Below are 65,581 nucleotides of genomic sequence, written 5' to 3'. Positions count from 1 at the left end.
GCCTATCGGAATCGTCTAAAGACATGACATCATTTTCTGGAATTTTCCAAGCTGTTTAAAGGCACAGGCAACTTATTGTATGTAAACTTCTGACCCACTGGAGTTGTGATGCAGTGAATTATAAGCGAAATAATCTGTCAGTAAACAATTGTTGGAAAAATCACAAAGTAAATGTTCTAACTGACTTGCCAAAACTATAGTTTGTTTACAAGAAATTTGTGGAGTGGTTGAAAAACGAGTTTTAATGACTCCAACCTAAGTGTATGTAAACTTCCAACTTCAACTGTATATACAGTACCAGTCAAAAGTTTGGACACACCTACTCATTCAAGGGGTTTTCTTTTATTTTCACTATTTTCTACATTGTAGAACAATAGTGAAGACATCAACACTATGAAATAACACATATGGAATCATGTAGTAACCAAAAAAGTGTTAAACAAATCAAAATATATTTTATATTTGAGATGATTCAAAGTAGCCACTCTTTGCCTTGATGACAGCTTTGCACACTCTTCGCATTCTCTCAACCAGCTTCACCTGGAATGCTTTTCCAACAGTCTTGAAGGAGTTCCCACATATGCTGAGCACTTGTTGGCTCTCAATTTGGTTGAGGTCAGGGAATTGTGGAGACCAGGTCATCTGATGCAGCACTCCATCATTCTACTTCTTGGTAAAATAGCCCTTACACAGCCTGGAGGTGTGTTGGGTCATTGTCCTGTTGAAAAACAAATGATAGTCCCACTAAGCCCAAACCAGATGGGATGTCGTATCGCTGCAGAACGATGTGGTAGCCATGCTGGTTAATTGTGCCTTGAATTCTAAATAAATCACTGACATGGTCACCAGCAATGCACCCCCACACCATCACACCTCCTCCTTCATGCTTCACGGTGGGAACCACACATGCAGTGATAATCAGTTCACCTACTCTGTGTTTCACAAAGACACGGCGGTTGGAACCATAAATCTCAAATTTGGACTCATCAGACCAAAGGACAGATTTCCACCGGTCTAATGTCCATTGCTCGTGTTTCTTGGTCCAAGCAAGTCATTTATTCTTATTGGTGTTCTTTAGTAGTGGTTTCTTTGCAGCAATTCGACCATGAAGGCCTGATGCACCAGTCTCCTCTGAACAGTTGATGTTGAGATGTGTCTGTGACTTGACTCTGTGAAACATTTATTTGGGCTGCAATCTGAGGTGCAGTTAACTCTAATGAACTTATCCTCTGCAGCAGAGGTAATTATGGGTCTTCCTTTCCTGTGGTGGTCCTCATGAGAGCCAGTTTCATCAAATCAAATCAAATGTTATTAGTCACATGCGCCGAATACAACAGGTGTAGACCTTACAGTGAAATGCTTACTTACAAGCCCTTAACCAACAATGCAGTTGTAAGAGAAAGAAGTGTTAAGTAAACAATAGATAAGTAAAAAATGAAAGCAGTAAAATAACAATAAAAAGAACAGTAGTGAGGCTATATACAGGGGGTACCAGTACAGAGTCAATGTGCGGGAGCACTGGTTAGTTGAGGTAATTGAGGTAATATGTACATGTAGGTATAGTTAAAGTGACTATGCATAGATAATAAACAGAAAGTAGCAGCAGCGTAAAAGAGGGGGTGGGGGGGGGGGGGGGGGGGACGACAATGCAAATAGTCCGGGTAGCCATTTGATTAGCTGTTCAGGAGTCTCATGGCTTGGGGGTAGAAGCTGTTAAGAAGCCTTTTGGACCTAGACTTGGCGCTCCGGTACCGCTTGCCGTGCGGTATTAAAGAGAACAGTCTATGACCAGGGTGGCTGGAGTCTTTGACAATTTCTAGGGCCTTCCTCTGACACCGCCTGGTATAGAGGTCCTGGATGGCAGGAAGCTTGGCCCCAGTAATGTACTGGACCGCAACGCACTACCCTCTGTAGTGCCTTGCGGTCAGAGGCCGAGCAGTTCCATACCAGGCAGTGATGCAATCAGTCAGGATGCTCTCGATGGAGCAGCTGCATAACTTTTTGAGGATCTGAGGACCCGTGACAAATCTTTTCAGTCTACCGAGGGGGAATAGGCTTTGTCGTGCCCTCTTCACGACTGTCTTGGTGTGTTTGGACCATGATAGTTTATTGGTGATGTGGACACCAAGGAACTTGAAGCTCTCAACCTGCTCCACCTCAGCCCCATCGATGAGAATGGGGGCGTGCTCAGTCCTTCTTTTCCTGTAGTCCACAATCATCTCTTTGTCTTGATCACGTTGAGGGAGAGGTTGTTATCCTGGCACCACACGGCCAGGTCTCTGACCTCCTCCCAATAGGCTGTCTCATCATTGTCTGTGATCAGGCATACCACTGTTGTGTCGTCGGCAAACTTAATGAAAGTGTTGGAGTCGTGCCTGGCCATGCAGTCATGGGTGAACAGGGAGTACAGAAGGGGACTGAGCACGCACCCATGAGGGGCCCCGATGTTGAGGATCAGCGTGGCAGATGTGTTGTTACCTACCCTTACCAACTGGGGGCAGCCTGTCAGGAAGTCCAGGATCCAGTTGCAGAGGGAGGTGTTTAGTCCCAGGGTCCTTAGCTTAGTGATGAGCTTTGAGGGCACTATGGTGTTGAACGCTGAGCTGTAGTCAATTAATAGCATTCTCACGAAGGTGTTCCTTTTGTCCAGGTGGGAAAGGGCAGTGTGGAGTGCAATAGAGATTGCATCATCTGTGGATCTGTTGGGGCGGTATGCAAATTAGAGTGGGTCTACGGTTTCTGGGATAATGGTGTTGTTGATTTTGGGCAGTTTCATGGTAAGAAATGTGACCGTTCCTGGTGCAAAAACAATGTCCCATCCCGGAGCTCAAGTAAATGACATTACTAAGATGCTCCCGAATGTACTAAGTCAGGACATGGAGATCGTTTCTATTGTAGTCCATGTGGGTTTTAATGACATTATGAAGGGCAGCTCTGAACAGTGGAAACTGGATTTTAAAGAACTGATTGACTCTCTGCTAGACACTAACAAAAAAACCATAATATCTGGCCCCGTGCCCTCTCTGAATCGTGGCATTGAACGCTTTAGCAGGATTCTTGCTCTTCACAACTGGCTCCGTGATTATTGCAGCTCAATGGGTGTAACTTTTGTTGACAATTTCGATACCTTTTGGAAACAAAACACGTTTTATAAGGAGGATGGGATCCACCCAAATAATTTGGGTTCCTGTATCTTTTCACAGCATTATAAGGCTGCGTAGAGACAATGACTTAGCAATGACCCATGCCCAGCTCAGCTAATCCCTACCATTGTGATGCAGAGTTGTCAAACTACTTCCGCAAATGTACATTACACCAGGGGTGTCGGTAGACACAATATAATTAACGTAATTTATGTCCCTCTAACTGCCCCGAATGCCTCTGCTGATCCTACAGCTATTGTATGTAGTAATCATGTGCCTAAGAACCAGAGTTATACTGTTAGCACTGAGCCGGTGTGCCCGAGGAAGAAGGCCACTGTGTGCAGCTCACCCTGCACTAACATAAAGAACATGACCACATCTACTGCGGCTAAGCTTCCTAGTAAAGCAATAAAAACAAGTAAGCATCCCAGAAGAAAAGTGCTCAAAATAGCCCACGTTAACATATGTAGCTTAAGAAACAAGGTTCATGAAATCAATAATTTGCTAGTAACAGATTCATATTCTGACTATCTCTGAAACTCACTTAAATAATACCTTTGATGATACAGTGGTAGCAATACAAGGTTATAACATTAACAGAAAATATGTAAATGCCAATGGTGGAGGTGTTGCTGTTTATATTCAGAACCACATTCCTGTGAAGATTAGAGAGGATCTCATGTTAAATACTGTTGAAGTAATATGGCTACAGGTTCATCTGCCTCACCTAAAGCCAATTCAGGTGGGAAGCTGCTATAGACCACCAAGTGCTAACAGTCAGTATCTGGATAACATGTGTGAAATGCTTGATAATGTATGTGATATCAATAGAGAGGTATACATTCTGGGTGATTTAAATATTGACTGACTTTCATCAGGCTGCCCACTCAAGAGAAATCTTCAAACTGTAACCAGTGCCTGCAATCTGGTTCAGGTTATCAGTCAACCTACCAGGGTAGTTTCAAACAGTACAGGAATTAAATCATCAACATCTATTGATCATATCTTTACTAATGCTGCAGAGATTTGTTTGAAAACAGTATCCAAATCCATTGGATGTAGTGATCACAATATAGTAGCCATATGTAGGAAAACCAAAGTTCCAAAGGCTGGGCCTAATATTGTATAAGAGGTCATACAATAAGTTTTGTAGTGTTTCCTATGTTGTGTATGTTGGTCCATGGTGTGTAATGAGGAGCAAACAGACACTGCACTTGACGCATTGTTTATTCCAGTTCCTAATAAGCATGCACCCATTAAGAAAATGACTGTAAAAACTGTTGAATCCCCGTGGATTGATGAGGAATTGAAAAATGGTATGGTTGAGAGGGACGAGGCAAAAGGAAAGGCAAATAAGTCTGGCTGCACAACCGATTGGCAAACGTATTGCAAATTGAGAAATCATGTGACTAAACTGAATAAAAAGAAGAAGAAACAACACTATGAAACAAGGATAAATTACATAAAGAATGATAGTAAAAAGCTTTGGAGCACCTTAAATGAAAATTTTGGGAAAAAAGGCAATCTCAGCTCCATCATTCATTGAATCAGATGGCTCATTCGTCACAAAACCAACTGATATTGCCAACTACTTTAATATTTTTTTCATTGCCAAGTTTAGCAAACTTAGGCATAACATGCCAGCAACAATTGCTGACACTACACAGCCAAGTATATTTGACCAAATTATGAAAGACAAGCATTGTAATTTTGAATTCCGTAAAGTGAGTGTGGAAGAGGTGAAAAAAGTATTGTTGTCTATTAACAATGACAAGCCAACGGGGTCTGATAACTTGGATGGAAAATTACTGAGGATAATAGCTGACGATATTGGCACTCCTATTTGCCATATTTTCAATTTAAGCCTACTAGAATGTGTGTGCCCCAAGGCTTGGTGGGAAGCAAAAGTCATTCCGCTACCTAAGAATAGGAAAGCCCCCTTTACTGGCTCAAATAGCCGACCAATTAGCCTGTTACCAACCCTTAGTAAACTATTGGAAGAAATTGTGTTTGACCAGATACAATGCTATTTTACAGTAAACAAATTGACAACAAACTTTCAGCATGCTTATAGAGAAGGACATTCAACAAGCACAGCACTTACACAAATGACTGATGATTGGTTGAGAGAAATTGATGATAAAAAGATTGTGGGGGCTGTTTTGTTACATTTACATTACATTTACGTCATTTAGCAGAAGCTCTTATCCAGAGCGACTTACAAATAGGTGCATTCACCCTATAGCCAGTGGGATAATCACTTTACTTTATCCTATCCCAGGTATTCCTTAAAGAGGTGGGGTTTCAAATGTCTCCGGAAGGTGGTGAGTGACTCCGCTGTCCTGGCGTCATGAGGGAGCTTGTTCCACCATTGGGGTGCCAGAGCAGCGAACAGTTTTGACTGGGCTGAGCGGGAACTATGCTTCCGCAGAGGAAGGGGAGCCAGCAGGCCAGAGGTGGATGAACGCAATGCCCTCGTTTGGATGTGGGGACTGATCAGAGCCTGAAGGTACAGAGGTGCCGATCCCCTCACAGCTCCATAGGCAAGCACCATGGTCTTGTAACAGATGCGAGCTTCAACTGGAAGCCAGTGGAGTGTGCGGAGGAGCGGGGTGCCGTGAGAGAACTTGGGAAGGTTGAACACCAGACGGGCTGCGGCATTCTGGATGAGTTGTAGGGGTTTAATGGCACAGGCAGGGAGCCCAGCCAACAGCGAGTTGCAGTAATCCAGACGGGAGATGACAAGTGCCTGGATTAGGACCTGTGCTGCTTCCTGTGTAAGGCAGGGTCGTACTCTCCGAATGTTGTAGAGCATGAACCTGCAGGATCGGGTCACCGCCTTGATGTTAGCGGAGAACGACAGGGTGTTGTCCAGGGTCACGCCAAGGCTCTTCGCACTCTGGGAGGAGGACACAATGGAGTTGTCAACCGTGATGGCGAGATCATGGAACGGGCAGTCCTTCCCCGGGAGGAAGAGCAGCTCCGTCTTGCCAAGGTTCAGTTTGAGGTGGTGATCCGTCATCCATACTGATATGTCTGCCAGACATGCAGAGATGCGATTCGCTACCTGGTTATCAGAAGGGGGAAAGGAGAAGATTAGTTGTGTATCGTCAGCGTAGCAATGATAGGAGAGGCCATGTGAGGATATGACAGAGCCAAGTGACTTGGTGTATAGGGAGAATAGGAGAGGGCCTAGAACTGAGCCCTGGGGGACACCAGTGGTGAGAGCACGTGGTGCGGAGACAGCTTCTCGCCACGCCACTTGGTAGGAGCGACCGGTCAGGTAGGACGCGATCCAGGAGTGAGCCGCGCCGGAGATGCCCAGCTCGGAGAGGGTGGAGAGGAGGATCTGATGGTTCACAGTATCAAAGGCAGCAGACAGGTCTAGAAGGACAAGAGCAGAGGAGAGAGAGTTAGCTTTAGCAGTGCGGAGAGCCTCCGTGACACAGAGAAGAGCAGTCTCAGTTGAATGACCAGTCCTGAAACCTGACTGGTTTGGATCAAGAAGGTCATTCTGAGAGAGATAGCAAGAGAGTTGGCTAAAGACGGCACGCTCAATAGTTTTGGAAAGAAAAGAAAGAAGGGATACTGGTCTGTAGTTGTTGACATCAGTGGGATCGAGTGTTGGTTTTTTGAGAAGGGGTGCAACTCTTGCTCTCTTGAAGACGGAAGGGACATAGCCAGCGGTCAAGGATGAGTTGATCAGCGAGGTGAGGTAGGGGAGAAGGTCACCGGAGATGGTCTGGAGAAGAGAGGAGGGGATGGGGTCAAGCGGGCAGATTGTTGGGCGGCCTGCAGTCACAAGTCACAAGATTTTATCTGGAGAGAGAGGGGAGAAAGAAGTCAAAGCATAGGGTAGGGCAGTGTGAGCAGGACCAGCAGTGTCATTAGACTTAACAAACGAGGATCGGATGTCGTCAACCTTCTTTTCAAAGTGGTTGACGAAGTCATCCACAGAGAGAGAGGAGGGGGGAGGGGGGGGGGGAGGATTCAGCAGGGAGGAGAATGTGGCAAAGAGCTTCCTAGGGTTAGAGGCAGATGCTTGGAATTTAGAGTGGTAGAAAGTGGCCTTAGCAGCAGAAACAGATGAAGAAAAAGTAGAGAGGAGGGAGTGAAAAGATGCCAGGTCGGCAGGGAGTTTAGTTTTCTTCCATTTCCGCTCCACTGCCCGGAGCTCTGTTCTGTGAGCTCGCAATGAGTCATCAAGCCACGGAGCTGGAGGGGAGGACCGAGCCGGCCGGGAGGATAGGGGACACAGAGAGTCAAAGGATGCAGAAAGGGAGGAGAGGAGGGTTGAGGAGGCAGAATTAGGAGATTGGAGGGAGAAGGATTGAGCAGAGGGAAGAGATGATAGGATGGAAGAGGAGAGAGTAGTGGGAGAGAGAGAGCGAAGGTTGCGGCGGCGCATTACCATCTGTGTAGGGGCAGAGTGAGTAGTGTTGGAGGAGCGCGAGAGAGAAAAGGATACAAAGTAGTGGTCGGAGACATGGAGGGGAGTTGCAGTGAGATTAATAGAAGAGCAGCATCTAGTAAAGATGAGGTCAAGCGTATTGCCTGCCTTGTGAGTAGGGGGGGACGGTGAGAGGGTGAGGTCAAAAGAGGAGAGGAGTGGAAAGAAGGAGGCAGAGAGAAATGAGTCAAATGTAGACGTAGGGAGGTTGAAATCCCCCAAAACTGTGAGGGGTGAGCCATCCTCAGGAAAGGAACTTATCAAGGCGTCAAGCTCATTGATGAACTCTCCAAGGGAACCTGGAGGGCGATAGATGACAAGGATATTAAGCTTAAATGGGCTAGTGACTGTGACAGCATGGAATTCAAATGAGGAGATAGACAGATGGGTTAGGGGAAAAATTGAGAATGTCCACTTGGGAGAGATTAGGATTCCTGTGCCACCACCCCTCTGACCAGATGCTCTCGGGGTATGCGAGAACACATGGTCAGACGAGGAGAGAGCAGTAGGAGTAGCAGTGTTTTCAGTGGTAATCCATGTTTCCGTCAGCGCCAGGAAGTCGAGGGACTGGAGGGTAGCATAGGCTGGGATGAAGTCAGCCTTGTTGGCAGCAGAACGGCAGTTCCAGAGGCTGCCTGAGACCTGGAACTCCAGGTGTGGGGTGCGTGCAGGGACCACCAGGTTAGAGAGGCAGCAGCCACGCGGTGTGAGGCGTTTGTGTAGCCTGTGCGGAGAGGAGAGAACAGGGATAGGCAGAGGCATAGTTGACAGGCTGTAGCAAATGGCTACAATAATGCAGAGGAGATCGGAATGAAATGAACTAAACATCTGGGAAAGGAGAGAGTAAAAACCAAAACTCCCAAATATAACTCTCCCAACTTCACCTCAGAAACTATAATTGTTTCACTGAACCACCCGAATAAAACTCTCCCAACTTCCACTTTAGAAATTAGAATTGTTGTGAACTACAGCGGTTCAATGTTTCAAGGAATAGACTCAACTTACTTTATTCAGCTAGCTAACTATGACGATATAGCTAACTAGCATGCTAGCATCCAATAACACACAGTTTAGCACCAATACTTGGTTACAACAAACTACCAATAGTGTGTTAACACACTAAACAGATAATTCGTGTCCGTGTCTAGTTCCTTTAGACTTCCTTTAGACTTCCTGTTAGACTTCAGTGCGGCTTTTGACATTATCGATCATAGTCTGCTGCTGGAAAAACATGTGTTATGGCTTTACACCCCCTGCTATAATGTGGATAAAGAGTTACTTGTCTAACAGAACACAAAGGGTGTTCTTTAATGGAAGACTCTCAAACTTAATCCAGGTAGAATCAGGAATTCCCCGGGGCAGCTGTTTAGGCCCCTTACTTTTTTCCATCTTTACTAATGACATGAGTAAAGCCAGTGTGTCTATGTATGCGGATGACTCAACACTATACACGTCAGCTGATACAGCAACTGAAATACTGTAACTGCAACACTTAACAAAGAGTTGCAGTTAGTTTCGGAATGGGTGGCAAGGAATAAGTTAGTCCTAAATAATTCCAAAACTAAAAGCATTGTATTTGGGTCAAATAATTCACTAAACCCTAAACCTCAACTACATCTCGTAATGAATAATGTGGAAATTTAGCAAGTTGAGGTGACTAAACTGCTTGGAGTAACCCTGGATTGTAAACTGTCATGGTCAAAGCATATTGATACAACAGTAGCTAAGATGGGGAGAAGTATGTCCATAATTAAGCGCTGCTCTGCCTTCTTAACAACACTATCAACAAAGCAGGTCCTACAGGCCCTATTTTTGTCGCACCTAGGCTACTGTTCAGTAGTGTGGTCAGGTGCCACAAGGAGGGACTTGGGAAAATTGCAGTTGGCTCAGAACAGGGCAGCACGGCTGGCCCTTAAAAGTACACGGAGAGCTAACATTAATAACATGCATGTTAGTCTCTCCTGGCTTAGAGTGGAAGAGAGATTGACTTCATCACTGCTTGTTTTTTTAAGAGGTGTAGACAAGCTGAATGTACCGAGCTGTCTGTTTGGAATACTGGCACCCATGCATACCCCACGAGACATGCCCCCAGAGGTCTCTTCACAGTCCCCAAGTCCAGAACAGACTACGGGAAATGCACAGTATTACATAGAGCCATGACTACATGGAACTCTATTCCACATCATGTAACTCAGTCAAGCAGTAAAATCAGATTGAAAAAACAGATAAAACTACAGTTTATGGAACAGCGCGAACTGTGAAGAGACACACACACACACACACACACACAGGCACACACACAGCATTCGCAAATACATGCTAACATACGCACTCTACACACACACACACATTTTAATATTGTTATTTTGCTGTATTATTGATTTTGTATTATAAATATGTTACGGTAGAGTAGTGTGTAATAATGTGTTGTGTTATGTATTCTTTTATTGTATGTAAATTGTGATTGGACCCCAGGAAGATTAGCTGCTGCCTTGACAGCCGCTAATGGGGATCCGTAATAAATACAAATACAAATGTGAGCCATGACCAGCCTTTCAAAGCACTTCATGGCTACAGATGTGAGTGCTACGGGTTTGTAGTCATTTAGGCAGGTTACCTTAGTTTTCTTGGGCACAGGGACTATGGTGGTCTGCTTGAAACATGTTGGTATTACAGACTCAGTCAGGGACAGGTTGAAAATATCAGTGAAGACACTTGCCAGTTGGTCAGCGCATGCTCGGAGTACACGTCCTGGTAATCCATCTGGCCCTGCGGCCTTGTGAATGTTGACCTTTTTAAAGGTCTTACTCATATCGGCTACGGAGAGTGTGATCACACAGTCGTCCGGAACAGCTGATACTCTCATGCATGCTTCAGTGTTGCTTGCCTCAAAGCGAGCGTAGAAGTGATTTAGCTCGTCTGGTAGGCTCGTGTCATTGGGCAGCTCGTGGCTGTGCTTCCCTTTGTAGTCTGCAATAGTTTTCAAGCCCTGCCACATCCGACAAATATACACAGCCCGCCACCCCTTGTCTTACCGGAGGCTGTTGTTCTATCTTGCCGATGCAGCGTAAACCCTGCCAGCTGGATGTTATCCATGTCGTCGTTCAGCCATGACTCAATGAAACAGAAGACATTACAGTTTTTAATGTCCCATTGGTAAGATATTCGTGATCGTAGCTCGTCAATTTTGTTATCCAGTGATTGTACGTTGGCTAATAGGACTGATGGAAGAGGCAGATTATCCACTCGCCGTCGGATCCTTACAAGGCACACCGACCTATGTCCCCAATATCTCTGTCTCCTTCTCCTGCGAATGACGGGGATTTGGGCCTTGTCAGGTGTCTGAAGTAAATCCTGTGCGTCCGACTCGTTTAATTATTTTTTTTGGTCCAGTATGAGGTGAGTAATCGCTGTCCTGATATCCAGAAGCTCTTTTCGGTCGTAAGAGATGTTGGCAGAAATATTACGTACAAAATAAGTTACAAATAACGTGAAAAAACACACATAATAGCACAATTGGTTAGGAGCCCGTAAAACGGCAGCCATCTCCTCCGGCGGCATTATCATAGCGCTTGATGGTTTTTGCGACTGCACTTGAAGAAACTTTCAAAGTTCTTGAAATTTTCCGGATTGACTGACCTTCATGTCTTAAAGTAATGATGGACTGTTGTTTCTCTTTGTTTATTTGAGCTGTTCTTGTCATAATATTTACATTTACATTTACGTCATTTAGCAGATGCTCTTATCCAGAGCGACTTACAAATTGGTGCATTCACCTTATAGCCAGTGGGATAACCACTTTACAATATGTATATATATATATTTTTTTTTGGGGGGGGGGGGTAAGGGGGGGTAGAAGGATTACTTTATCCTATCCCAGGTATTCCTTAAAGAGGTGGGGTTTCAAGTGTCTCCGGAAGGTGGTTAGTGACTCCGCTGTCCTGGCGTCGTGAGGGAGCTTGTTCCACCATTGGGGTGCCAGAGCAGCAAACAGTTTTGACTGGGCTGAGCAGGAACTGTGCTTCCGCAGAGGTAGGGGGGCCAGCAGGCCAGAGGTGGATGAACGCAATGCCCTCGTTTGGGTGTAGGGACTTATCAGAGCCTGAAGGTACGGAGGTGCCGTTCCCCTCACAGCTCCGTAGGCAAGCACCATGGTCTTGTAGCAGATGCGAGCTTCAACTGGAAGCCAGTGGAGTGTGCGGAGGAGCGGGGTGACGTGAGAGAACTTGGGAAGGTTGAACGCCAGACGGGCTACGGCATTCTGGATGAGTTGTAGGGGTTTAATGGCACAGGCAGGGAGCCCAGCCAACAGTGAGTTGCAGTAATCCAGACGGGAGATGACAAGTGCCTGGATTAGGACCTGTGCCGCTTCCTGTGTAAGGCAGGGTCGTACTCTCCGAATGTTGTAGAGCATGAACCTACAGGATCGGGTCACCGCCTTGATGTTAGCGGAGAACGACAGGGTGTTGTCCAGGGTCACGCCAAGGCTCTTTGCACTCTGGGAGGAGGACACAACGGAGTTGTCAACCGTGATGGCGAGATCATGGAACGGGCAGTCCTTCCCCGGGAGGAAGAGCAGCTCCGTCTTGCCGAGGTTCAGCTTGAGGTGGTGATCCGTCATCCACACTGATATGTCTGCCAGACATGCAGAGATGCGATTCGCCACCTGGTTATCAGAAGGGGGAAAGGAGAAGATTAGTTGTGTGTCGTCTGCGTAGCAATGATAGGAGAGGCCATGTGAGGATATGACAGAGCCAAGTGACTTGGTGTATAGCGAGAATAGGAGAGGGCCTAGAACTGAGCCCTGGGGGACACCAGTGGTGAGAGCACGTGGTGCGGAGACAGATTCTCGCCACGCCACTTGGTAGGAGCGACCGGTCAGGTAGGACGCAATCCAAGAGTGAGGCGCGCCGGAGATGCCCAGCTCGGAGAGGGTGGAGAGGAGGATATGATGGTTTACAGTATCAAAGGCAGCAGACAGGTCTAGAAGGACAAGAGCAGAGGAGAGAGAGTTAGCTTTAGCAGTGCGGAGAGCCTCCGTGACACAGAGAAGAGCAGTCTCAGTTGAATGACCAGTCTTGAAACCTGACTGGTTTGGAACAAGAAGGTCATTCTGAGAGAGATAGCAAGAGAGTTGGCTAAAGACGGCACGCTCAAGAGTTTTGGAGAGAAAAGAAAGAAGGGATACTGGTCTGTAGTTGTTGACATCAGAGGGATCGAGTGTTTTTTTTTTGAGAAGGGGTGCAACTCTCGCTCTCTTGAAGACGGTAGTAATAGTAATACCAAATCCACACAGTTACAAGGACTGTGCTAACTTTAAACGAAGCTACTGTCATCTTAAAAGAGGAGAAAGGCCCTACTGTCCTGCAGAATGTTTATCATTTTTGGGAAATCCCTATCATTACAGATTCTATAATCAAGTAGGATGGGGAGAGTGGTGTAAAAAATTAGATATCAGAATAGAGCCCAGAAAAATGGAAGCACCGGAAAACGATTTGGGAAAATTTAAGGGAAAGTGTGAGACCACATGGCACCTAAATAATGATATGTCCTGGAATGCAGATACCCCCCACAGAGCAGTTTATCAGGCAGCAGAATCAAGTACTGGGGTAATAGCTACAAATGGAGGGACCCTGGGGAATGTGAGAAGCAAACACTGGCAATGCCATTGATTTCTCCTTATGAGGATCAATCAGTGGCAGTGGCAGATTTCTTTTGGGTATGTGGAGAACAAAAGATTAGAGCTACTTTGCCTAAAGGATGGAAGGGAGTATGTGCTAGAGTACAAATGCTTCAGGAGGTGGTTATATCAGAGTGGGAGGTAGACAAAACAACAAATAGGGATGCACAGAATAATAATAAAAGGGTAAAAAGATCATATGAACATGACCCCAATGTATATTTAGATGCAATAGGTCAACCCAGAGGAATTCCAAATGAATGTAAGGCAAGAGATGAAATTAAAGCAGGATTTGAATCAATATTTGTCTGGATTTCAACCAACAAAAACCTAGAATGGATCAATTATATTTATTATAATCTACAAAGGTTTATTAATTACACAGACTCTGCATTATCAGCTTTAGGAGAGCAAGTACAGGCTACCAGTAGAATGGCATGGCAGAATAGGCAGGCCCTAAACTGGCTATTAGCGGAAAAAGGTGGAGTTTGTGTTATGTTTGGAGATGAATGTTGTACTTTTATCCCCAATAATACTGCCCCGGGTGGTTCTTTCACTGAAGCAATGACTAAGCTCAAAGGACTACGAAAAGAGGTTAAGGACAATGCTGGGTCTGATGCTCATGTTTGGGATTGGATGGACTTAAATTTGGGAAAATGGGGTGCAATGTTTACAAAAATGGCAATAATGATAGAATATCACTTGTAGTGATGGGAGTAGTGTTTTGTTGTATATTACCTCTGTTAAAATCACTTTTGATTCAAACCACAGTAAAACAAATGACTGTACGGACCATTGTTACTAGTTCAGCCAAAGAAATACACCCAGTTCAGGGAGCTCCAGGACAGTATGTTAATGAATATGGGAAATCTTGTAATGTTAAAGGAGACCAATGGACTGTCCATTTGGGAATCCTGAATGTCTGTATGGTGTTGTTCCTGGGGGTGGATGGGCCTGCCATGGTTACAAAGCCCAACAGGAAAACTTGGGGGTTAATATAGAGGAAAACCTTGCAGACTTGTATCCAATATCTGACTGAGCTATGGGTCCTCATCAGGATGGGTCAAGTAATGAGGAAGATATATTGGTTTAAATATATGCGTGTAAAATGAAACCACATATGGCAAGGCTAAGAATAAGTAAATGCGCATGCTTACATTCATTTTAAAATTTATCTTTGTATTATTTGGGACATTGTTGGAATGTCCCAAAGGGGGGATTATATAGGAATATTTTATGTATCATTAAAGCAAATGTAGGGAAATGCCAAAGGTAAACTATAATACACATGATTGACATTTTATAATCCAGATGCATGTCTAAATAAGGAATATAGTCAATACAATGTGTAAACATGCTTTAATGAATGTATTTTTTTTTTTTTAAGTGTCTGAGCCACGCCACCAATATAATGAGATAAGGGGAAGAGGCCATATGGAAAAGCGCCCATGGCCGTTTGGAGTAAACAACATATGTTATTGGACTTTGAAAGATAATAGTGTCGTGGCAGTTAAAGATGTTAATCAGTTATCTTAAGGGGAGTAGCTTTGTATGCTATGTAAACATAACTATGCATTTGTTTGTGTATAAAATAGATTTCTGAGCCAGAGAGAGACAGTTGCTCCATGGAGCAAGCTCGGCTTTATTATGCAATAAAGTCTAATTTTTGGATTCACAAGCTCCAGTTTCTTGAGAGATATTTTTGAGTTGACTACATTTGAGTCAAATATTTCCACGACACTTAGCATCCGCTTCATCGGACCACTTCCATATTGAGCGTGTCACTGGTAATTCCTGTTTGAGTTTTTGCTTGTAAACAGGAATTAGGAGGATAGAGTTATGGTCAGATTTGCCAAATGGAGGGCGAGGGAGAGCTTTGTATACGTCTCTGTGTGTGGAGTAAAGGTAGTCTAGAGTTTATTTTCTCCTCTGGTTGCACATTTAACATGCTGGTAGAAATTAACACATCATACATCTTGCAAATTCATAACATATTGTACGAATTGAAATTTGTAACATATCATACGAAATGGATAATGCACATCCACAAATTAGTACATACCTTACGAAATATAACATATTATACTAAATAGAGGGAGGGAGACATTTACTATGTTACATCTACTTCTAACTCTAGGTTGCAGCAACACACACATTACAACACACAGCAAAAACACATGCACACATTCTCACACACACAACAAATGCATGCACACACATGGACACGCTAGTAGAGGCTGCTGAAGGGAGGACGGCTCATAATAATGGCTGGAATGGAGTCAATGTAATGGTATCAACCACATGGAAACCACGTGTTTGATGTGTTTGATACCATTCCATTGACTCCATTCTAGCCATTATTATGAGCCGTCCTCCCCTCAGCAGCCTCCACTGGTACACGCACATAAAGATGTATATACAGTGGGGGAAAAAAGTATTTAGTCAGCCACCAATTGTGCAAGTTCTCCCACTTAAAAAGATGAGAGAGGCCTGTAATTTTCATCATAGGTACACGTCAACTATGACAGACAAAATGAGATTTTTTTTCTCCAGAAAATCACATTGTAGGATTTTTAATGAATTTATTTGCAAATTATGGTGGAAAATAAGTATTTGGTCACGTACAAACAAGCAAGATTTCTGGCTCTCACAGACCTGTAACTTCTTCTTTAAGAGGCTCCTCTGTCCTCCACTCGTTACCTGTATTAATGGCACCTGTTTGAACTTGTTATCAGTATAAAAGACACCTGTCCACAACCTCAAACAGTCACACTCCAAACTCCACTATGGCCAAGACCAAAGAGCTGTCAAAGGACACCAGAAACAAAATTGTAGACCTGCACCAGGCTGGGAAGACTGAATCTGCAATAGGTAATCAACTTGGTTTGAAGAAATCAACTGTGGGAGCAATTATTAGGAAATGGAAGACATACAAGACCACTGATAATCTCCCTCGATCTGGGGCTCCATGCAAGATCTCACCCCGTGGGGTCAAAATGATCACAAGAACGGTGAGCAAAAATCCCAGAACCACACGGGGGGACCTAGGGAATGACCTGCAGAGAGCTGGGACCAAAGTAACAAAGCCTACCATCAGTAACACACTACGCCGTCAGGGACTCAAATCCTGCAGTGCGAGACGTGTCCCCCTGCTTAAGCCAGTACATGTCCAGGCCTGTCTGAAGTTTGCTAGAGTGCATTTGGATGATCCAGAAGAGGATTGGGAGAATGTCATATGGTCAGATGAAACCAAAATATAACTTTTTGGTAAAAACTCAACTCGTCGTGTTTGGAGGACAAAGAATGCTGAGTTGCATTCAAAGAACACCATACCTACTGTGAAGCATGGGGGTGGAAACATCATGCTTTGGGGCTGTTTTTTCTGCAAAGGGACCAGGACGACTGATCCGTGTAAAGGAAAGAATGAATGGGGCCATGTATCGTGAGATTTTGAGTGAAAACCTCCTTCCATCAGCAAGGGCATTGAAGATGAAACGTGGCTGGGTCTTTCAGCATGACAATGATCCCAAACACACCGCCCGGGCAACGAAGGAGTGGCTCTGTGGAGATGGGAGAAACTTCTAGAAGGACAACCATCTCTGCAGCACTCCACCAATCAGTCCTTTATGGTAGAGTGGCCAAACGGAAGCCACTCCTCAGTAAAAGGCACATGACAGTCCGCTTGGAGTTTGCCAAAAGGCACCTAAAGGACTCTCAAACCAGTTACCTTTCGGTTACTGGCCCAACGCTGGGCTACCTGCCGCCCCGAATGTCATGAAGACCTGGGGCCTCTGTTCCATGGCGCGCTATAGAAGATATATTAGTTTGTCCAATTAGATAACAAGAGTTGCATTATTTGCTGGACTTGATGAAATTGTTATGAATTTAAATATCAATAAAAGTTTGATGTGAAAGATATATGAATGAATGAATGAATGACATTTTATTTTCGTGTCAAATTGCCAATTGGCAACCCATCCCTTATAATTCACTTTGGTAATGATCATTCTTCTTCTGGTGTTCTCTTCATATAAATTCAGACTAATCATATTATTTTCTCTCTTCATGTATGGCAGGCTATATAACAGTTAGTCAGACAGTCCAGACATTTTTGGTGTGCTAATCCATACATCAATTTACATAAATGTTGTATGTTTGGTCACTAGCTGCCAAATGAACGCAGAGGACTGCCCATCTAATCAAATCAAAATCAAATCAAATGTATTGGTCACATACACATGGTTAGCAGATGTTATTGCGAGTGAGGCAAAATGATTGTGCTTCTAGTTCCGACAGTGCAGTAATATCTACCAAGTAATTTCTAACAGTTCCACAACAAATATCTTAAACACACAAATCTAAGTAAAGGAATGGAATAAGAATATATAAATATAAATATATGAATGTGTGCGGTCTGCAGCCGCTTGTACACACAATGATGGGAGGATTGTCTGGACCTAGGTTGACCACATGTCCCGGATTGTGCGGGACAGTCCCTTTGTGTCGCGTCGGGCAAACAAATAATCATGTTCCGCATTTTATCAACCAATTCAAACCTCACTAATTTAGAAAAATTATCAATTTGTCCCGTATTTCAGTCAGACGTTGCGCTTATGAAAAAAATAAATATCATAAGGATGTGTTAGTTAAGCCTACTGATGATGTTAAACACTTATCCAATTGAAATTGATATCTGATATTATGCGCAGCGGAAGAGGAGATGTGGGCCAATGTCATCCAGCTATGTCAACCAATCACATTTCTAAAATATTTCGGGCTAAATTACAGCTAAATTTGGAGAGCACAGTAAACTTAACTACTTACAAAAAGTGTGCTTTGACGGAGTACAACAGAAGTAAGTAGACGTAAATAGCGGTATTGGATTATAAAATATAAGGTAATTTGGTCAAATTTGTGAGGCTCTTCATGCTCATTGTTTCACATTCAACATATTTATTTTCTGCTTCTTCACTCAATCTCAATCCCGTTTGAAAAATCTCCCTTCCTAACTAATTTTCAGTCCCTGAGACCAACCAGAAATGTTTCCTTGGCCAAATATTCCCAGATGTTCATAAAACGGGCACACCCACAGTCTCTCATTTCGGAATCACCAAATTTTGCCCGAGGCAACAATAAGAGTAGGCCTGTTACGAACCCCGTGGCTCTAAACGTCTAGGGTGGATGGACATGAGACCCGTAACATAATTCATGCAGATTAGGAGTGTGACATGGAACAGTGAGAACAAAAACTACACGACAACCATAAACTACCGTCAAACATAAATGGTTTATTGCTGAACACACAGTAAAGGTTTGGGAAAAAGGGCTGAGCAGGACCCAAGAAATGAAACAATAGTGTAAAACACCCCTAAACTGATCTTGCCTGCCTCAAGAACCGCTAAGCTACTGCTACTCATACAAAAATACAGTGGGTGGTCCGCTCAGGTCTAACTAGTGTTTTTAGACAGATTTCTTCCTACGGGTAATGTACGCCCAAGGGCAACTTGCTTAAACTCCCCTTTTCCCAGAAACACACAAAGTTACCAAACAGAGTAATCAGCAAATTAGTGAGTACACAATACACAGGATACAACAGTATCCATACTCACATACGGAAATAGTCTCTAACAAAGTTACCAAACAGGGTAACCAGCAACTTAGTGAGTACACAATACACAGGACACAACAGTATCCATACTCACATACGGAAACAGTCTTTCTCTCTCACAACAAACATAACTGACTGGTTTTTAAAAATGGGATGTGTGATTGAAAAACCAGCAACAGGTGGTGCCATGCAGAGGAATGTTCACTGATTGGTCCACCTTAGCAATCAGCAGACATCTCAACGACCACCAATCAGGAACATACAGGACACCTGTGATTAGGGCAGAAGGAGAGGAAAACACAGGACACAGGATACCTGTATCCGTAACAAGGCCAGTGTTGCCAATTTAGCAACTTTGTCGCTATATTTTAGCAAGTTTTCAGACCCCTCTAGCGACACATTTAGCAACTTCTTCTGGTGTTATTGGAGACTTTTGTAGACTCTGACATGAAAGCACGTATCGTTCTTACTCTTGTAAGTGCTGTGTAGTGTAGTGCTGCACTTCTCACAATGGTGCTCATTTAGTAAATATAGATCAAAGCTAAATCAATGTCCTGGAAGATCACATAATGATTCATTAGTATTCTACATAATGTAACCAAATATAATAGCATTATATAACGTTACTGTTACATCAAAACACCACCTCATTTCAAAACACCACCTCAGGTTTTATGGTGGTTAGCTGAATAGTCCAAAACAAATCTCACACAGCCAAAACTCAAAACAGCGCTCCACTAGGCAGAATGTGCTTTGATTGAAACAAAATACATGAAGGCGCTATAGTTTGTTAACACCATCTGCTCTAATTTGCTCACGAAACAGTAATTCAAGAATATCTCATCATGTTGAAATGAACCAAAGAACAAGAGGACAATGGAATGGTCAACATGATATCATCAGAAAACGTCATCCTGGCACGTTTTAGAAAATGAAAATGTCCAGTAGTTAAAGTTTTTCTCAGTACATTGCAGTTCATGGGAAAAGATGAGTGTCACAGGGTTGATGTTTTTCTCAATACATTGCAGTCAATGAGAAAAGATGAGTGTCACAGGGTTGATGTTTTTCTCAATACATTGCAGACAGACAGACAGGCAGACAGACAGACATAATATAAACTCACAGACCGACAGAGGCAGGCAGGCATGCAGGCAGGGAGGCAGGCAAGCAAACTCTAAACTCAACCCTTAACCTAAGCCTAACCCTAGCTTCATGTCCACATCCCAGCTCAACCCTAACCCGAGCCATAAGCCTAAACCTAGTCCTCCACATCTTGGTGCAGCTCTTGGAGTTAGGGCTGAGCAGGGATGTGGACAAGAAGTTAGCGTTATGGCTAGGGTTAGGGTTGAGCCAAGATGTGGAGATGAAGCGAGGGTTAGGGTTAGGCTTGAGCTGGGGTGTGGACATGAAGCTAGAGTTATGGTTAGGGTTAGGGTTAGGGTTAGGGTTAGGGTTAGGGTTAGGGTTGAGCCGGGGTGTGGACATGAAGCTAGAGTTATGGTTAGGGTTAGGGTTAGGGTTATAGTTAGGGTTAGGGTTAGGGTTAGGGTTAGGGTTGAGCTGTAGAGCTCTGCTACCCGACCCGAGCACACGGGCCTCGACATCATACATTGGGTTAGGTCTGGGTAGGGCTCGGGTATCACTAAACTGAAGCTGAGCCATTTACTCGTGCTCTGCTGCGCAGTACAGTCGTATCTGACTAAGATCATAACATGGTGTACGAAGTGCTTCAACATAATAGAAGTAAGGCCAAATGTAATGTTTAATCAAATATTTTTTAGACATATTTTTTTAATACCTTAAGGGGTCCCAAAATCACAAATCAAATAGCAAAATGATCCTTGGTATGACCATCTTAAAACAATTCCATATGTTAGCTTACCCCCCCGGCTTAGACTCTTAAGGATCACATAACCAAGACGCCCCCGTAGACTGTGATTCAGCTGGCGAACTGTCCTTGCACACAACTAATCATGACCTTATAGGGATGCCCTGTGTTGAGGTCCAGCTTCCTGTGGCAACAGGAAGTGTGTTAATTCATCCTCAACATGGTCCTTCATTCTCTCCCTGCAGTTACACAAACACACTGTCTTCCATCCTCTTTAGAACGGTAAATTCTTAATGTAAAGACTCAGGGCATTGTTAAAGAGTATCCCCAAGAGGCCGTACATTGAATTTCAGCTTCCTGTGATTACAGTAAGTGACTTAATTGGGGTCATAGGGGCGGTTTTGTCAGAAGCTGATGTGGATGCGGTGTTGGAGTCAGGCGCAGGACACAGAAGCTTAGTCGAAAACGACTTTAATTGTCACAAAGACAAATACAAAATAACGGGCCTCAAAACACAGGAGGCGAGCGATTACGCAGACAGTGCGTAAAACACTAACAACTAGAAATCAATAACAAACACCAGCGGACAGGCGGACAACAACACACAACTGCAAACAAAACCAAAGGAAACTTATAGGTGACATAATCAATACATAATACAAAACAGGTGCACCAACAAGACAAAACCAAACAAACATAGAGAACATCAAGCGGTAGCAGCTAGTACTCCGGGGACGACGAACGCCGAAGCCTGCCCGAACAAGGAGGAGGAGCAGTCTCGGCGGAATTCGTGACAGTACCCCCCCCTTGACGCGCGGCCCCAGCCGTGCGCCGACCCCGGCCTAGGGGACGGCCAGGAGGACGTGGAGCAGGGCGCGTAGGATGACTACGGTGGAACTCAGTCAGGAGGGATGGATCTAAAATGTCCCTCCTAGGCACCCAGCACCGTTCCTCCGGACCGTACCCCTCCCACTCCACGAGATATTGTAGACCCCCCCATCCGATGTCTCGAATCCACGATGGACCGGACTGAGTACGCCGGAGCCCCCTCGATGTCCAGTGGGGGCGGAGGAGTCTCTCTTATCTCACTCTCCTGGAGTGGACCAGCTACCACCGGCCTGAGGAGAGACACATGGAACGAGGGGTTAATGTGATAGTCATTAGGCAGTTGCAACTTGTAACACACCTCGTTCAATCTCCTCAGGACTTTAAATGGCCCCACAAACCGCCGGCCAAGCTACCGGCAGGGCAGGCGAAGGGGCAGGTTTCGAGTCGAGAGCCAGACTCGATCTCCAGGGGCGTATACTGGACCCTCACTGCGGTGGAGATCGGCGCTTGCCTTCTGCCTGCGGATGGCCCGCTGCAGATGTACGTGTGCAGCGTTCCACGTCTCCTCCGAGCGCCGAAACCACTCATCCACTGCAGGAGCCTCGATCTGGCTCTGATGCCATGGTGCCAGAACTGGCTGATACCCTAACACACACTGAAAAGGGGTCAGGTTAGTAGAGGAGTGGCGAAGAGAGTTCTGAGCCATCTCTGCCCAGGGGATATACCCCGACCACTCCTCCGGCCGGCCCTGGCAATAGGATCTCAGAAACCTACCCACATCCTGGTTCACTCTCTCCACCTGCCCGTTACTCTCAGGGTGGTAACCCGAGGTAAGGCTAACCGAGACCCCCAAGCGTTCCATGAACGCCCTCCAGACTCTAGAGGTGAATTGGGGACCCCGATCAGACACTATATCCTCGGGAACCCCGTAGTGCCGGAAGACATGGGTGAACAAAGCCTCAGCGGTCTGTAGGGCAGTAGGGAGACCCGGCATTGGAATGAGACGACAGGCCTTAGAGAACCGATCCACAACGACCAGAATAGTGGTATTCCCCTGAGAGGGGGGAAGGTCCGTGACAAAGTCCACCGAGAGGTGAGACCACGGCCGTTGTGGAACGGGCAGGGGTTGTAACTTCCCACTGGGCAGGTGTCTAGGCGCCTTACACTGAGCGCACACCGAGCAGGAGGAGACATAAACCCTCACGTCCCAAGCCAAAGTTGGCCACCAGTACTTAACACTAAGGCAGTGCACTGTCCGGCCAATACCTGGATGTCCAGAGGACGGTGATGTATGAGCCCAATAAATGAGACGATCACGGACCTCGAGCGGCACGTACGTCCGACCCACTGGACACTCTGGGGGAGTAGGGTCGGTGCGTAACGCCCGCTCAATTTCCGCATCGACCTCCCATACCACCGGTGCCACCAGACAAGACTCCGGCAGTATGGGAGTGGGCTCAATGGACCTCTCCTCTGTGTCATACCGCCGGGACAGGGCGTCTGCCTTACCGTTCTGGGACCCTGGGATGTAAGTGATCTTAAAAACGAACCGGGTCAGAAACATGTTCCACCTAGCCTGACGAGGGTTCAATCTCCTAGCTGCCCGGATGTACTCCAGGTTATGATGGTCAGTCAGAATGAGAAAAGGGTGTTGAGCCCCCTCAAGCCAATGCCTCCACACCTTTAGGGCTTGAACCACAGCTAACAGCTCCCTGTCCCCTACGTCATAATTACGTTCCGCCGGGCAGTACTGCCCCAATACCGGCCTCTGACGCGTCCACCTCTACCTGGAACGCTAAAGCGGGGTCCGGGTGCGCCAGCACCGGAGCCGAAGTGAACAGGTCCTTCAGTTTACAAAACGCCCTGTCCGCTTCAGCCGACCACTGCAAACGCACCGGGCCCCCCTTCAGCAGGGAAGTAATGGGAGCTGCCACCTGTCCAAAACCCCGGATAAACCTCCGGTAGTAATTGGCAAAACCCAAAAACTGCTGCACCTCTTTAACAGTGGTTGGGGTTTGCCAGTTACGCACGGCTGACACACGGTCAATCTCCATCTTCACCCCTGACGTGGACAACCGATGACCCAAGAAGGAGATGGACTCCTGGAAAAACAGACATTTCTCTGCCTTGACATACAAGTCATGCTCCAACAGCCTACCCAACACTCGGGCCACCAGGGCTACATGCTCGGCTCGTGTAGCAGAGTACACTAGGATGTCGTCAATGTACACTACCACTCCCTGCCCATGCAGGTCCCGGAAGATCTCGTCCACAAATGATTGGAAGACTGAAGGAGCATTCATTAACCCGTATGGCATGACAAGATACTCATAATGACCTGAGGTGGTACTAAATGCCGTCTTCCATTCATCTCCCTCCCTAATGCGCACCAAGTTATAAGCGCTCCTGAGATCCAGTTTTGTGAAGAAACTCGCTCCGCGTAATGATTCAGTCATACTCGCAATCAGAGGAAGAGGGTAACTGTATTTCACAGTGATCTGATTGAGACTACGGTAATCAATACACGGGCGCAACCCTCCATCCTTCTTCTTCACAAAAAAGAAACTCGAGGACGCAGGGGAAGTGGAGGGCCGTATGTATCCTTGTCTCAGGGACTCAGCTATGTATGTTTCCATAGCCGCCGTCTCCTCTTGAGACAGAGGATACACATGGCTCCGCGGGAGTGCCGCACCTGTCTGGAGGTTTATCGCACAATCTCCCTGTCTATGAGGTGGCAATCGCGTCGCCCTCGTCTTGCTGAACACAAGTGCCAAATCCTCATACTCAGGGGGAATGTGCATTGCGGGCACTTGGTTCGGACTCTCCACCGTGGTCGCCCCAACGGAAACACCTAAACATCGCCCAACACACTGGCCAGACCATTCCTTGAGAGCCCTCTGTTGCCACGAAATGGTGGGGTCATGGGTGATCAACCAAGGAAGCCCCAGCACCACGGGATATGCAGGAGAGTCAATTAGGTACAACTGAATAATCTCCTCATGACCCCCCTGCGTCTTCATCTTTAGTGGCGCTGTGACCTCCCTAATCAACCCAGATCCCAACGGGCGGCTATCTAGGGCATGGACAGGAAAGGGTGTATCGACGGGCAGGAGGGGAATCCCTAACTTAGAACAAAATTTCCGATCAATAAAATTCCCAGCTGCGCCTGAATCGACTAGCGCCTTATGCTGGGAATGAGATGCAACCTGAGGAAATACCACAGGTATACACAAGTGAACAACAGAGAGCTCTGGGTGAGTGGGGCGCCTACTCACCTGAAATGACTCCCCAGTGCGCGACCTGTTGCCCCGATTCCCTGGAGACCCTTCCCAGCACCTAGCCGCAGTGTGTCCTCCACGGCCACACCTGGTGCAGGGGATGGCCCCCCTCGGGTTCTCTCTCCTTCTCTCTCTAGTGCCAGCACCCCCGAGCTCCATAGGGCTCGGCTCGGAGGTGCTGGGGGATGGAATGGATGGCCCCAACTCGGGACGTCCGCGGGTGGCAAGCAGGGTATCCAGACGGATGGACATGTCCACTAGCTGGTCGAAGGACAGATTGGTGTCCCTGCAGGCCAGCTCTCGACTAACGTCCTCACGCAGGCTACACCGATAGTGGTCGATGAGGGCCCTCTCATTCCACCCCGCATCCGCCGCTAGAGTCCGGAAATCCAGGGCGAACTCCTGTGCTCTCCTCTTCCCCTGTCGGAGGTGGAACAGACGCTCCCCCGCCGCTTTACCCTCAGGAGGGTGATCGAAAACAGCCCTGAAGCGGCGGGAGAACTCCGCGTAGTTGATGGTGGCGGCGTCTATTCCCCTCCATTCGGCGTTGGCCACTCCAACGCCTTGCCGGAGAGACAGGAGATGAGGGCGGAAACGCTCTCGTATCCCGAAGGCGCTGGGTGTATGGTGGCCAGGTAGAGTTCCACCTGAAGGAGGAGCCCCTGACACCCGGCTGGGGTGCCATCATACGCCCTCGGGAGCGAGAGCCGAATTCCACTGGATTCCGGAGCTGGTCTGGTGGGGCTGGCCGATGGTGGTGGTAATGTAGGAGGAGGTGTGGGAGGAGGTGTGGGCACGCCTCCCCTTTCCCATCGGCGCAGGGTGTTCATCACCTCCTGCATGGCGGAGCCGAGTTGCTTGATCCTGGCGTCCTGGCAGCTGACCCAATCCTCCAGCGACTCGGTCGCCGCCGCTGCTCCTGCTTACTCCATAGTATGGTGTGTTGTTCTGTCAGAAGCTGATGTGGATGCGGTGTTGGAGTCAGGCGCAGGACACACAAGCTTAGTCGAAAACGACTTTAATTGTCACAAAGACAAATACAAAATAACAGGCCTCAAAACACAGGAGGCGAGTGATTACGCAGACAGTGCGTAAAACACTAACAACTAGAAAACAATAACATACACCAGCGGACAGGCGGACAACAACACACAACTGCAAACAAAACCAAAGGAAACCTATAGGTGACATAATCAATACATAATACGAAACAGGTGCACCAACAAGACAAAACCAAACAAACATAGAGAACATCAAGCGGTAGCAGCTAGTACTCCGGGGACGACGAACGCCGAAGCCTGCCCGAACAAGGAGGAGGAGCAGTCTCGGCGGAATTCGTGAAAGGTTTCGAAGGGTTAAAAAGGTTTATCTTCCCTAATGTAACATATTTGTGACCGGGGACGTCATGACCCGACATGTGAAATTTAAAGTAAATCGACCCAAAATCGTTTTTTACCTCCATTTGACATAATGGTCTTGCAGTTCAAGAAAATAATCCTTGTTATGAATTATTGAATGAATTCTGAAGTGGATATTGGTCAGATTTTTTTAGATTAACTTGAAACTTGAAACTGTTTGTGCCTGTCTATCTGTGTCTGTGTCTGCCTGTCTGTGTTTGCCTGTCTGTGTCTGCCTGTCTGTCTGTCTGTCTGTTTGTCGGCTTGTCTGTGGAAGAGAAGAGGGAGAGATGAGAGGAGGGGGAGGCAGGGAAAGAAAGAGGGAGAGAGAATGAAGGGGGGAAGAGAGTGAAAAGGGGAGAGTGAGGGTAGGGAAGAGAGAGGGAGAGGGTGAAGTAGGGATGGGAGCGAGAGAGAGAGAGAGATGAGTGGAGGGGGAGGGAGGGAGGGAAAGAAGGTGGGAGAGAAAATGGAGTGGGAGGAGAGAGAGAGAAGGGGGAGCGTGAGAGGGGAGAAAGAGGGAGGGGGGAGAGGAGGGTGGAGGGAGAGAGAGTCAATAGACAGACAAAGGTGGGAGAGAGAGGAGGGAGAGAGAGAGAGTCAATAGACAGACAAAGGTGGGAGAGAGAGGAGGGAGAGAGAGAGAGGCAATGTATTGAGACAAATGTAAACCCTGTGACACTCATCTTTTCCCATTGACTGCAATGTATTAAAAACGTCAACCCTGTGACACTCATCTTTTCCCATTGACTGCAATGTACTGAGAAAAACATCAACCCTGTGACACTCATCTTTTCCCATTGACTGCAATGTATTGAGAAAAACAACCCTGTGACACACATTTTTTCCCATTGCAATGTATTGAGAAAAACATCAACCCTGTGACACTCAACTTTTCCCATTAACTGCATTGTATTGAGAAAAACATCAGCTGCTGTGACATTTGACCTTTTAGCAAAAAAAACGTGCCAGGATGACATTTTCAAGCTGATAATGGCCTGGAATGCTAGATCAAGCTCTATGAAGCTGTTCAATTGACTGCCCACCAGTTTGCAGCCTCTGCTTAAATAGGCTGATCTTGTCGCTGCCTCTCGTGGTACTTGGCCCTGCCTAGCGCCAGTCCTCTTGCAGAGTGTATCCAGTCATTGCGTCCCCCGGTGATTTGCCTTGTGGTAGGTCAAACTGCACTTATTAGACGAGTCTCCAATTTAAGATAACTTTCACTGCTGGCGTCTGGTGAGTAACATATCCTTGTCTTTTCGTTTTCAACAAATGTATACATTGACTGCTTGTTAAACAAAAGTAGGCTACATGTTGGTAGTTCATTGGGAGATACCACATTATTTTCTTATTGCCATAAAAGCATAGATTCTTACTTCTGTGAAAGAAAAACCTAAACAGTTCAGTTTTCTCATATTGGACTATTATGAACAGATTATGATTAATGTCATCTATAATTGTTATTTTTTATTTTATTTTATTTCATGTTTATGAAAGTATTTGTTTTTCATTCGTTTGAGCTATTCTACACTATTTCACACTTGAACCAGCTCATGGTATCTCTTTGTTTACCAATCACTCTCTCTTCCAGATTCTAGTTTGTGTCTGAGTGCTTCTGTCCTGACTGGCCAGCTCTCAGACTGCAATATGACATTTGGGATATTCCCCAAGGATGGCCTCTGTATGTCCCTCTCCGGAGTCACCGTGGCACTCTGTACCCTCACCCTGCTCCTAGTGGCTCTCAGGAGCCACATGCGAGAGGGCACGGGACGCCACAAAGGCAACCTGCCCCCGGGGCCGACCCCTTGGCCCCTGGTGGGTAACCTGTTCCAGATGGGCGACCAGATCCACCTGTCACTGACGCGTCTCCGGCTGCAGTATGGAGACGTCTTCCAGATGCGTATGGGATCCCTTGTGGTGGTGGTGCTGAGCGGCTACGCCACCATTAGGCAGGCGCTGGTTCGGCAGGGCGAGGCTTTCGCCGGACGCCCTGACCTCTTCACCTTCTCTGCCGTGGCCAATGGCACAAGCATGACCTTCAGTGAGAAGTATGGCCCCGCCTGGGTGCTCCACAAGAAGCTGTGCAAGAAAGCCCTGCGCTCCTTCTCGCAGGCAGAGCCGCGGGGTTCCGACACCACCTGTCTGCTAGAGGAGCATGTGTGCACCGAGGCAGCTGGGATGGTGGAGGCCATTTGGGAGAGCTCAAAGGGGAGCGAGGGGCTAGGTCTGGACCCTGTGGTCCCGCTGGTTTCGTCGGTGGCCAATGTGGTGTGTGCTCTGTGTTTCGGAAAGAGGTATGACTACAATGACAAGGAGTTCCTCACTATTGTGCACATCAACAATGAGGTGTTGCGGATCTTCGCTGCAGGCAACATGGCCGACTTCTTCCCTGTGTTCCGCTACCTGCCAAGCCCGTCCCTGCAGAAGATGGTCCAGCACATCAGGAGAATGAACAGCTTCATGGAACACAACATCGAGGAGCACCTGGAGACCTTTGACAAGGTTTGAGCCACACCTGGGTCATGCAAATTAGAGCATGCCAAAGAAAAAGTTTTATAACGTTTTTCAATGGAAAACAAAAATTTGTCAATTTAGTCCCTCGCTGTTTCAGTCGGTTTTCTTCTGTTTGGTACTTAATGAACAGACCCTGAAAGCAGACAGTATGATGATATTGCAATGTTGATGTTTGTTAAGATATCCAACGGATATTCAACTGTTCTACTGTTACAGCTTGATGCAGGGGTAGGATATGTTGATAGATGTGCTATTAAAACTATGGCCTAGAGGCGTATAATCTATACTGTGTATACACTGAAACAGAAAGTTGACGGTAATAGTTTTTGCAGACATCAACTTGGAGAGAAACCTCTACTTTCATGTGACATTTAGGCTGAATATGGTAGATAAGCAAACTGTTAGATTAGATATGATCTGTGCAATCAGATTCTGGTTCAGAGGCAAAGAAAACCATCCAGCCATAGAGGGATTTGTTTCAGTGCTGGAGGGATAGACAGATAGAATGAGAAGGAATAACGCAGGGGAAAAAGAAAGGATGAGATAGGATAGAGGGAGGGAGAGATAGTGTGAGCAGAGGTAGATTGGGTAAAAACGAAGGTTCCTTTTTGGAAAGCATGTTTTTGCTTGTGATTTTAGGTTGCATATGACAGGTTGTATATGACAGTAGGGAATACATTGAACAGGAAATATTGAAATAGTTGAGCTACAATATAAGAGACCTATACTCTAGGTAGGAGGACAGGCCCGACCAGGCTTATATATATCGTGTGAGGCTAAAGTGAACCTTTGTTGTTGCGCAGGGGCTAAAACGCTCGCACGCACTCTTTAATGAGGAATTATCAATCTGGTGGAAGAAACGTGCTCACATGTTTTCTAGAAGATGCTACCATTTCCTGTCAGTCTCACTCTCACAATTTGATGGTACATTTGATTGGCGGGTCGTGTATTAGGTTTTTGTGAATTTGAAAGGATTACATTTAATTAGAAATCAGTATATGGAATATGACACAGATATAACCTGGAGTGGCTAGGTTAGGACTCCCCCTGCACATGTATGGGCTTACTTAGAGAGACATAACATACAAGCCTTATTATTAGACATTATAAAGGCTCATACATCCTTATAATAAGTTATAAATATTGTTTTCACTATATATTTTACCTCTTGGGGATGTTATTCGAAAACATAATGTTAACTTTCACTGCTATGCGGATGACACACAGCTGTACATTTCAATGAAACATGGTGAAGCCCCAAAATTGCCCTTGCTAGAAGCCTGTGTTTCAGACATAAGGAAGTGGATGGCTGAAAACTTTTTACTTTTAAACTCGGACAAAACAGAGATGCTTGTTCTAGGTCCCAAGAAACAAAGAGATCTTCTGTTAAATCTGACAATTCATCTTGATGGTTGTAAAGTCGTCTCAAATAAAACTGTGAAGGACCTCGGCGTTACTCTTGACCCTGATCTCTCTTTTGACGAACATATCAAGACTGTTTCAAGGACAGCTTTTTTCCATCTACGTAACATTGCAAAAATCAGAAATTTTCTGTCCAAAAATGATGCAGAAAAATTAATCCATGCATTTGTTACTTCTAGGTTAGACTACTGCAATGCTCTATTTTCCGGCTACCCGGATAAAGCACTAAATAAACTTCAGTTAGTGCTAAATACGGCTGCTAGAATCCTGACTAGAACCAAGAAATTTGATCATATTACTCCAGTGCTAGCTTCCCTACACTGGCTTCCTGTTAAGGCAAGGGCTGATTTCAAGGTTTTACTGTTAACCTATAAAGCGTTACATGGGCTTGCTCCTACCTATCTTTCCGAGTTGGTCCTGCCGTACATACCAATACGTACGCTACGGTCACAAGACGCAGGCCTCCTAATTGTCCCTAGAATTTCTAAGCAAACAGCGGGAGGCAGGGCTTTCTCCTATAGATCTCAATTTTTATGGAACAGTCTGCCTACCCATGTGAGAGACGCAGACTCGGTCTCAACCTTTAAGTCTTTACTGAAGACTTATCTCTTCAGTAGGTCATATGATTGAGTGTAGTCTGGCCCAGGAGTGTGAAGGTGAACGGAAAGGCTCTGGAGCAACGAACAGCCCTTGCTGTCTCTGCCAGGCCGGTTCCCCTCTCCACTGGGGTTCTCTGCCTCTAACCCTGTTGCAGGGGCTGAGTCACTGGCTTGCTGGTGCTCTTTCATGCCGTCCCTGGGAGGGGTGCGTCACTTGAGTGGGTTGAGTTACTGACGTGATCTTCCTGTCTGGGTTGGTGCCCCCCCTTGGTTTGTGCTGTGGTGGAGACCTCTGTGGGCTATACTCGGCCTTGTCTCAGGATTGTAAGTTGGTGGTTGAGGATATCCCTCTAGTGGTGCGGGGGCTGTGCTTTGGCAGAGTGGGTGGGGTTATATCCTTCCTGTTTGGCCCTGTCCGGGGGTTTCTTCGGATGGGGCCACAGTGTCTCCGGACCGCTCCTGTCTCAGCCTCCAGTATTTATGCTGCAGTAGTTTATGTGTCGGGGGGCTGGGGTTAGTTGGTTATACCTGGAGTACTTCTCCTGTCTTATCCAGTGTCCTGTGTGAATTTAAGTATGCTCTCTCTAATTCTCTCGTTCTCTCTTTCTCTCTGAGAACCTGAGCCCTAGGACCATACGTCAGGACTACCGGGCATGATGACACCTTGCTGTCCCCAGTCCGCCTGGCCTTGCTGCTATTCCAGTTTCAACTGTTCTGCCTGCGGTTACGAAACCCCTACCTGTCCCAGACCTGCTGTTTTCAACTCTTAATGATCGGCTATGAAAAGCCAACTGAGAGACCTGAGCCCTAGGACCATACGTCGGGACTACCGGCCGTGGTGACTCCTTGCTGTCCCCAGTCCGCCTGGCCTTGCTGCTATTCCAGTTTCAACTGTTCTGCCTGCGGTTATGGAACCCCTACCTGTCCCAGACCTGCTGTTTTCAACTCTTAATGATCGGCTATGAAAAGCCAACTGAGATTTATTCCTGATTATTATTTGACCATGCTTGTCACTTATGAACATTTTTGAACATCTTGGCATGGTTCTGTTATAATCTTCACCCGGCACAGCCAGAAGAGGACTGGCCACCCCTCATAGCCTGGTTCCTCTCTAGGTTTCTTCCTAGGTTTTCGCCTTTCTAGGGAGTTTTTCCTAGCCACCGTGCTTCTACACCTGCATTACTAGCTGTTTGGGGTTTTAGGCTGGGTTTCTGTACAGCACTTCGAGATATTAGCTGATGTAAGAAGGGCTATATAAAATAAAATTGATTGATTGATTGATTGATTATAAAGCATTACAGCATTAAACTGTCATGGTCAAAACATATTAATGCAACAGTAGCTAAGATGGGGAGAAGTCTGTCCATAATAAAGCGCTGCTCTGCCTTCTTAACAACACTATCAACAAGGCAGGTCCTACAGGCCCTAGTTTTGTCGCACCTGGAGTACTCTCCAGTCGAGTTGCAAAGAAAAAGCCATATCTCAGACTGCCTTTCTTAATATTTTATTTTTATTGGCCAGTCTGGTCAGCATCCCGTAGTCGCCTCTTCACTGTTGATGTTGAGACTGGTGTTTTGCGGGTACTATTTAATGAAGCTGCCAGTTGAGGACCTGTGAGGCGTCTGTTTCTCAAACTAGACACTCTAATGTATTTGTCCTCTTGCTCAGTTGTGCACCAGGGCCTCCCACTCCTCTTTCTATTCTGGTTAGAGCCAGTTTACGCTGTTCTGTGAAGGGAGTAGTACACAGCATTGTACGAGATCTTCAGTTTCTTGGCAATTTCACGCGTGGAATAGCCTTCATTTCTCAGAACAAGAATAGACTGACCAGTTTCAGAAGAAGATTCTTCGTTTCTGGCCATTTTGAGCCTGTAATCGAACCCACAATTGCTGATGCTGTGCTAACATAATTGCAAAAGGGTTTTCTAATGATCAATTAGCCTTTTAAAATGATAAACTTGGATTAGCAAACACAATGTGCCATTGGAACACAGGACTGATGGTTGCTGATAATGGGCCTCTGCACGCCTATGTAGATATTCCATAAAAAATCAGCCGTTTCCAGGTACAATAGCCATTTACAACATTAACAATGTCTACACTGTATTTCTGACCAATTTGATGTTATTTTAATGGACAAAAAATTTGCATGTCAATCTCTCATGGCTCAAAGTGGAGGAGAGATTGACTTCATCACTACTTGTTTTTGTAAGAAGTGTTGACAAGCTGAATGCACCGAGCTGTCTGTTGGCAGCAGCTAATGTGGATCCCTAATAAATACAAATACAAATACAGCTGCCGGTATTAAGTAGAGTGTAAAGTAAAGTGTTAAGTAAAGCTGTGATGATGTGTATGTTTCCAGGACTGTATACGTGACATCACAGATGCTCTGATTGCGCTCTGTGAGGAGCGGCAGGAGGATGACGACACGGCAGTGCTGTCCAACTCCCAGATCATACACACTGTCATCGACATCTTTGGAGCAGGTGAGAGAGATGGAACAGAGAAGTTAGGCAATACCTGATTTGAAGCTCTGCTTATAAATAGCATATAAACACTAGGCTATTACACAGTACGTTAATTATTTACAAGAAGTTTATAAACAGACCTTGGTGCTATGGCGATTTCAGGGCTGTGGCTGTAGTATGTTTGCTGAGACTAGATTTCCTTCTGGAGGATCACCATTCCCAGCAATGATGGGTTGAACAACACGTTTGAACAGACCAACTCTAGAGCAACGACGATTGTAACTGACGTTACATATTTATTTATTTTACATTACAGGATTCGATACCATCATAGCTGGTTTACAGTGGAGCCTCTTATACCTCATCAAGTTTCCTGACAGCCAGGTCAAAATACACCAGGAGATTGGTACTGTACATCCTCTGTATATGAATTATTCCTCCTGTATGACTGAACAGTACTTTTCCTATAGAAAACTGTAATACTGTACAGTATGCCCTTATAGCACTAAATGGACTTCTTGTCTCCTTATACCTCGTCTCGTTGTACGCCTGCTTGTGTTTCTGCTTTACCTGCTAAGAATAATCACTTTGTTTTATAAAAATATGTGGGAGTTCAGCTGTTTTATGAATGAAAGTATTTCCTGTGTTGTCAAACAGCACATCCTAATGAGCAGTCTCCTACAGTACCAGCCAGTTTGACAGTTTGATGGGCCGTCTGTGTAGTTTCACACAATGATCTAATCTTTGAGAGACGGGTCGTTGTCGTCACCCCCCTCCCCCGTCCCCGTCCCCGTACCCATCCTCAATGGCTAGAGACCATTGCTCGCCATGGTAACACGCAAAAGGTCACTAATTCGCCAACGCCTGAGCTATTTTTGAAGTGGGCTGAAAAAACTGGTGCAGTCTGTTCAGTAGGCACAATTCATTCACAGAGAGAGCGAGAGAAGAGAGAGAGAGAGATTTTGGATACTTGGACAGTCTACTCTGACAGGAACAAAGGGGATCACACGCAGGGGTATTGCACCGTATGAGAATCACGCCACACAAATCATCCCCTTATTTGAGAATGGAAATTTAAGAATAGATGGCAATAAGCCAACCGTCTTTCTTTCTTCTTTGGTCTTACTTTTTCTGATTGCCTCTGTAATGTCTCTGCTCCTTTTCTCTGTATTTTCACTTTTAGGTACATTATTTAGTTGTCACTGTCTTCACCCGAGGTATTTTGTATGTGACTGTATGTTTTTGCCTTTGTCTGGTTCAGACGACCACATTGGCCCAGCCAGACTACCTCGGTTTGAGGACAAGCCCAAAATGCGTTTTACTGAGGCCTTCTTATACGAGGTGTTTCGTCACGCATCCTATGTCCCCTTCACCATACCACACTGGTGAGGCTCTGATAACAGTCACAGTAACAATTTGTAATGTTTATTTCTGCATGGTGCCTGTCTGCTAGTATGTTCAGGTCAAAGCGTTATCTCTGGGAATGTTGATATTTACATAGTCTCTTTTTTCCATGCTTTTCTTCCCTTAAGCACCACACAAAACATCACACTTAATGGATACTTCATTCCAAAGGACACCTGTGTCTTCATCAATCAGTATCAGGTTAATCATGACATGTGAGTGTTATCTGGATGTGTTTTAAAGCACACATCTTAATTTATGTTAGTCCTTTGAGGAGGTGCAGTGTTGGGGAAGTTACTCTGAAAATATAGCTGGCCAAGTTACCAATTACTTCACAATGGAAGAAGTTAAGCTAAACTAAAGCTACCGCTAAGAAATATATAGTTTACTTAACTAAAGTTACTTTAAAAAAGTAGTTCACTACATTCAAACTACTTAGTGAAAGATTATCATATCTAAATCTGAAATGTCATAGAATACAAATTGCTAGAACAAATCACTCTGGAGTCAGATTTGATTTGATTTGAGATGTTAACAGAATGTATAATTTAGCCTACTAAACACAAAAACAATATTTCAAGTGAGAATTTGACAGGTCTGATGCTGAAAAAGAAAGGAAATTATTGCCTACTTCACCCATATTTTCCTTTCTGTTTACAAAATAAGTAGTGTGTAGTTCTAGTAGTTAGCTACACTGCTACATGGCAAACAAGTTATTAACTGCTGAAAACACTACCAAGATTAGAATTTAGTTCAACTACCACCAAGCTACTGCAAAATGTAGTTTAATTACTAGTTGAACTACACGTAGTTCCCTACTCCCCAACACTGAGGAGGTGACATGACCATTTGGACATGTCAGCTCTCTCCCAATCTGTTTGAATGTGTTTGAGTCTTGGTCATGTTCACTAGGCACCAACCAGAAGTGAGGGACTGACCATCTGGACTCTGCTCATTTTCGTTTCCAAGTTACGAAATGTTTTCCTTTGTGTGCTCTAATGAACACAACCCTGTTGTGGTCGTCAATGGTTAGCTGTCATTTTCCTCATTTGTAGAGATCTGTGGGATGACCCAGACGTGTTCCGCCCCGAGCGCTTCCTGGGTAAAGAGGGACTGCTCAACAAAGACCTGACAGAGAAGGTCATGATCTTCGGGATGGGGAAAAGGCGTTGTCTGGGTGATGGGTTCGCCCGGTTGGAGATGTTTGTTTTCCTGACCACACTGCTCCACCGGCTGCGTATCGAGAACGTTCTGGGACAGGAGCTGGATCTCAGTTCCGACTTTGGGCTCACCATGAAGCCCCGCCCCTACAGGATCAGTGTCTCGTCACGCCTCTAGATCCGTCCTGTCCATTAAGCCATACAGCACCAACTACAATAAGGCCACAACTGGCTTGACTGGGCAACACCTCGCCCACATAATCATAACGCACAGAAACCATGGCTACTCAGACACCAAAACATATTTACTATACAGACTGAACACAACATCTTTACCTGGCAGTGGCGTCATTACCACTGTAAACACAAACACAGTTGCTAGCTGTCAAGAGTCAAGACAGAGTTAAGCCGATACAAAGTGTGCAATAGTATTAAGCAGCCATAACCAAGGATTTATTCAGAGCCATTTCCTCATTGGTCATCAAATGGATTGATATTTACCTAGAAGATGTTAAGATTTTAGTTGAAGTATGTTATATCCTATTGTAGATATTTAAGATAGACCTATTCTATATGTAACTTTAGCATTTTTATGATATCTCAATATACATTTAATGTTAGAATATCTATGCATATTGGAAAACGGTATTGGTACAGGGCCAGCCCCAGTATTATTTTAACTATTAGGGATGGTGATTGGTCCTTCCACCTTCATCAAGTGGAACATAATTAGAAATGCCTTTTATTAAAATCCTTATCTGTAGTTATTAATTCAACTAAACGCTTAGGGAGGGAGAGAGGAAGTGTTGTTTTAGATAACTGATCAGAGCCTTGGGCACCATGCAGCGTTCACTCAGGGTTCATTACTACTCAACTCACTCTTCCACCCCCTCCTCTTCATCTGTAACTCCGAGGTTTAAAGAGAAGATCTCCTTCCCCCTTTCTAAGTAGTTGCAAGAGCTACTCTGAGATTGAGGAGAATCACCTTTTTTTTTCATATGCTCTCCCCTCTTTCCAACAGACTAGATTAGACACAGTCTTTGGATTCCACCAGACGTCTTCCAGAGGTTAAGAGGGCAATTTTGATGCTGTGATGTTCTCTTTTATGAGATAAAACTAGTACTGAAAATACATGATAATAAGTGTTTGAATAAGATACGTTTCTTACATTATCTAAACTTGATTGCCAGTATATGTTCCAAGAAGAATTCCACAGATGTCACAGCAGTGAAGCCATTTGAGAGACATGCCCTTATTCAGACGACAGTATACCCCAATTTGAAATCAGGTGTCTTGTGAAAATGACATTTTTTCATTTGTTAGTCCTTTTTGTCTGTAAACTTAACTGTCTTTAATTTAGCATCTGAAATGTGCGACTGAGAATAAAAACTGATGGATTTTGTCTATGTGGTTATTCTTTTTTTTGTTGGTCACAATCACTGGCATTCTCTCCCGAATTAAAGGTACAATCCATAATTCGTGTTTCAGCCAAACAGCAGCCCTACCCACTTGGTTTGTTATAAAGCTGTGGGATGGGACTGGAGAAATATGACCACTTTCAAATTCATAGATTGAGATAAAAAGTATAGTTTTAAACATATTTTAAAGCTGTACACAGTTTACAAAGACTGATTCTTGAAGAATATAACTAACCCAAAATAAACATGTTTTACTCCATTGTTTGTAAAAATGTAATTGTTAACAAACATTGTATAGCTTCAAAACAACTCATGGCTGATCAGTCCTTGCATCCAAAGCTCTGCCTATGAATTTGAGTGGTTACATCTCTATCAGCACCATCCCTCAACTGTTTATCGAAACGGCCGTTTTGTTGTTTTGTTGTTTTACAAAACCAGACTGTAGATTTAATACAGTTGTATAAGCTAAAGTAATTCATAAATAATATTCTTCAAGAATCAATTCAAAGTTGAACTGGTTTCATGTTAAGGCTCCATGCCATCTCTTCCATGATAGATCCTGTTACAGTATATGCGCCATAGGATAAATTAATGAGCATGATTGGAGTGGAACATGGACTCAACTCAACTTTACACCACTTTTAAGGTGAACATATCAGAAAAATTACTCCACTCGAGTGAGAGACCTTTTCAGAAATTCAAAAGAAATTTGCCCCACCTGTTTTGAGCCCTACTCATTCAAGGGTTTTTCTTTATTTTTACTATTTTCTACATTGTAGAATAATAGTGAAGACATCAAAACTGTGAAATAACACTAATGGAATCATGTAGTAACCAAGAAAGTGTTAAACAAATCAAAATATATTTTATATTTGAGATTCATCAAATAGCCACCCTTTGTCTCAACCAGCTTCACCTGGAATGCTTTTCCAACAGTCTTGAAGGAGTTCCCACATATGCTGAGCACTTGTTGGCTGGTTCTCCTTCACTCTACGGTCCGACTCATCCCAAACCGTCTCAATTTGGTTGAGGTCGGGGGATTGTGGAAGCCAGGTCATCTGATGCAGCACTCCATCACTCTCTCCTTCTTGGTAAAATAGCCCTTACACAGTCTGGAGGTATGTTGGATCATTGTCCTGTTGAAAAACAAATGATGCTGCAGAATGCTGTAGTAGCCATGCTGGTTAAGTGTGCCTTGAACTCTAAATAAATCACAGACAGTGTCACCAGCAAAGCACCCCCACAACATAACACCACCTCCTCCATGCTTTACGGTGGGAAATACACATGCGGAGATCATCCGTTCACCCACACCGCGTCTCACAAAGACACAGCGGTTGGAACCAAAAATCTCCAATTTGGACTCCAGACCAAAGGACAAATTTCCACCGGTCTAATGTCCATTGCTTGTGTTTCTTGGCCCAAGCAAGTCTCTTCTTATTATTGATGTCCTTTAGTAGTGGTTTCTTTGCAGGAATTCGACCATGAAGGCCTGATTCACACAGTCTCCTCTGAACAGTTGATGTTGAGATGTGTCTGTTACTTGAACTCTGTGAAGCATTTATTTGGGCTGCAATTTCTGAGGCTGGTAACTCTAATGAATTTATCCACTGCAGCAGAGGTAACTCTGGGTCTTCCATTCCTGTGGCGGTCCTCATGAGAGCCAGTTTCATCATAGCGCTTGATGGTTTTTGCAACTGCACTTGAAGAAATGACATCATCAAATATTGTAAGAGCTTTCATTGTCTGCTTATATGCCCCCTTATTTATCCTTCGGTTCTGACTTGGTGTACAGTGAGAATACTATAAGAACGGCCCATGTTCGGAATTCTGTTACTGTACATTTCAAAAGTGCTGAACAAATAGTTATATTGACTACGTCCGTCTTAGCTCACTCATTAATGTCTTAATCTAAATTAAGCATTGCCTCTTATCTGCTCATCGTTCCCTTATGCCATAGTTTGTACATCTCAATTGTCAGTAGAAACGACATTTGTTTAAACAAGTCATATCGGCTATGTTTTTTTTAAAGGCAGTATATGAGGCTAAATGAACTGTTTCGCTGCCAGACAAGGCTATGCTGATAGCCAGGTGTAGTTGTGGTAAGGATTCTCTCCATGGTGCTGAAAAGAAAGCCCTGCTGTAGGGATAGCTTTATGTAGGCCCTAACAGTTTGTGGGCACCATTTGTCACCGTTATAGTGCAATTAATGTATTATTTAGTGTGTAGTGGCTTTGTTGGCATGCATCTAAAACAAAAACGTTGAGTTTGCCCCACCAAGATTTACATGCTAAAATTGCCAATGAGAGGCACACCGGGATATGCAACTTGATCTTATAACATACACTCACATTGGCCAACAGCCAGAGAAACGCTCATGCTCTCTGAATTGCAGATGTACAAGCATGGCATTTTTTTCTTTATTTTATTTGAAAGGACATCCGGAAATGGAGAGAGGGAGATACAAGGTTTAGAGGGGCATAGACTGAAGTGGCCGATACGAGGTGCTTGAACCCCCATCGAGACGGGGGCTTGTGTGGTCCGGAGTAGGGAGTGTTATCTGCTACTGTACCTCAGACTCCGGCATACAGTTTTGACATTTTTTGAAAGCTCATGACTTACCCACATTTCTAATGTATTCACCTCTGTGTGGTCATAGGAGAGACACCAACAATGTCCGTTACAGCAGAGAGATCATTTGGGCGGGTGAAAGAAGGGATTTTAATTAGCAAAATAGCTGTCATACTCTCTAGGGAATGAGACCCCCCCCCCCCACTCACCCCATTTCCCTGACTGCCCCCTCTTCTCTGTGATCAACCCTTTGTCTCTCACTTAGTTCTAGTCCACAGAGTTCATTGTATGGATTAAACTATGGCGTTATTAAGAATAACAAACCAGGGTGAGCGTATGTAGACGCAGCTCTGATCTGAAGGGGCAAATCCAGCAGAAATGCACAAAAGGAATCAGTAAGCTAATGCAATGGTAAACACTTGGGGTTACAGTATGGTTTAAAGATGCTAAGCAATTATGATCGGCCCCATTCAAGACAAAGGGAGGTCTACTTTTAGAATGGTGGCCTCCTGGCTCGGTATATGGTTCTTATTTACACTGGACTGTTCTAGGTTAGGGTTTGACCAGGGTTAAACACCAGGGCTCCTAAAGCAGGGTAGAGCTAGTCTTAGACTAAGGCTGTCTTGGCTCTTCCCTGAACATATACCACAGGCAAGCCCAGGGTCCCAATAAAGGGTCAACTACTAGACTGGTTATTCCTGGGGCCGTATTTATAATAGGTTCTTATGCACTAAGGGGACAATTAAGATGTAGGAATTTATGCCTTTCCTACGCACTTCTCAGTATTTGGTATTCAAACTTACCTTATTCAGTCACGTAACGCACTCTGCAGGTGTGGCGAACTTCCACGCTCTGAATACATTTCATTCAACTGCTGAAAACCCTCCCACTTGCTGGCCAGTTTTCATTCAATAGGGTTTTCAAAGAGGTGGATGTCCTGAAAGAGATTTGCAACAAGATGACAACAAACTCTAAGTCCACGCAAGATGACGTCAGCACTGTCTGTGAATCATTATTACAGATGACTGGGAAAACAGACTATCTAGAGAGACAATCCAGGAGGAATAACATTGTTGTGGATGGCATACCAGAGTCTTCACATGAGAACTGGGCCGTGTCTGAGGAGAAAATAAGACAAATTATCACTAGAAAGTGCGCCTACAGGTGGAGCGCGCCTACAGGTCTGGAAAACGTATAACCAGCCCAGGTGACAGACCCAGGCCAATAGTGGTAATTTCCCTATGGTTTAAGGACAAGATGGCTTTTCTAGAGAGCCAAGAACTTGAGAGGAACCAACATATTCCTTAACGAGGACTACTCGGAAATAACTTATCCCAGCCATGAAAGCTGCCAGAGAGCGTGGGTTTCATTGCTTACATCCGCTACGAAAGGTTCATTGCCCACCCTCCCTCCCAAAAGACTGGGAGGAGTGAGAGAACCTTCAGCCCCACATCACACACACACACACACCAACTGACACTCACAAGTGCATGATTGACTGACTCTATTAGCCGAACAATGTTCTTGTCATGCTTTGTGTGTTTTTTTTGGGGTTTTAGCTACCCAGGAAAGGGCAAACAATAGCCCATATTAATATACAGTGCAAGTATTCAGACCACTTGTGGCTTTCCACATTTTGTTACGTTACAGACTTATTCTAAAATGAATTAAATTGTTTCCCCCCCCTCATCAATCTACACACAATACCCAATAATGACAAAGCAAAAACAGGTTTTTAGAAATTTAGAAAAAAAACAGAAATATCACATTTACATAAGTATTTAGACCCTTTACTCAGTACTTTGTTGAAGCACCTTTGGCAGCGATTACATACTCAAGTCTTCTTGGGTATGACACTACAAGCTTGGCACACCTGTATTTGGGAAGTTTCTCCCTTTCTTCTCTGCAGATCCTCTCAAGTTCTGTCAGGTTGGATGGGGAGCGTCGCTGCACAGCTATTTTCAGGTCTCTCCAGAGATTTTCAATCGGGTTCAAGTCCAGGCACTGGCTGGGCCACTCAAGGACATTCAGAGACTTGTCCCGAAGCCACTCCTGCATTGTCTTGGCTGTGTGCTTAGGGTCGTTGTCCTGTTGGAAGGTGAACCTTCGCCCCAGTCTGAGGTCCTGAGCGATCTGGAGCAGGTTTTCATCAAGGATCGCTCTGTACTTTGCTCCGTTCGTCTTTCCCTCGATCCTGACTAGTCTCCCAGTCCCTGCAGCTGAAAAACATCCCCACAGTATGATGCTGCCACTACCATGCTTCACTGTAGGGATGGTGCCAGGTTTCCTCCAGATGTGATGCTTGGCATTCAGGCCAAAATTGTTCAATCTTGGTTTCATCAGACCAGAGAATCATGTCTCTCATGGTCTGAGAATCTTTAGGTGCCTTTTGGCAAACTCCAAGCGGGCTGTCATGTGCCTTTTACTGAGGAGTGGCTTCCGTCTGGCCACTCTACCATTAAGGCCTGATTGGTGGAGTGCTGCAGAGATGGTTGTCCTTCTGGAAGGTTCTCCCATCTCCATAGAGGAACTCTGGAGCTCTGTCAGAGTGGCCATCGGTTTCTTGGTCAGCTCCCTAAACAAGGCCCTTCTCCCCTGATTGCTCAGTTTGGCCGGGTGGCCAGCTCTAGGAAGAGTCTTGGTGGTTCCAAACTTCTTCCATTTAAGAATGATGGAGGCCTCTGTGTTCTTGGGGACGTTCAATGCTGCAGAAATGTTTTTGTACCTTTCCCCAGATCGGTGCCTCGACACAATCCTGTCTCGGAGCTCTATAGACAATTCCTTCGACCTCATGGCTTGGTTTTTGCTCTGACATGCACTGTCAACTGTGGGACCTTATATAGACAGGTGTGTGCCTTTCCAAATAATTTCCAATCAATTGAATTTACCACAGGTGCACCCCAATCAAGTTGTAGAAACATCTCAAGGATTATCAATGGAAACAGGAGTATCATAGCAAAGGGTCTGAATACTTATGTGAATAAGGTCTTTCTGTTTTAAAATGTTTATACATTTGCAAAAATTTCTAAAAACCTCTTATCGCTTTGTCATTATGGGGTATTGTGTGTAGATTGATGAGGAAACACATTAATTTAATCCATTTTAGAATAAGGCTGTAACGTAACAAAATGTGGAAAAAGTAAAGGGGTCTGAATACTTTCCGAATGCATTGGCTTTACCTGATAAAGTAATGTTAGGATATGTCAGTTATCCAGTGAGCGCTTTTGTGCCAAACCCACTAAGGTGTTTCACATGTCATTCTTATGGTCATGTTGCAGCAGTGTGTAGGAGGGAGATTCCAAGATGTGAGAAGTGTACAGGTGGTCATTGGACAAAGGAATGTGTAGTATCAGTGGGAAAGATTGTGTGTGTCAATTGTGAGGGTGCCCATATTGCTGGGGATCAGAAGTGCCCGGTGCGAGAGAGACAGGTTGAGGTTGCCAGGGTCAGAGTAGAACAGAAGATGTTGTATGTTAAGGCAGTGAAGAGAGTAGAGGATGATAGGTCAAGGGTGAGTAGTAGGCCTAGGCCAATACAGAGTGATGCATTTGTGCTTTAGTAAGGTTGGCTTCTTAGCATTCATTGCCATAGTTATCAACTGTACCGCAGAAATGGAACGTAAATCACAGATATTATATGTTGTGGTGGCAGATGCAGAGAAGTACTTGGGTGTACAAGGTTTTACTGCAGAAGAGTTACAAGGTGTGTTGAATGTATATATTGGCCATCTTTGAGACTCACTTAGATAATTCCTTTGATGATACAGCAGTAGCAATACAGGGATATAACATCTACAGAAGAGACAGGAATGCCTATTGTGGAGGTGTTGCTGTGTATATTCAGAGCCATGTTGACTTGCACCCACTTTTGCCCTCAGAACAGCCTCAATTCGTCAGGGCATGGACTCTACAATGTGTTGAAAGCGTTCCACAGGGATGCTGGCCCATGTTGACTCCAATTCTTCCCACAGTTGTGTCAAGTTGGCTGGATGTCCTTTGGGTGGTGGACCATTCTTGATACACACAGGAAACTGTTGAGCGTGAAAAACCCAGCAGCGCTGCAGTACTTGACACACTCAAACAGGTGCGCCTGGTACCTACTATCAAACCCCATTCAAAGGCACTCTTTTGTCTTGCCCATTCACCCTCTTATTGGCACAAATACACAATCCATGTCTCAATTGTCTCAAGGCTTTAAAATATTTATTTAACATGTCATTTTCCCCTTCATCTACACGGATTGAAGTGGATTTAACAGGTGACATCAATAAGGGATCATTGCTTTCACCTGGATTCACCTGGTCAGTCTATGTCATGGAAAGAGTCTTGGTGGTTCCAAACTTCTTCCATTTAAGAATGATGGAGGCCTCTGTGTTCTTGGGGACGTTCAATGCTGCAGAAATGTTTTTGTACCTTTCCCCAGATCGGTGCCTCGACACAATCCTGTCTCGGAGCTCTATGGACAATTCCTTCGACCTCATGGCTTGGTTTTTGCTCTGACATGCACTGTCAACTGTGGGACCTTATATAGACAGGTGTGTGCCTTTCCAAATAATTTCCAATCAATTGAATTTACCACAGGTGCACCCCAATCAAGTTGTAGAAACATCTCAAGGATTATCAATGGAAACAGGAGTATCATAGCAAAGGGTCTGAATACTTATGTGAATAAGGTCTTTCTGTTTTAAAATGTTTATACATTTGCAAAAATTTCTAAAAACCTCTTATCGCTTTGTCATTATGGGGTATTGTGTGTAGATTGATGAGGAAACACATTAATTTAATCCATTTTAGAATAAGGCTGTAACGTAACAAAATGTGGAAAAAGTAAAGGGGTCTGAATACTTTCCGAATGCATTGGCTTTACCTGATAAAGTAATGTTAGGATATGTCAGTTATCCAGTGAGCGCTTTTGTGCCAAACCCACTAAGGTGTTTCACATGTCATTCTTATGGTCATGTTGCAGCAGTGTGTAGGAGGGAGATTCCAAGATGTGAGAAGTGTACAGGTGGTCATTGGACAAAGGAATGTGTAGTATCAGTGGGAAAGATTGTGTGTGTCAATTGTGAGGGTGCCCATATTGCTGGGGATCAGAAGTGCCCGGTGCGAGAGAGACAGGTTGAGGTTGCCAGGGTCAGAGTAGAACAGAAGATGTTGTATGTTAAGGCAGTGAAGAGAGTAGAGGATGATAGGTCAAGGGTGAGCAGTAGGCCTAGGCCAATACAGAGTGATGCATTTGTGCTTTAGTAAGGTTGGCTTCTTAGCATTCATTGCCATAGTTATCAACTGTACCGCAGAAATGGAACGTAAATCACAGATATTATATGTTGTGGTGGCAGATGCAGAGAAGTACTTGGGTGTACAAGGTTTTACTGCAGAAGAGTTACAAGGTGTGTTGAATGTATATATTGGCCATCTTTGAGACTCACTTAGATAATTCCTTTGATGATACAGCAGTAGCAATACAGGGATATAACATCTACAGAAGAGACAGGAATGCCTATTGTGGAGGTGTTGCTGTGTATATTCAGAGCCATGTTGACTTGCACCCACTTTTGCCCTCAGAACAGCCTCAATTCGTCAGGGCATGGACTCTACAATGTGTTGAAAGCGTTCCACAGGGATGCTGGCCCATGTTGACTCCAATTCTTCCCACAGTTGTGTCAAGTTGGCTGGATGTCCTTTGGGTGGTGGACCATTCTTGATACACACAGGAAACTGTTGAGCGTGAAAAACCCAGCAGCGCTGCAGTACTTGACACACTCAAACAGGTGCGCCTGGTACCTACTATCAAACCCCATTCAAAGGCACTCTTTTGTCTTGCCCATTCACCCTCTTATTGGCACAAATACACAATCCATGTCTCAATTGTCTCAAGGCTTTAAAATATTTATTTAACATGTCATTTTCCCCTTCATCTACACGGATTGAAGTGGATTTAACAGGTGACATCAATAAGGGATCATTGCTTTCACCTGGATTCACCTGGTCAGTCTATGTCATGGAAAGAGTCTTGGTGGTTCCAAACTTCTTCCATTTAAGAATGATGGAGGCCTCTGTGTTCTTGGGGACGTTCAATGCTGCAGAAATGTTTTTGTACCTTTCCCCAGATCGGTGCCTCGACACAATCCTGTCTCGGAGCTCTATGGACAATTCCTTCGACCTCATGGCTTGGTTTTTGCTCTGACATATACTGTCAACTGTGGGACCTTATATAGACAGGTGTGTGCCTTTCCAAATAATTTCCAATCAATTGAATTTACCACAGGTGCACCCCAATCAAGTTGTAGAAACATCTCAAGGATTATCAATGGAAACAGGAGTATCATAGCAAAGGGTCTGAATACTTATGTGAATAAGGTCTTTCTGTTTTAAAATGTTTATACATTTGCAAAAATTTCTAAAAACCTCTTATCGCTTTGTCATTATGGGGTATTGTGTGTAGATTGATGAGGAAACACATTAATTTAATCCATTTTAGAATAAGGCTGTAACGTAACAAAATGTGGAAAAAGTAAAGGGGTCTGAATACTTTCCGAATGCATTGGCTTTACCTGATAAAGTAATGTTAGGATATGTCAGTTATCCAGTGAGCGCTTTTGTGCCAAACCCACTAAGGTGTTTCACATGTCATTCTTATGGTCATGTTGCAGCAGTGTGTAGGAGGGAGATTCCAAGATGTGAGAAGTGTACAGGTGGTCATTGGACAAAGGAATGTGTAGTATCAGTGGGAAAGATTGTGTGTGTCAATTGTGAGGGTGCCCATATTGCTGGGGATCAGAAGTGCCCGGTGCGAGAGAGACAGGTTGAGGTTGCCAGGGTCAGAGTAGAACAGAAGATGTTGTATGTTAAGGCAGTGAAGAGAGTAGAGGATGATAGGTCAAGGGTGAGTAGTAGGCCTAGGCCAATACAGAGTGATGCATTTGTGCTTTAGTAAGGTTGGCTTCTTAGCATTCATTGCCATAGTTATCAACTGTACCGCAGAAATGGAACGTAAATCACAGATATTATATGTTGTGGTGGCAGATGCAGAGAAGTACTTGGGTGTACAAGGTTTTACTGCAGAAGAGTTACAAGGTGTGTTGAATGTATATATTGGCCATCTTTGAGACTCACTTAGATAATTCCTTTGATGATACAGCAGTAGCAATACAGGGATATAACATCTACAGAAGAGACAGGAATGCCTATTGTGGAGGTGTTGCTGTGTATATTCAGAGCCATGTTGACTTGCACCCACTTTTGCCCTCAGAACAGCCTCAATTCGTCAGGGCATGGACTCTACAATGTGTTGAAAGCGTTCCACAGGGATGCTGGCCCATGTTGACTCCAATTCTTCCCACAGTTGTGTCAAGTTGGCTGGATGTCCTTTGGGTGGTGGACCATTCTTGATACACACAGGAAACTGTTGAGCGTGAAAAACCCAGCAGCGCTGCAGTACTTGACACACTCAAACAGGTGCGCCTGGTACCTACTATCAAACCCCATTCAAAGGCACTCTTTTGTCTTGCCCATTCACCCTCTTATTGGCACAAATACACAATCCATGTCTCAATTGTCTCAAGGCTTTAAAATATTTATTTAACATGTCATTTTCCCCTTCATCTACACGGATTGAAGTGGATTTAACAGGTGACATCAATAAGGGATCATTGCTTTCACCTGGATTCACCTGGTCAGTCTATGTCATGGAAAGAGTCTTGGTGGTTCCAAACTTCTTCCATTTAAGAATGATGGAGGCCTCTGTGTTCTTGGGGACGTTCAATGCTGCAGAAATGTTTTTGTACCTTTCCCCAGATCGGTGCCTCGACACAATCCTGTCTCGGAGCTCTATGGACAATTCCTTCGACCTCATGGCTTGGTTTTTGCTCTGACATTCACTGTCAACTGTGGGACCTTATATAGACAGGTGTGTGCCTTTCCAAATAATTTCCAATCAATTGAATTTACCACAGGTGCACCCCAATCAAGTTGTAGAAACATCTCAAGGATTATCAATGGAAACAGGAGTATCATAGCAAAGGGTCTGAATACTTATGTGAATAAGGTCTTTCTGTTTTAAAATGTTTATACATTTGCAAAAATTTCTAAAAACCTCTTATCGCTTTGTCATTATGGGGTATTGTGTGTAGATTGATGAGGAAACACATTAATTTAATCCATTTTAGAATAAGGCTGTAACGTAACAAAATGTGGAAAAAGTAAAGGGGTCTGAATACTTTCCGAATGCATTGGCTTTACCTGATAAAGTAATGTTAGGATATGTCAGTTATCCAGTGAGCGCTTTTGTGCCAAACCCACTAAGGTGTTTCACATGTCATTCTTATGGTCATGTTGCAGCAGTGTGTAGGAGGGAGATTCCAAGATGTGAGAAGTGTATAGGTGGTCATTGGACAAAGGAATGTGTAGTATCAGTGGGCAAGATTGTGTGTGTCAATTGTGAGGGTGCCCATATTGCTGGGGATCAGAAGTGCCCGGTGCGAGAGAGACAGGTTGAGGTTGCCAGGGTCAGAGTAGAACAGAAGATGTTGTATGTTAAGGCAGTGAAGAGAGTAGAGGATGATAGGTCAAGGGTGAGTAGTAGGCCTAGGCCAATACAGAGTGATACATTTGTGCTTTAGTAAGGTTGGCTTCTTAGCATTCATTGCCATAGTTATCAACTGTACCGCAGAAATGGAACGTAAACACAGATATTATATGTTGTGGTGGCAGATGCAGAGAAGTACTTGGGTGTACAAGGTTTTACTGCAGAAGAGTTACAAGGTGTGTTGAATGTATATATTGGCCATCTTTGAGACTCACTTAGATAATTCCTTTGATGATACAGCAGTAGCAATACAGGGATATAACATCTACAGAAGAGACAGGAATGCCTATTGTGGAGGTGTTGCTGTGTATATTCAGAGCCATGTTGACTTGCACCCACTTTTGCCCTCAGAACAGCCTCAATTCGTCAGGGCATGGACTCTACAATGTGTTGAAAGCGTTCCACAGGGATGCTTGCCCATGTTGACTCCAATTCTTCCCACAGTTGTGTCAAGTTGGCTGGATGTCCTTTGGGTGGTGGACCATTCTTGATACACACAGGAAACTGTTGAGCGTGAAAAACCCAGCAGCGCTGCAGTACTTGACACACTCAAACAGGTGCGCCTGGTACCTACTATCAAACCCCATTCAAAGGCACTCTTTTGTCTTGCCCATTCACCCTCTTATTGGCACAAATACACAATCCATGTCTCAATTGTCTCAAGGCTTTAAAATATTTATTTAACATGTCATTTTCCCCTTCATCTACACGGATTGAAGTGGATTTAACAGGTGACATCAATAAGGGATCATTGCTTTCACCTGGATTCACCTGGTCAGTCTATGTCATGGAAAGAGTCTTGGTGGTTCCAAACTTCTTCCATTTAAGAATGATGGAGGCCTCTGTGTTCTTGGGGACGTTCAATGCTGCAGAAATGTTTTTGTACCTTTCCCCAGATCGGTGCCTCGACACAATCCTGTCTCGGAGCTCTATGGACAATTCCTTCGACCTCATGGCTTGGTTTTTGCTCTGACATTCACTGTCAACTGTGGGACCTTATATAGACAGGTGTGTGCCTTTCCAAATAATTTCCAATCAATTGAATTTACCACAGGTGCACCCCAATCAAGTTGTAGAAACATCTCAAGGATTATCAATGGAAACAGGAGTATCATAGCAAAGGGTCTGAATACTTATGTGAATAAGGTCTTTCTGTTTTAAAATGTTTATACATTTGCAAAAATTTCTAAAAACCTCTTATCGCTTTGTCATTATGGGGTATTGTGTGTAGATTGATGAGGAAACACATTAATTTAATCCATTTTAGAATAAGGCTGTAACGTAACAAAATGTGGAAAAAGTAAAGGGGTCTGAATACTTTCCGAATGCATTGGCTTTACCTGATAAAGTAATGTTAGGATATGTCAGTTATCCAGTGAGCGCTTTTGTGCCAAACCCACTAAGGTGTTTCACATGTCATTCTTATGGTCATGTTGCAGCAGTGTGTAGGAGGGAGATTCCAAGATGTGAGAAGTGTATAGGTGGTCATTGGACAAAGGAATGTGTAGTATCAGTGGGCAAGATTGTGTGTGTCAATTGTGAGGGTGCCCATATTGCTGGGGATCAGAAGTGCCCGGTGCGAGAGAGACAGGTTGAGGTTGCCAGGGTCAGAGTAGAACAGAAGATGTTGTATGTTAAGGCAGTGAAGAGAGTAGAGGATGATAGGTCAAGGGTGAGTAGTAGGCCTAGGCCAATACAGAGTGATACATTTGTGCTTTAGTAAGGTTGGCTTCTTAGCATTCATTGCCATAGTTATCAACTGTACCGCAGAAATGGAACGTAAACACAGATATTATATGTTGTGGTGGCAGATGCAGAGAAGTACTTGGGTGTACAAGGTTTTACTGCAGAAGAGTTACAAGGTGTGTTGAATGTATATATTGGCCATCTTTGAGACTCACTTAGATAATTCCTTTGATGATACAGCAGTAGCAATACAGGGATATAACATCTACAGAAGAGACAGGAATGCCTATTGTGGAAGTGTTGCTGTGTATATTCAGAGCCATGTTGACTTGCACCCACTTTTGCCCTCAGAACAGCCTCAATTCGTCAGGGCATGGACTCTACAATGTGTTGAAAGCGTTCCACAGGGATGCTGGCCCATGTTGACTCCAATTCTTCCCACAGTTGTGTCAAGTTGGCTGGATGTCCTTTGGGTGGTGGACCATTCTTGATACACACAGGAAACTGTTGAGCGTGAAAAACCCAGCAGCGCTGCAGTACTTGACACACTCAAACAGGTGCGCCTGGTACCTATTATCAAACCCCATTCAAAGGCACTCTTTTGTCTTGCCCATTCACCCTCTTATTGGCACAAATACACAATCCATGTCTCAATTGTCTCAAGGCTTTAAAATATTTATTTAACATGTCATTTTCCCCTTCATCTACACGGATTGAAGTGGATTTAACAGGTGACATCAATAAGGGATCATTGCTTTCACCTGGATTCACCTGGTCAGTCTATGTCATGGAAAGAGCAGGTGTTCCTACTGTTTTGTACACTCAGTGTACATTCCTGTAAAGCTTAGAGAGGATCTCATGTATAATGCTGTTGAAGTGTCGTGTTTGCAGGTTTACCTGCCTCATGTAAAGCTTCTTCTTTTGGGATGCTGCTATAGGCCAACAAGTGCTAACATTCATTATCTGGATAACATGTGTGCAATGCTTGATAATGAGTGTGACGTTAGCAGGGAGTTCTATTTTCTGGGTAACATGAATATAGACTGGTTTTCATCAAGCTGTCCGCTCAAGAGGAAGCTGCTTACTGTAACCAGTGCCTGTAATCTGGTTCAGGTTATTAATCAACCTACCGGAGTGTTTACAAACCATACAGGATCTATATCAACCTCGTGTATTGATCACATTTTTACCAATGCTGTAGAACTCTGCTCTAAAGCTGTATCCATACCCATTGGATGTACTGACCGTAATATAGTAGCCTCCTGTAGCTCAGTTGGTAGAGCATGGCGCTTGCAACGCCAGGGTTGTGGGTTCGATTCCCACGGCGGGCCAGTATGAAAAATGTATGCACTCACTAACTGTAAGTCGCTCTGGATAAGAGCATCTGCTAAATGACTTAAATGTAAAATATATAGAAAAGACATTGTTCCAAAGGCCTAAAATAGTGTATAAAGAATATAAAAAAACATTTTGTACTGATTCCTATGTTGAGGATACAAAAAATATTTGTTGGTCTGATGTGTGTAATGGGGAGCATCCAGACACTGCACTTGATGCATTTATGAAATAGTTTCTTCCAGTTATTGATTAGCATGCACCTATTAAGAAACTGACTGTAAGAACTGTTAAGGCCCCGTGGTTTGATGAATAATTGAAAAGCTGTATGGTTGAGAGGGACGAGGCAAAAGGAGTGTCTAATAAATCTGGCTGCACATCTGATTGGCAAACGGATTGTAAATTGAGAAATTATGTGACTAAACTGAATAAGAATAAGAAGAAAAGTTATTATGAAACTAAGATAAATGACAAAGCATGATGGAAAAAAGCTTTGAAATACTTTAAATGAAATTATGGGCAGAAAGACTAATTCATTGAATCAGGTGGCTAATTTATCACAAAACCTTTTGATGTTGCCAATTACTTTAATGACTATTTCATTGACAGAGTAGGCAAACTTAGGCAAGAAATGCCAACAACAAACTGTAAGACATCATATTCATGCATAAAATACCTAATAATGAAGGGAAAGCATTGTAAAGTTAGTGTGGGTGAGGTGGAAAACTTATTGTTGTCCATCAATAATGAGAAACCACCTGGTATTGATAACTTAGATGGAAGCTACTGAGGATGGTAACAAACTATGGGTCACTCCTATTTTTCAGATCTTTAATATGTTTGTCCTCAGACCTGGAGGGAAGCCAAAGTCATTCCACTACCCAAGAATAGTAAAGCACCCTTTACTGGTTCTAACAGCCGACCAATCAGCTTGCTGCCGACTCTTACCAAACCTTTGGAAAAAAACGTTTGACCATATACTATGCTATTTCTCTGTAAACTAATTAACAACATACTTTCAGCATGTTCATAGAGAGGGGCATTCAACATGTACTGCAATGACACAAATGACTGAAATAAATTGATAATAAGAACATTTTGGAAGCTGTACTGTTAGATTTCAGTGCAACCTTTGATTTCTTGACCAAAACCTGTTGTTGAAAAAAACGTATGTGGTATGGCTTTTCAACCTATGCCATATCGTGGATTCAGAGCGATCTACAGTATCTAATAGAACACAGAGTTTTTTTAAAATTGAAGCTTGAATCCAATTAAACAAATGTGGTGTACCATAGGGCAGCTCTCTTGGCCCTCTACTCTTTTCAATTTTTACTAATGACCTGCCACTGGCATTAAACAAAGCCTGTGTGTCTATGTATGCTGATGATTCAACCCTATATGCATCAGCAACCACAGCTAGTGAAATCAATGCAACCCTAAACAGAGAGTTGCAGTCAGTTTTAGAATGGGTGTCCAGTAATAAACGAGTCCTGAACATCTAAAACTAAGAGCATTGTATTTGGTAAAAATAATTCCCTAAGTTCTAGACCTCAGCTGAATCTGATAATTAATAATGTGGCTATTGAGCAAGTTGAGGATACTTAATTACTTGGTGTTATCGTGGATTGTAAACTGTCATGGTCAAAATATATTGATTCAATGGTTGTGAAGATGGGGAGAGGTTTGTCCATGATAAAGAGATGCTCTGCTTTTTTGACACCACACTCCAAAAAGCAAGTCCTGCAGGCTCTAGTTTTATCTTATCTTGATTATTGCTCAGTCAGGTGCTGCAAAGAAGGACCTAGAAAAACTGCAGCTGGCCCAGAACAAAGCGGCACGTCTTGCTCTTCAGTGTAATCAGATGTCTAATATCAATACTATGGATGCAAGTCTCTTGGCTAAAAGTAGAGAAAAGACTGACTGCATCACTTCTTGTTTTTATAAGAAACATTAATGTGTTGAAAATTCAAAATTGTTTGCATAGTCAACTTACACACAGCACTGACACACACACTTATGCCACCAGACATGCCACCAGGTGTATTTTCACAGTACCCAAATCCAGAACAAATTTGAGAAAATGTACAGTATTATATAGAGCCATGATTGCATGGAACTTCCTTCCATCTCAGATTGCTCAAGTGAACAGCAAACCTGGTTTCAAACAACAGATAAAGCAACAGATCACAGCACAACGCCTTCCCCTTCTTGACCTAGATATTTTGTGTGTATGTACGGATATGTAGGCTATGTGTGACATTTTAAATGTATGTAGTTCTGTCCTTGAGGTGTTCTTGTCTAATAATGTCATCGCAACAGCTAATGGGAATCCTAATAAAATACCAAAAATATCAAATACCAAGTACATTTATCTTAAGCCAGCCCTTTAAATACGGTGTACCTTTTAGTTTGAATTTTGTCGACAGACTCACAAGAATATATCCAGAGAACGGGTTCAGAATATTAGGGATCAATGAAAGAATACCATTTAAATATATGCATATTCGTCTCTGTTTCAGCACCAATTGGTAGATTTAAAAATACTCTGATTTTTTAGATTTTTTAGGTTTAGTAAAGTATTTATGAATAATCAAAAACAGGTTTGGAGAGCCTTTACGCACGAAAGAAAGAAAACAGTGGTTTTATTAATTCAGAAAATTGCCACAATCAGTTCTTCAACCCATGGTAATGTTGGAAGATTAGTGTAAATATAATTATAATAAGGAGAATAGTGTACAATAGTAGGCTATACCCTTGTCTATTGCCTGCACTAACCATGGAATTGTGTGATGACACGGCCAAGTATTGCGCCATGCATTGGGTTCAAACTGTTATGGCTTAGTCTGCGCTCCGCTCCATAACGATTTAATTAGCCTACATGTCATTTTTTTAATATTATCAACTGTTACTAATGATCCTCAGCAACAACCACATGGCAGTGATGGCGTTTACAGAGGAAGCAAATGAAGGAAAACTAAACAATGTAATTAAATGGAATGATAATGTAGTCTATACCAACTGAAGGGAACTAACAGTGAATTGGCAGTTGAATGTGTTGTTTTTAGGCCTACTGACGGTCGATACTGATGGTGGCTAATATTTAACGTGACAGAAACAGGAAACAGGCTTTTACTTGCGACATATAGTTAAATGCACTAAAAAGGAGCAATGGGTAGATATTGAAGATGCGCAAGCTCATCCGCAGAATATTTTTACGTGTCTATTTTCAAAGAATAGAGAGAGCTAAGAACATTAACAACTTCATAGTTAAGAACACTATAACAATAGGAAGAAAATGAAACGTATTCTACAAAAAAAACAAAAAAATACCTAACAACACAACCTTATGGAACAATCCTTGGTTGCTTTTCAGAATTCACAGATAAATTGTTCCACATGGGAAACTAAAGGCATAGAAACCGTAAATGACTTGGTAACAGAAAATACATTTATTTCCATGACAGACCAAATTCATGCAATTTAAAAGTTACATATCACGATTACATATCATTTAGATTTGAAATCAGAGCAACCTAGAGGGAATCTTATTTGAGTCAGAAAAGGATGTTCATATGATAGGGAAGATACCGTACACAAAACCTTGCAGAGAGCATATCCAACTGACAATCTCTTAGAAATAAATATAAACTATTGGAACCAAGACTTAAAAATAACTGATGATGGCACAAAATGACAGGAAAGTTGGAGCATAACTAACAAAATGTTAAACGTTAATCCAGTATAAACTAATGTATAGAATTTATTATACAAATTCTACAGCACAATGGCAGAGTCATGTCTCAAGAGTCATGCCCTCTCCTATTCTCTCTATACACCAAGTCACTTGGCTCTGTCATATCCTCACATGGTCTCTCCTATCATTGCTACGCAGACGACACACAATTAATTTTCTCCTTTCCCCCTTCTGATAACCAGGTGGCGAATCGCATCACTGCATGTCTGGCGGACATATCAGTGTGGATGTCGGATCACCACCTCAAGCTGAACCTCGACTGTTCTTCCTCCCGGGGAAGGACTGCCCGCTCCATGATCTCGCCATCACGGTTGACAACTCCATTGTGTCCTCCTACCAGAGTGCAAAGAACCTTGGCGTGACCCTGGACAACACCCTGTCGTTCTCTGCTAACATCAAAGCGGTGACCCGATCCTGCAGGTTCATGCTCTACAACATTCGCAGAGTACGACCCTACCTTACACAGAAAGCGGCACAGGTCCTAATCCAGGCACTTGTCATCTCCCGTCTGGATTACTGCAACTCGCTGTTGGCTGCGCTCCTTGCCTGTGCCATTAAACCCCTACAACTTATCCAGAACGCTGCAGCCCGTCTGGTGTTCAACCTTCTCAAGTTCTCTCATGTCACCCCGCTCCTCCACACACTCCACTGGCTTCCAGTTGAAGCTCGCATCTACTACAAAACCATGCCTACGAAGCTGTGAGGGGAACGGCACCTCCTTACCTTCAGCCTCTGATCAGACCCTACACCCAAACGAGGGCACTACATTCATCCACCTCTGGCCTGCTAGCCCCCCTACCTCTATGGAAGCACAGTTCCCGCTCAGCCCAGTCAAAGCTATTTGCTGCTCTGGCACCCCAATGGTGGAACAGGCTCCCCCACGACGCCAGGAGAGCGGAGTCACTGACCACCTTCTGGAGACACTTGAAACCCTACCTCTTTAAGGAATACCTGGAATAGTATAACAGTAATCCTCCCCCACCTCCCCATAAAAAACAAAAAAAAGGGTGGTTGTCCCACAGGCTATCCTAAGTTGAATGCACCAATTTGTAAGTCGCTCTGGATAAGAGCGTCTGCTAAATGACTTAAATGTAAATGTAAGTGTAAAACTAATAATTACTCAATAATCTATGCTTTCTGGGAATTCTATAAAGTCCGGAAGTTGTTGGCGGAGCTAGAAAATTGGCTGTCAGAAGTATTGGTACAATGTAAGGCCAAGTGGCAAACAATAATGCAGTCACTAGGGATGGGGGTGTGAGCATGCGGGTCTGGGAAGATGAGATGTAGTCATTGTTTGTGTGTGTCTGTAAGTCGTTGTTCGTATGTATACGTTTGTTTTTGGAGTGTAAAAAATGAGAAACAAAAAAACTACAACTAAATATTTAAAAAACAACAAATAAATAGGAAAAAGAGAAATTCGGGCTAGCCTGTAATTAAGACATTCAAGAGTGCCCATCCCTGCAAGTTAAAAGACCAAACAATTTCAATTCTGCATAATGGAACAGCATTTCATAAACTTTACTGTGGGAAAGTTGATACAGTATGTTGATATACTTCAGTTTGCTGCCGTATGACTGGTTTCACATTTGTCTCCAGCGATTATAAGGTAAAATAGATCTAAAACAAGTGTCATTTATATTTACAATTCCCTTATCCAAACGGATTACTCATTTACCTAGCTCTTATCAATCGCTCTTATCAAGTTGTAAATTACAGTGCATGGAGAATGGTGTTGTCATGACTTCCTCCGAAGTTTCCTCCTCTCCTTGTTTGGGCAGGCTTTGGTATTCGTCGTCACCAGCCTTCTAGCCACTGTCGCTCCACATTTCATCACTCCATTTGTTTTGTATTGTTTATTACACCCACCTGGTTCATATCCCCTCATCAGTACCTGCATAAGTGTTCCCTCTGCCCCCCTTGTCTTTGTGTGTGATTGTTACTTTGTGGAGGTATTAAGTCAAGGTCATAATACAGCGTATCTGTAGACACACCGCCACACCTTTATTTATTCGATCTCCACCTCGAATGAATATCGGGTAAACAGCAGGCTATTCTCATGCTTAAGTTCAAGGTCAGATTACACAGAGAGAGAAGTGCATAAAAAGGGAATTACGTGCGCTTAACTCGGGTCGGAATCGGCCCCATATTGGATTGTGCATTCTGGGTAAGCACAAAACCTTCAAATTGATTAAAAAAAATTGATTTGGTTTGATTTTGCATGATAATATGTGACTATTCATCTTCATTCATGAGTGTATATACATTATATAAAACACATTTCCTCCTATTTAAAGAAATTATTGTACTCAGAAATGTCTTATTGAAAACAAATAACATTTGAGGATGACCCTGTGCTAAACTAAAGCCCTCTGATAAGGCTAAAGTACCTTTCTTTTTTTCTGAACCCATTCTTACTTTTATTTTGATTTGATGATCCAAAAGCTTGATGATGCCAGTAAGTCCCAAGAAACAAAGAGATTCGCTATTTGATATGACAATTCATCTCGAAGGTTGTACAGTCGTCTCAAATAAAACTGTGAAGGACCTCATCGTTACTCTGGACCAGGATCTCTTTTGACGAACATATAAAAAATATTTTAAGAGCAGCTTTTTTCCATCTTCGTAACACATTGCAAAGAAATCTGAAACATTTTGTCAAAAAATTATGCAGAAAAGCTAATCCATGCTTTAGTCACTTCAAGATTAGACTACTTCAATGCTCTACTCTCTGGCTACCCTGATAAAGCACTAAATAAACTTCAGCTTGTGCTAAATGCGGCTGCTAGAATCTCGGCTAGCCTCTCTACACTGGCTTCCTGTTAAGGCTAGGGATGATTTCAAGGTTTTACTGCTAACCTACAAAGCATTACATGGATTTGCTCCTAGCTATCTATCTGATTTGGTTCTGCCATACATACAGTTGAAGTCGGAAGTTTACATACACCTTAGCCAAATACATTTAAAGTCAGTTTTTCACAATTCCTGACATTTAATCCTAGTAAAAATTCCCTTTCTTAGGTCAGTTAGGATCACCACTTTATTTTAAGAATGTGAAATGTCAGAATAATAGTAGAGAGCTTTTATTTATTTCATCACATTCCCAGTGGGTCAGAGGTTTACATACACTCAATTAGTATTTGGTAGCATTGCCTTTAAATTGTTTAACTTGGGTAAAACGTTTCGGGTAGCCTTCCACAAGCTTTCCACAATAAGTTGGGTGAATTTTGGCCCATTCCTCCTAACAGAGCTGGTGTAACTGTGTCAGGTTTGTAGGCCTCCTTGCTCGCACACGCTTTTTCAGTTCTGCCCACAAATTTTCTATAGGATTGAGGTCAGAGCTTTGAGTACCTCAGCGTTCCAAGATGGCGTAGCAGTGCGGTCGTGGTTTTATTCTGTGTCCTAGTGTAAATATCCAGTTTCTTGTATTTTTTTGTGTCTATTTTGTATATATTTCTCAATTTTACTTTTCATTCTTTAACTAAATATACTTTCCTGCAACCCGCCTCACCCAACGTGGAAAGTATTCTATTATTTCTTTATAACTTTTATCAAGAACCTTAAGCTGAAACTAGTCTAGCTGCAACTGAATGGCTACTTGCTATTAGTCACCGTTAGCGTCTTCACCATTGTCCGTGGCCTACACTATCCACCAGCCAGCTCTAGCTCTAGCCTGGACAATTCGTCAGCCAGTCTGCACAGCGTGCTATCGACCCAGAGCATATCGGACTTTCTGCCGGAATCACTGGACCCTAGCGCCGGATCATCGCAACCAGCTAGCTGCAACCTGTTGTTGGCTAATTACCATTGCCCCTAGCAAGCACCAGTTAGCCTTGAGCTAGCCTCAGGCCCATCTCCCGGCTATCTACCTCTCTGTCAACCGGACGGGACCTCCTAGTGTTGACACTGAGCCCCGCCGATCCAACACGACTGGTTTGCCGACGAAATCGTCTGATGTGGTTTCAACAGGCTTCCCGTTGCGACGACCACGAAGATCCATCTGCTAGCCCCGGCCCGCTAGCACACGCAAACTACAACTGTGCTTCCTGCTAGCTGTGCTGAAGCACCAATTTGAACTGCTCTCGGACTCACATATTGCTGTTCACTGGACCTTATGATCACTCAGCTGCACAGCTGATGCCTGCTGGACTGTTCCTTTACACGGTACCCTGTCCTGTTTATTCTGTTTAGCCTCAGCCCAAACTTTATCGCTATTACCAGTTGTTGTCTTAGCTCTCTCTAATAACACCTGTGATTGCTTTATGCCTCTCTCCCATGTCAATATGCCTTGCCTATTGCTGTTTGGGTTAGTTCTTATTATACAATTTCACTGTAGAACCCCAAGTCCCTCTCAAACTGCCTCAAATAGTTCCTTTGTTCCACCCCCCATACACGCCGAGACCGGCTCAATCGGTGCCTCCAGTGATGCTATCTCTTTCATTGTTACCCAACGCTTAGGTTTACCTCAACTGTACTCATATCCTTCCATATCCTTTTCTGTACATAATGCCCTGAATCTTTTCTACAACGCCCGGAAATCTGCCCCCTTTATTCTATGTACCCAACGCACTAGAAGACCAGTTCTTAAAGCCTTTAGTCATATCCTTATTCTAGTCCTCCTCTGTTCCTCTGGTGATGTAGAGGCTAACCCAGGCCCTGCAGCCCCCAGTATCACTCCTACACTTCTGTAACCGTAAAAGCCTTGGTTTTCTGCACGTAAATATCAGAAGCCTCCTTCCTAAGTTTGAGTTATTTACTGCGTTAGCACACTCCGCCAACCCTGATGTCCTAGCAGTGTCTGAATCCTGGCTTAGGAAGGCCACCAAAAATTCTGAAATGTCCATCCCCAACTATAACATTTTCCGTCTAGATAGAACTGCCAAAGGGGGTAGAGTTGCAATCTACTGTAGAGATAGCCTGCAGAGCTCTATCATACTATCCAGGTCTGTGCCCAAACAGTTTGAGCTTCTACTTCTAAAAATCCACCTTTCCAGAAATAAATCTCTCACTGTTGCCGCTTGCTACAGACCCCCCTCAGCCCCCAGCTGTGCCCTGGACACCATATGTGAATTGATTGCCCCCCATCTATCCTCAGAGTTCGTACTGCTTGGTGACCTAAATTGGGATATGCTTAACACCCCGGCCATCCTACAATCTAAACTAGATGCCCTCAATCTCACACAAATGATCAACAAACCTACCAGGTACAACCCTAAATCCGTAAACATGGGTACCCTCATAGATATCATCCTGACTAATTTACCCTCTAAATACACCTCCGCTGTCTTCAACCAGGATCTCAGCGATCACTGCCTTATTGCCTGCGTCCGTAACGGGTCCGCGGTAAAACGACCACCCCTCATCACTGTCAAACACTCCCTAAAACACTTCAGCGAGCAGGCCTTCCTAATTGACCTGGCCCAGGTATCCTGGATGGATATAGATCTCATTCCGTCAGTAGAGGATGCCTGGTTGTTCTTTAAAAGTAATTTCCTCTCAATCTTAAATAAACATGCCCCATTCAAAAAATACAGAACTAAGAACAGATATAGCCCCTGGTTCTCCTCAAACTTGACTGCCCTTGACCAGCACAAAAACATCCTGTGGCATACTGCATTAGCATCAAATAGCCCCCGCGATATGCACCTTTTCAGGGCAGTTAGAAAGCAAAGGCTAACTTTTTCAAACAGAAATGTGCATCCTGTAGCACTAACTCCAAAAAGTTTTGGAACACTGTAAAGTCCATGGAGAATAAGAGCACTTCCTCCCAGCTGCCCACTGCACTGAGGCTAGGAAACACTATCACCACCGATAAATCTATAATAATCGAGAATTTCAACAAGCATTTTGCTACGGCTGGCCATGCTTTCCACCTGGCTACCACTACCCCGGCCACCAGCTCTGCACCCTCCGCTGCAACTTGCCCATGCCCCCCCCCCGCTTCTCCTTCACACAAATCCAGACAGCTGATGTTCTGAAAGAGCTGCAAAATCTGGACCCCTACAAATCATCTGGGCTAGACAATCTGGACCCTTTCTTTCTAAAACTAGCCGCCGAAATTGTCGCAACCCCTATTACTAGCCTGTTCAACCTCTCTTTCGTAACGTCTGAGATCCCCAGAGATTGGAAAGCTGCCGCGGTCATCCCCCTCTTCAAAGGGGGTGACACTCTAGATCCAAACTGTTACAGACCCATATCCATCCTGCCCTGCCTTTCGAAAGTTTATGAAAGCCAAGTTAACAAACAGATCACCGACCATTTCGAATCCCACTGTACCTTCTCCGCTATGCAATTCGGTTTCCGAGCTGGTCATGGGTGCACTTCAGCCACGCTCAAGGTCCTAAACGATATTATAACCGCGATCGATAATAGACAGTACTGTGCAGCCGTCTTCATCGACCTGGCCAAGGCTTTCGACTCTGTCAACCACCCCATTCTTATTGGCAGACTAAATAGCCTTGGTTTCTCAAATGACTGCCTCGCCTGGTTCACCAACTACTTCTCAGATAGAGTTCAATGTGTCAAATCGGAGGGCCTGTTGTCTGGACCTATGGCAGTCTCTATGGGGGTGCCACAGGGTTCAATTCTTGGGCCTACTCTTTTCTCCGTGTATATCAATGATGTCGCTCTTGCTGCTGGTGACTCTCAGATCCACCTCTACGCAGACGACACCATTTTGTATACATCTGGCCCTTCATTGGACACTGTGTTAACAAACCTCCAAACGAGCTTCAATGCCATACAACACTCCTTCAGTAGCCTCGAACTGCTCTTAAACACTAGTAAAACTAAATGCATGCTCTTCAACCGAACGCTGCTTGCACCCGCCCACCCGACTAGAATCACTACTCTCGATGGGTCTGACCTAGAGTATGTGGACAACTACAAATACCTAGGTGTCTGGTTAGACTGTAAACTCTCCTTCCAGACTCACATTAAGAATCTCCAATCCAAAGTTAAATCTAGAATCAGTTTCCTATTTCGCAACAAAGCCTCCTTCACTCATGCTGCCAAACATGCCCTCGTAAAACTGACTATCCTACCGATCCTTGACTTCGGCGATGTCATTTACAAAATAGCCTCCAACACTCTACTCAGCAAATTGGATGTAGTCTATCACAGTGCCATCCGTTTTGTCTCCAACGCCCCATATACTACCCACCACTGTGACCTGTACGCTCTTGTTGGCTGGTCCTCACTACATATTCGTCGCCAAACCCACTGGCTCCAGGCCATCTATAAATCACTGCTAGGCAAATCCCCGCCTTATCTTAGCTCATTGGTCACCATAGCAACACCCACCCGTAGTATGCGCTCCAGCAGGTATATCTCACTGGTCATCCCCAAAGCCAACACCTCCTTTGGCCGCCATTCCTTCCAGTTCTCTGCTGCCAATGACTAGAACAAATTGCAAAAATCTCTGAAGCTGGAGACACTTATCTCCCTCACTAACTTTAAGCATCAGTTGTCAGAGCACCTTACCGATCACTGCACCTGTACACAGCCCATCTGAAATTAGCCTGCCCAACTACCTCATCCCTATATTGTTATTTATTTTGCTCATTTGTACCCCAGTATCTCTATTTGCACATCATCTCTTGCACATCTATCATTCCAGTGTTAATACTAATTGTAATTATTTTGCACTATGGCCTATTTATTGCCTTACCTCCATAACTTGCTACATTTGCACATACTGTATATATATTTTCTGTTGTATTTTTGACTTTATGTTTTGTTTTACCCCATATGTAACTCTGTGTTGTTGTTTTTATCGCACTGCTTTGCTTTATCTTGGCCAGGTCGCAGTTGTAAATGAGAACTTGTTCTCAAATGGCTTACCTGGTTAAATAAAGGTGAAATAAAAAAATGGCCACTCCAATACCTTGACTTTGTTGTCCTTAAGACATTTCGCCACAACTTTGGAAGTATGCTTGGGGTCATTGTCCATTTGGAAGACCCATTTGCGACCAAGCTTTAACTTCCTGACTGATGTCTTGAGATGTTGCTTCAATATATCCACATAATTTTCCTTCCTCATGATGCGATCTATTTTGTGAAGTGCACCAGTCCCTCCTGCAACAAAGCACCCCCACAGCATGATGCTGCCACCCCCGTGCTTCACGGTTGGTATGGTGTTCTTCGGATTGCAAGCAACCCCCTTTTTCCTCCAAACATAACGATGGTCATGATGGCCAAACAGTTCTATTTTTGTTTCATCAGATCAGAAAAGTACGATCTTTGTCCCCATGTGCAGTTGCAAACCGTAGTCTGTCTTTTTTATGGCGGTTTTGGAGCAGTGACTTCTTCCTTGCTGAGCGGCCTTTCAGGTTATGTCGATATAGGACTCGTTTTAATGTGGATATAGATACTTTTGTACCTATTTCCTCCAGCATCTTCACAAGGTCCTTTGCTGTTGTTCTGGGATTGATTTGCACTTCTCACACCAAAGTACGTTAATCTCTAGGAGACAGAACGCGTCTCCTTCCTGAGCGGTATGACGGCTGCGTGGTCCCATGTTGTTTATACTTGCGTACTATTGTTTGTACAGATGAACGTGGTACCTTCAGGCATTTGGAAATTGCTCCCAAGGATGAACCAGACTTGTGGAGGTCTACCATTTTTTTCTGAGGTCTTGGCTGATTTCTATAGATTTACCCATGATGTCAAGCAAAGAGGCACTGGGTTTGAAGGTAGGCCTTGAAATACATCCACAGGTACACCTCCAATTGACTCAAATGATGTCAATTCGCCTATCAGAAGCTTCTAAAGCCATGACATCATTTTCTGGTATTTTCCAAGCTGTTTAAAGGCACAGTCAACTTAGTGTATGTAAACTTCTGACCCACTGGAGTTGTGATACAGTGAATTATAAGTGAAATAATCTGTCTGTAAACAATTGTTGGAAAAATTACTTGTGTCATTGTCACGATCGTCGTATGGAGTAGACCAATGCGCAGCGTTAGTTGCGAACATACTTTACTTTATTAAATGGAAGCATGAACAAAACAAGAAAACGATAACGTGACAGTCAACGGTCAAACACAAACCAACTCGAACAAGATCCCACAAACACAAAAGGGAAAACAGACAGTTTAAATATGGCTCCCAATCAGAGACAACCAGCCACAGCTGACACTCGTTGCCTCTGATTGGGAGCCACTCTGGCCAACCTAGAAATACAAACTAGAACTCCCAAACATAGAAATACAACACATAGAATGACCACACCCTGGCTCAACATATAGAGTCCCAGAGCCCGGGAGTGACAGTACCCCCCCCTAAAGGCGCGGACTGCGACCGCGCCTCAACTAGAACCAAACAGGGGAGGGCTGGGTGGGCATTCCTCCTCGGCGGCGGTTCTGGCTCCGGGCTTGCCCACCACCCTCCAATCATCCCCCCATAGAGCCCCTGGTCCGATCTGGCCCCGCTGGCTGGAGCTGAACTGGACATAGTAGGAGCGGATAGTTTCAGCTCCGCTGTGGAGCAGCTGACCGGTACCTGATTAGGCACCGGTGACCCAGGCACGGGTTGTGCCGGACTGACGACGCGCACCCCTGGCTTGGTGCGTGAGGCAGAAACGGACCGGACCGGGCTGACGATGCGCACCCCTGGCTTGGTGCGTGGAGCAGCAACGGGCCGGACCGGGCTGACGATACGCACCCCTGGCTTGGTGCGTGGAGCAGGAACGGACCGGACCGGGCTGACGATACGCACCCCTGGCTTGGTGCGTAGAGCAGGAACGGGCCTTACCAGGTTGACGACTCGCACCCCTGGCTTGGTGCGTGGAGCAGCAACGGGCCGGACCGGGCTGACGATGCGCACCCCTGGCTTGGTGCGTGGAGCCGGAACGGGCCTCACCGGACTGACGACTCGCACCCCTGGCTTGGTGCGTGGAGCAGCAACGGGCCGGACCGGGCTGACGATGCGCACCCCTGGCTTGGTGCGTGGAGCCGGAACGGGCCTTACCGGGCTGACGACTCGCACCCCTGGCTTGGTGCGTGGAGCCGGAACAGGCTTTACCGGGCTGACGACTCGCACCCCTGGCTTGGTGCGTGGAGCAGCAACGGGCTTTACCAGGCTGACGACTCGCACCCCTGGCTTGGTGCGAGTAGCCGGAACGGGCTGGACCAGGCTGACGACTCGCACCCCTGGCTTGGTGCGAGTAGCAGGAACGGGCTGGACCAGGCTGACGACGCGCACCGTAGGCTTGGTGCGTGGAGCAGCAACGGGCCTTACCAGGCTGACGTCTCGCACCCCTGGCTTGGTGCGAGTAGCAGGAACAGGCCGGGCCGGGCTGGCGACGCGCACCGTAGGATTGGTGCGAGTGGCAGGAACAGGCCGGGCCGGGCTGGCGATGCGCACCGTAGGCTTGGTGCGAGGGGCAGGAACAGACCGGGCCGGGCTGGCGACGCGCACCGTAGGCTTGGTGCGAGTAGCAGGAACAGGCCGGGCC

General features: G+C 44.5%; 1 protein-coding gene across 1 annotated transcript; it reads left to right on the top strand.

Moving 5' to 3' along the window:
* Positions 1-27,868: 27,868 nt before the first annotated feature.
* On the top strand, positions 27,869-35,956 carry cyp1d1 (cytochrome P450, family 1, subfamily D, polypeptide 1; the record flags this gene model as incomplete). Its single annotated transcript, XM_084176829.1, has 6 exons — positions 27,869-28,714; positions 33,109-33,232; positions 33,531-33,620; positions 34,476-34,599; positions 34,747-34,833; positions 35,674-35,956. Exons 1-6 carry the CDS (start codon positions 27,896-27,898, stop codon positions 35,954-35,956), a joined length of 1,527 nt encoding a protein of 508 aa, XP_084032955.1. The 5' UTR covers positions 27,869-27,895.
* Positions 35,957-65,581: the final 29,625 nt, after the last annotated feature.

This window comes from Coregonus lavaretus, assembly GCF_964263955.1.
Source record: "Coregonus lavaretus genome assembly, chromosome: 14".
Taxonomy (NCBI): Eukaryota; Metazoa; Chordata; class Actinopteri; order Salmoniformes; family Salmonidae; genus Coregonus; species Coregonus lavaretus.
This window is presented reverse-complemented; position numbering and strand designations above follow the sequence as displayed.